The 72,089-nt window shown below is 38.7% G+C and overlaps 2 protein-coding genes and 1 long non-coding RNA gene across 3 annotated transcripts; 2 read left to right on the plus strand and 1 right to left on the minus strand.

Annotated features, from left to right (window-relative positions):
• The first annotated feature begins 22,872 nt into the window (after nucleotides 1-22,872).
• Nucleotides 22,873-23,823, plus strand: LOC142170449 (putative late blight resistance protein homolog R1B-16). Its single transcript, XM_075232363.1, has one exon. It carries the CDS (start codon nucleotides 22,873-22,875, stop codon nucleotides 23,821-23,823), a length of 951 nt encoding a protein of 316 aa, XP_075088464.1.
• A 165-nt stretch (nucleotides 23,824-23,988) lies between these two features.
• Nucleotides 23,989-29,758, plus strand: LOC142170450 (putative late blight resistance protein homolog R1A-3). The gene is made up of 3 exons (XM_075232364.1): nucleotides 23,989-24,184; nucleotides 29,138-29,617; nucleotides 29,751-29,758. Exons 1-3 carry the CDS (start codon nucleotides 23,989-23,991, stop codon nucleotides 29,756-29,758), a joined length of 684 nt encoding a protein of 227 aa, XP_075088465.1.
• A 17,430-nt stretch (nucleotides 29,759-47,188) lies between these two features.
• LOC142170784 (uncharacterized) lies at nucleotides 47,189-52,771 on the minus strand. Its single transcript, XR_012700335.1, has 2 exons — nucleotides 52,421-52,771; nucleotides 47,189-47,449 (listed from the first exon to the last, which is right to left on the minus strand). It is a non-coding gene; the product is annotated as an uncharacterized LOC142170784 (long non-coding RNA).
• Between the last annotated feature and the right edge of the window lie 19,318 nt (nucleotides 52,772-72,089).

The raw sequence follows: 72,089 nt of genomic DNA on the forward strand, positions 1-72,089 counted from the left end.
TCATTACACTCCATTGATCCTAACATAATCAAGAGGGATATCGACTATGCAAAGGCGCTTTGAATACTTTTTAAAAAGGTTTTAGAAAAAAAACGAGAACCAAGGTCGAATAGAGATCGATATCATCCGTACAACGGAGACCGTAGAGGCAGCGGGTCTGGATGTAACTTTACACGGAATGAGAGGATAGATGATTGAGGTCAAAATTCACAAGGACTTGGTACTAAGGAAGGTCACATTATACATCCAAAATCCAAATGAAGGTACGACTCCATTTCAATTCTTTCTATTTTTTCACTAACACTTGCTTATCGGCAAAGAGCAGCACAAAGCTTTAGATCATAAAGCACGCGTTACACTCTTTTTCCCTTGAACTATTTTTGTCCCAATTGGGTTTTTCGGGAAGATTTTTAATGAGGCAACGAAGGATCGTGCAAACTTAGAATCGAAGGTCGACCATGAATCGGTGTCAAAGATAGCATTAATAGTATTCAGGTTCCCACCAATAAACCTTGAATACTGGGGGCATTGCCTTTGGATGTCAACTTTGTTGTGAGGAAATTACTTCATAATGACGGGTCTTGATAGGTCCAAATGGTCGAATGAGTCGTACCAACATAGGTTGTTCGAGCCCTTGATCAATATGTGTACGCATGTGTAATCATTTTTCTCACGAATAAAGAGAAGTATTTTTCCTTGCAATTATCTCATGTCATAGAAAAAAAAATTCTACTTTACAATTTCATACTCTCGGTCTATTATGTAAACAAGCTCAAGGGCCGATCATAACCAAAGTTCGGATAATTACCCCCATGCTCGGGGACTGCTGTCCAAACAATAAACGAGATCGAATCATTAAAACTTCGAGATCATAAGACCTTTTTGACAACTCTTGATCTTATAGGCCACGACCACCCCACTAGGGGACTAACAGTTCGGGCAAGCTTGAAGTAAAATGGGAAAATAATCCCAAGGGGCAAATCCCGGACTAAAGAAGCTACGGCCAATTTAACTCTGTTCGGAGACGTTCGAATTTTATAACAAAACAGGCCTTCGAATTATTTCATAAACCGGTTAAAAGGGATGCCTTCACTTCGAGTTCGAGCAATTCCTCACTCGACTACAAAGCCTAAGGGCTAGCTTAACATAAATTTGAGAAAATTCTCACTGGAGGACTATCTATCAAGACCAAGGGCTACCTTATGTCGAGTTAGAGCAAGTCCTCACTCGACAATGAAGCCTAAGGGCTACTTTTTCGTCAAGTTCGAGTAAATCCTCACTCAATCATAAAAGCCTAAGGGCTACCGTCACTTCGAGTTCGAGCAAGTCCCACTCGACTACAAAGCCCAATGGCTAGCTTAACTCGAGTTCGAGCAAAATCTCACTCGGGGACTACCTATCAAGTCCAAGGGCTACCTTATCTCGAGTTCGAGCACGTCCTTACTCGACCATAAAGCCTAAAGGCTACCTTCACTTTGAGTTCGAACAATTCCTCACGCGTTTGTTAAGCCTAAGAGCTACTCAAACCCAAGTTCAAATGGTCATTCGGGGTCCATCGTTCAGAAACGATCGAGGGTAGTACTTATTGTCGGTCTTTACCATCTCAAATATTGGACCTTCAAAAACAACTTCTTAATTTTATGCTAAGGCGCTTTGACCTGTACAAAAAAAGGATAACAGATTCAGAAGCCATGGAAAGAAAGAAGTTATATATATTCATCAAAACCTTTTTACAAGGGCAACACGATCTGATGGAAGTTCTTTACAAAAAGGCCAAAGCGGCCTGGGTATAAATACAAAAACTAACTAAAAGCCTAAGTAGCTTGGTCATCTCCGGGAGTGGCGTCTCCTTATCTTCTACCGTAGATTGGACGTAGATACACGACCCAAACCATTATTCTTTTCTATTCATTATTCTTTTTATTACCAAAGCAAATAACCATACCAAATGCAGATAGCGAAAGAGATGAATCCGTTGTTAGGAATCATTAAATCCTATAAACGATTGTTCGGGTATATCGTGGAAATTTTTTGAAAGACAAGAATCAAATAATTTTTTGTGGTGGAACAAAATATCTCTCATCTCCCCCTCGAATAGATTCTTTTTTTTTGTTTCCAAAGGAATGTTGTTATGTTGTTTTGAAGGGTGCACTAATCCCTTGAATCCGGTACCAACGGGTATCACCCCCCCCCCCCAAAACAACGTTCTCTTTCAGGCCTTTCAACCAATCGATACGACCCCGGAGAGCCGCTTTTGCTAAAACTCGAGCAGTTTCTTGAAAACTCGCTTCAGATATGAAACTTTGAGTATTGAGAGATGCTCTTGTTATTCCCAATAAGACGACTCGGTAACAGATCGCTTCTTCCAAAGCGCGCCCCATTCGTTCTGCTCGCAACAATCCAATAAGTTCTCCGGGTGAAAAAACATTAGACATTCCATCTTCTGAAACCAACACTTTTGATTTGCTCAAGCTTTCGGATTAGTCATCATCATCAAGATAAGCTAATTTCTCAGCCTTAGCTTCAAGCTTCTTAGTCCCCACAATCTCAGTCGAAAGATCAGAGCCTCGAGCATGGATTTCTTCAAGGGTCTCCCTCCAAGACTGACACTTGGCGCGCTCGGCAACCTCCTTTTCCCGAACCTGAGCGTTTTCCTTTCACGGAAGAGTTTTAGATGTTTTGGCCACTTTGTTTTTGTAAGCAAGGAAGAATAGAGATTGGAATATTTGGTATTTTGGGAAAAACAAGCAAATAAAATTAAAGACTCAATTCGTTTCTTGTCATTACAATCCAAAAAACGAAATGGTCCATGGTACGGATATGGATTGGTAAGCTCGTGGATCAATAGCCAATCAAGATCGAGACCAGCCGTGCTCGAGATCGAAGCAAGAAAGAGAGTGAGAAGGATCAAAAGAAGCATGCCAGGTCGAATAACAAAAAGTCGAGATATCCTTGATCAAGCAAGGATCGTGGTGGAAATCTCGGCACGTATCAAGTCAGGACCAGCTATTTAGCCTATCATGAGATTTACTTCTGTAATTAGCGTTATACCATAAATAAGACTCTTATACTATCTAAAGAGGTTCCTAATCATTTTGTAATGACAGATATCCACTCACAATCAAGCAATACATTACATTTGTTCTCTTAATGCTCTCTTAAGCTCTACTGCCTAGTTCATATCTTTTTGGCATACTCTGTTGTTCGAGGGCGATCTAGCTCGAGGGCCACAGTTGTTCATCACATTTGTTTGTTTTATTTTTGTCAAGACCCAAACCGAAGGGCCACGACGGGCACCCGGTACCTTAATCAACTGAGTACCAATGTAACGTATCTTTCTTATTATACTATCATTGGTAAATTGGCCAAAAGGGCCATCATGAGATAATCAGAATAAAACATAAGGGAATACTATCCTAGGATGACCCAACATGATATAGAAACTTACATATGTGACATACGGGCCTATATGGCTTACATGATCATTTGTAAACTCAAAACATAGATCGACAAGGCCATACAAGTATCTATATACCCTACATTTGTTTACAAGCCTCTAAGAGTACATAAATATCATAAAGGTTGGGACAGGGCCCCACCATACCAGTCAATACATGTCCAAATCATTTTAATCAAATAGGCAACTCCAGAGCAAGTGGAGTGCCCCAACACCTTTCGCTGAGCTGAGCCTACTAGGAGAACTGTCAACCTGTCTTTCAAGACCTGCGGGCATGAAATGCAGCGTCCCCGGAAAAAGGAACGTCAGTACATATAATGTACCGAGTGTGTAAGGAATGAAAAGTAGTATATAAAAGACATGAAAAAAATATGTAGTAATACTCAACCTGTAAGTCTAAGTAGCTCTGTGAATCATAAACCATTTATAATATCAAGCATGTGCATGTAAATGTCATATCATGCATAATAATATGAGTAAATATCGTCATCAAGACTCTGAAGGCATCCCATCAAGAACATAGGCAACCCTAGTACTTCTAAGAATAGAATCATTTGTGAAGCTTACGTGCTTGCTCGTTTCGTTGTATCATATGGATCATGCCAAAAGGAAAGAAGGGATAGCCTTAACATACCTGTATGATATCTTCTTTATTACTCAACTAAACTCAACACAACTTCTTGCATCTACAACAAGTTAAATGATATTGTCGTTAACATATAATGTCATGCCATCATATTTGGCTAGTCACATGACTTAAGGAAAAACGGGCAGCAACTCCCCTATTTTTAATACATTCCAAAGACCACTAAGGGTCATAAACAGCCCAACAATAACAACTATAACCAACAATAGCAACAACAACAATGTAATCCAATATGAGTTTTTCCGATTATCTTAACAATCATATTGAGCGACAAGCTCGTTTTTACTCATAACAAGATATGAATTGAATCCAACTCTTATTTTATAAATTATTTTACAATGTTTAGAACATCATACTTATATGTACCATATTATTTCTAGTTTAAAACATCTACAAAATGCCTTCCAAAACAGCCTCATACATCTAGTACCTTAATTTTTATCGTCAATCACTTGTTTTTCATCTTTTCTTCTTCAATCAACTTAATTAACACCTAGAAAGCTTAACAACAACAGCCAAAACATTATCAAATTATTTCTCACAATTTCCAGCCACCACAAACCATACATTTATTCACAAAACAGCCCAACCAAAGAGACAACCATATCTCATGTTCTTTCAAGTGCTATCTTATGGTTTGTCACTCAAACAACACAACCAACACAAGATTAGCGTTAGGCACAGTCAAAAATATATTATACATAACTTGTAAAGCATCTACAACTCGAAACCCTATCTCAACTTAGCTCACAATAGCCCTCAATCACACCACAACATCATAGAAGCATTCTCTTGTAGTCTTTAACACCTTTGAGGATGATTTGTGTTGATTTCCCTTTAGTTTGGTTCTTGGGATCTTGGACCAGCTTCTAGAGAGAATTGAGAGTGTTTTGGTGTAAGTTTTCTATGTATAATGACGAGATATACAAGGGAGAAGATAACTTATAAGCCCACTGCCTCAATTCTGCAAATAGGTGGGTAAGCTGCCTGCTTGGTAGCTTGAGCGGTGCAACTTCGGACATTTGTATCTCTCTAATATTACATCATATTGATAAATGGTTTGCAGCGTTGGAAACTAGAAAAATAGGGCTTTAATTCCATATAAATATCTCCATGTAACTCTCAATATATTGGGAGAAATTTGCGTCGCAACCTAGTCTATAAAACGACCAGTTTCTCCGAAGTGTGGTGACGTAACTTGGCGACCTTACTTTATAAATTCATATTTCTCTACCCCGATGTCTTATGAATAAATGGGTTGGACCATTGGAAACTAGGTTCCAAGACCTTCATTTTGCTATATAATATGTCCCAAAAAGACTTCATATAACACATAGAATGTATTCCTCAAAATGCTTCATTACAAGGCAAATCCTTAGTCGGTTTTTCCGCAACATAAATCTATTTTCCCAAACATTATATTTCATATCCAAACATCATATATAGTCATTTCATGACTTTAAAATCATTTAAATCATGATTAAAAAGTCTCATATTCATCTTAACTTACTTAAGACTTCAATAAACCTTTCTTATCCTTGTAGAAGGATTTCGTCCTTTTTGAGTTTACATTAGATAATCCTATAATGACAGTGACGTCTGAAGTACAGGGTGTAACAACATTAAATCACATTATATATTTTCAAAGAAGATCTCATTTCCAAGCTTACATCAATTGACTTACGACATACTTTCACGTACAAAAACATGGGTGTAACATCAATCCCCCCTTTGGAACATTTGTCCTAAAATGTTGGCTGATGTGCTTATCAGTCTCATAACCTATAGCTCTCGTGAATACTTTAATATTTTCCTTACCATCTAGGCAATTATTTTGTGAATAAATTCAAATACCAGGGCATTCCCCCCTTTAGGCCTCTTCTGACATCACGATTTGTGATTGGAATTCTTCCAATCCCGTAACTTTGACTTCCCTCTGTGATGCAGCATGTATGACTCCGTGCTTTTATGTGCAGATCTTCTCTCTCTTTTGTTTTCTTCAACTTTTTGCCAATCTCTTCACCTCAATTTGTGAATATATACAAAACTATGACAAGATATCCCTCGGAGCATATATAGGTGTACGGAAGTTCTTTGCTTGATACTTTGCCGAACTTACAATTATTGCTATATTTTGTTTCCTAGCCTTGGTTATCTATCCTTATGGATTTAGTGCATCTAAGTAGGTCATATCATACTATAATAGTTACTTAGGTTTATTATTACCGAGGTGGTGCTACACAACTCTAAGTTACCCTCTCACTGCTTATCCCATAACCTGCTAGCGCAACCCTGCCACATTAGGAATACATAATCGACCCCGATATCTGAGGACTCCATCTCCTGTAACCTTAAATAGTGTCATCTCCTTTTTAGGGGTTGTATCTCGGTAATGAGCTAGCAAAGAATCTTCATACTAGCATTCCTTCACTTCAGTTACTAAAGAGGATGTTTCCATGTCCTGAATAGTAACTCTGGTACCACCTAAATCTAGTAATCAAATTCCAAGATTAGCTAGCAGATGAATCTCACAAGCTATCTCACTCTTCTCCGGTTGTAAATATGATAGGCTACCCATAGATGTACAGCTAAGGGCATCAGTTACTACATTCGTCTTCCCTGGATTGTATAAAATATCAACATCATAGTCTTTCACTAGCTCCAACCATCGCCTCTGACGTAATACATTGCCACTAGGGCTCACGTCTCATTGGGGAACATCTGAAGTGATTTCCTGATCCACCTAGGGTGGATACTATACTTCAATAACCGTACTTCATATCATTCCAGCGTGATTCATCTTATGGGGGTATTCTAATATCGTGTCATCCATGAAATATCTTTTCTTTAAATCATTACTGTCACGACCTAAACCGATGGGCCGCGACGGGTGCCTGAGTCCTACCTGTCAAACAACCCTAAGCATGTGTCTAAGATATGAACCTGAATAACATCTGCTGCATTACGAAAACAACATACATGAAAGAAACCTACCATCAAGGCATATGTATGTATATAGGAAGAATACAGTGGGCAAGCTGGCAAGGCTGCTATGGACAATTATACATCCAAAACTGAAAGACGACAAGGCCACATACAACCCAACTAGACATACTGTCTACAGACCTCTAATAGAAACATAACTGTACAAAGATGGGACTGACATACATACATACATACATACATACATACATACATACATACATACATACATACATACATACATACATACATACATACATACATACATACATACATACATACATACATACATACATACATACATACATACATACATACATACATACATACATACATACATACATACATACATACATACATACATACATACATACATACATACATACATACATACATACATACATACATACATACATACATACATACATACATACATACATACATACATACATACATACATACATACATACATACATACATACATACATACATACATACATACATACATACATACATACATACATACATACATACATACATACATACATACATACATACATACATACATACATACATACATACATACATACATACATACATACATACATACATACATACATACATACATACATACATACATACATACATACATACATACATACATACATACATACATACATACATACATACATACATACATACATACATACATACATACATACATACATACATACATACATACATACATACATACATACATACATACATACATACATACATACATACATACATACATACATACATACATACATACATACATACATACATACATACATACATACATACATACATACATACATACATACATACATACATACATACATACATACATACATACATACATACATACATACATACATACATACATACATACATACATACATACATACATACATACATACATACATACATACATACATACATACATACATACATACATACATACATACATACATACATACATACATACATACATACATACATACATACATACATACATACATACATACATACATACATACATACATACATACATACATACATACATACATACATACATACATACATACATACATACATACATACATACATACATACATACATACATACATACATACATACATACATACATACATACATACATACATACATACATACATACATACATACATACATACATACATACATACATACATACATACATACATACATACATACATATAAATATACTAAAGCAACTTCGGATCAAGTGGAGCACGCCAACTCTCGCTGATGAAGAATCCTAAGAAGGAGGAACGTCAGCTTTCCTACCCGCACCTGCGGGCATGAAACGTAGGCCCCGTAAAATAGGGCGTCAGTACGAAAAATATACTAAATATGTAAGGCATGAAAATAAGTACGTAAAAGACATAAATGAAACATGGAATACAGGAATACCTTTAAATCTGAATAACTCTGTAAATTTTGAAAAGTTTATAATATCATGCACATGCGTATAAATGTCTTGCCATCCATAGGTATGGGTGTACATAACATCATCAGCCTCTGAAGGCATCCCATCATATCATCTTGGCTACTATGGGAAAATTATCAACGTATACCAGCTGATCTGGTGGTAGTGGGTATATAATGCCATATGCTTTTCCCATATCCCATATACATATACATACATATATACGAGTATATAACGCCGTTTGAATCATATTTCAGCCACTGTGGGCAACATCATCATCATATACCAGCTGATCAGGTGGTGGTGCGTATATAACACCGTAACCTTTTCTCATATCCCATATATATTTACATATATACGCGTATAAAACACCATCTGGTCATGGGACAATGCACATGCATAAATGAGTGAAATGCATGAAAAATATATAATAATCTCGATATTCCTTCCAAATAAACTTTTTCAACTGCGTATTATTCTGAGACCCATAAACAGAAAATAACTATAATTTTCACGGGGAATCAAGAATATAGACACCCCTAATAATTCTATGAATAGAGTAATTTATGAAAACTGTGTTTGCTCGTTTCTTCAGTATAATTTGAACCATGCCAAAAGAAAGAAGGGAGGGCCTTAACATACATGTTCCTTGAATTATTTGATCGAAGTGAAGCTTCTACTTCCTAATTTAAATGAAATCTTGAATATTTGGACGAAATGATTCTATGTCTAACGTCCTTAGTTTGAAATTTTAGGAGCAAAAATGTTTCTGATTCTTGTTAAGTCTTGAAAGAAACGGTTTTGAATTCCTTAAGAGTTTGGGAAGAGTAACGTCCTTGTTTTCTTGAAATTTCGAAGAATACATTTCAAATTAAGAAAGAAGCCTTTCTTGTTTGCTTTCTGAAATGAGTAACGTCCTTTATTCCTTGGAATTCTAAGACATTATATAAGTATTTTACTTTTGGATAAGTATTCTAGGTTGCCACATAGCTTATTTTAGTTGCTTAGTCACTTCATGTGTTGCCACGTATTTTTGGAGTATTATTAATTAAGTTTTATCCACTTATTAGTTAACCGGGTAATATCATGTTATTCGGTAATTAATTAATTACCCGCGTAATTAAAAAATTACCACAAATTACTTAAAATTCTATTTATTTTTAAAATATTTCTTATATACTTTATATATTATACTACCGTGGTCATATGGTACCTTGTATGATACTAGTTCATAATTATCGAGTATTATCGCTCGACCCGTATTTTATTTCAAATTGATCACTTTCAACAAAACTCTTTTTCTTTAATATGTGTACCCCTTTATCCTTCATAACACTTATTTATCGCTTGTTATAAATAGCGTAAGTACGTTAACGTTAAGATGATCTCATCCCCGAGTCTATATCGGTTAACTAAAAACGAAATTTCAATGTACGAAAATGCGAGATATAACAATTACTCAATTGAAGACCTAAACGTCATCCTCTTATTTATCACAATTACACCTTTATTCTACTACAGGGCAACATTTATCTCTTCTAATTGCCCCTATTCTTAGACTCCTCTAAGTTCATTCAGACTGTACCGAGCTTTCTATAGCTTATGAAAACCATCAGCTCTCTTATTTTGATGGTCTTAATCTCAAGGTCTTACCTGTTCTAGTTACCTTCTCACTCACCTTTTTACACCTTTACTCCTATCTGCCTAAAACCTTGTCGCTATACGATACTTTAGCGTGCGGCCTACACACATCGATTCATACTACTCAAAACCTTCCTATACTTGGTAGCATCATAGATTTCCTTTCGTGCCTTCTCAGTTATCTTTAAATGTAAGCAATGGATTTTCCTAGTCGTCCTGCCACTTGTTGCATGAATACTTGGCTCATCTTAGTGTCGTCATAAGTTGGAATTCCATGCAACCCATATGATCTTGAATATCACCTTTTGATTTTTTTCCTCTTCTCATTCATTATCCACCATAGGTGCCACTTTCTTATAGAGTGCATACAATGTTGTTATGATACTGTTGTTACAATACAATTTCTTCTTTATGTCACTATGCTTAAGTTGAAGTGTGCTTCCTTATTTCTTCAACTAGTCTTAATTTACCTCTCGCACTGGCTCCTTATGTATCAAGTGTTCATTTGCACTTATTTATCAATAACAACTTGTGATGAAATCCTTACTGCCTCTTCCTGGCATCGTGGTTGCATAATGTTCTGGAGTCGTATCATGTTTGTAGGATCTGAATAGATGCAATCTCTTTTCTTTCACCTTTTTACCGCATTCTTTCTTTATAATTCCATAGTTACATCTTAATATTTGGAGTCTTTTCACATCTTCATGGACTCTTACTTACCTTGCGGTAACCCTTCTGTACCAAGGATAATTGAATTCCTTACTCACAAGGGTGACACTTGGTGTAACTTGCATACTTAGTCCCTTAAGATTAACTTTGCTTACAGTTCTCGCTTTAGGGAAGCATATTCCTGAAGAACCTTTAAAGGTTATTCTTCCGTTGTCCATTCTATTATCGCTGGAGCGTAATCTCTAAAATTCTCTTGATGCCGACTATTATCAAATCATTTGGTCCCTAATTCATGTTCAACTTATCTTGTTCACTAGCCCATACTGATTTCTATTATTCCGGGGGTCTAACTTTTCCTTTTGATAATCACGTTGGAGTCACCAACTCATTTTTTCGAAATGGGAATATGACTTTATCTATTCATTTATCACATCTTACTCATAATGCTTCATTCACTCCCTTTTTATTCTCGGGCTAATATTTTTATCTATCACTTTATTCTAAAAACATCAACAAAACATTTTTTCACTTTTAGCTCCCCTTGATACATCTCACTGATTTTCGGAATACCTAATATTCTCCCTTCTTTTTTTTTTACTCGGAGCTGGAGTCATACTAAGGTAAATATTTATCCCTTCTAGGATCCCACTGCATATCTTCTGAAGTTTCTAAATATTGTAGTAATCATATCTGATTGTACTAATCTAGAGTTCACCATCTGGGTGTCTCACAATGTGATCTATTACGACATTTCCACTGTCCTTCAAAAATATCAACTAATGCTAACAATCAATCCACAATTTTGGGTTACTCTAACCCCAACTTGATCCTGATATCCCATGCTTCTCTTAAACTATATTTGTCAACTCCCATAAGGCATAATTAGGATGGGTGTGGCTAATTGTATATATCTCTGTTACTATTAAAAGTAACTCAGAATGCTTATATTTCTCTACTTGAATGGTAAATATTGTTAATCTTCATTAATTAGGTACCTCGTACCCTTATTCACCTTGCATTTTTTACTTGCTGAAACTTGTGTCTACCTTCTGATTCTTTTATTTCTTTTTACCATATGAGTGGATAGATATTCTTGCTTAGGGCTCATTATCAAGAAGCTTACACATCTTAGTACACACATGATCTGCTGAAAACCTCACATTTACTCATCATAAGTATGATGCAAAATTGAGTTCCTCTGACTCAAATCTTCCGCAGCCACCTTCAATCTCTTACCAGATGTCTTTCTGAATGTGGATATCATTGTATTACGAATAAAATAGAATTTAGGAGTTTGAATTCTTACAACTTAGCTCTACCACACGATCTAGAGTAAAAAGAAAGAGTGGCAGTCCTAAATGTCGTGTAGCCTCCTGCTTATAAGTGTGGTGTACAACACACCCATAAACAAGACTCTACTAGACACGGCTTGTAGACTCTCTAGGACAGAACTGCTCTGATATAATTTTTGTCACGACCCAAACTGAAGGGCAACGATGGGCACCTAGTACTTTACTCAACCGAGTACCAATGTAACATATCTTTCTTATCGTACTATCATTGGTAAATGGGCCAAAAGGGTCGTCATGAGATAATCAGAATAAAACATAAGGGAATACTAGACATACGATAACCCAACATGATATAGGAACTTACACATGTGACATACGCACCTGTCACGACCCTAAAACCGACCCGGTCGTGATGCCGCCTATCGAGAAACTAGGCCAGCCGATACAACTCCCGAACTAACCATTTAATCAATAACAATCATTTTTTAAGCCTTCAATTAATTAGATATCTCATAATGTAAGTCTAAATGAATAGTGCGGAATAAATACACAAGCCCGACATCGAGATGTCACAAGTCACGAGCATCTACTAAGGTCTAAAAATATACTAAAAACAATCTAAGGGATACAAGAGGGAGAAGAGCAGGGCGGCGAACGTCGGGCAGCTACCTTGCTAACTCCAATGACGCTGCCACTGAGCAATTAACACCCGCTACTGGGTTCAGAAATTCCTAAATTTGCACATAAGGTGCAAGGAGTAATGTGAGTACGCCAACTCAGTGAGTAATAAAAGTAAATGAAAGCTGAGCAATAAGAAAACACGTAAACCACGTCAAAATGCTACAACAAATGCAGGACATTTCCAACATAGTACAGAAGTCATTTACATTGCAAAATCATGCTCAGTTTCGGTAAAACCTTTTAAAACAACTTTCAATAGTTTCAAACGAGTGATAAAATAGTGAGTAGAAAAAAGGTAGAAACGTGAACAACCCCTCGAGCAAAACATGTACCATAAACCGCCCCTCAGGCATAATATCAATAGAACCAGCCCCTCGGGCTACCTCACAATCACTCGTAATCAGCACATCGGGCATAACATAAATCAAGAACCGCCCCTCGGGCAAAACATGGATCAAGAACAGCCCCTCGGGCAATAATATGAAACAACAACATCCTCTCGGGCTACGTCATATCACTCACACTGGGTACCGATCTCACTAGGGGTGTACAGACTCCGAGAAGGGCTCCTTACAGCCCAAGTGCAATAACAAGCCATCTCGTGGCATAATCAAACAGGCTCTCGGCCTCATATCAAGCCACCTCGTGGCGTAACAAATCGGGCCCTCGGCCTAATAATCATGAATCAGTACAATGCTGCGGCATGCAGCCCGATCCCATAGTATCCTCACAGCACAGGCCCTCGGCCTCACTCAGTCAGAAATTTCTCAAGCCACTCGGGCAACAATAAAACATGATGCTTAACCCAAAATATCATTTAAAATATCAAAACGGAGTAAATATGGTTGAGTTATGAAAACATTAGAATACAACATGACTGAGTACAAATATGAAGTCAAAATAGTGAGGAATAGTAGTAAAAATCCCCTAATGGTCCAAAACAGTTGGCACGAAGCCCAGATATGGCATTCAGCCCAAAACATGGTAATAATTTCAAAAACTTAATGATATCAAATAGTTTTCAATCAAATATGCATCTTAACAGTCATATGGGACGGACTAAGTCACAATACCCAATAGTGTACGACCCCACGCTCGTCATCTAGCTGTGCATCACCTCAAAGTAGCACAACGATGTAAAATCCGAGGTTTCATACCCTCAGGATAAACATTTACAGTCATTACTTACCTCAATCCGGTCCAAACTCTAGTCCGCAATGCCTTTGCCTCTCGACTCGGTCTCCAAATGCTTCAAATCTAACCAAATACAGATTGATACCATCAAAATATGCTAAGGGAATAAAGCTCACTCGAAAATAACCAATTTACATCAAAAATCCCGAAATTGGCCAAACCCGACCCCCGGTCCAACATCTCGGAATCCGATAAAAAATCACATCAATAGAATCCCTATCCTCTCACGAGTCTATACATACCAAAATCATTAAAATCCGACGTCAAATGCCCATTTAAATCCTCAAAAGAATTCTCAAACTTTTCTTCCATTTTTTCCCAATTGCCACTCTAATTTCTCAAATTAAATGATGAAATTCAAGACTAAATCATGGAATTAAATCAAATATGAGTAAAGAATACTTACCCCAATTGCTCCACTGAAAATCTCCTCAAATTTCACCTTCTCCCGAGCTCTCTAATGGTTTTTGTGATACTGGACTTAAACCCTTGATTTCTAAATAAAATCTGACTGCCCAGACATTTTCTTCATCGCGAACGCGGCAGCACCCTCGCGTTCGCGAAGCACAAAGCTTCACTGACAAAAATTCTCTCCTTCGTGAATGCGAGGGCCCACCCGTGAACGCAATGACCACACAGCTCGACCCTATGTGAATGAGGAACACCAATCGCGAACACGTAGGCTTTATTGCCTGAACTCCACATGACCGTGGACTCTACGTGAACGCGAGGCCCAGGTCGCAAACGCGTAGCCTTAAACTGATACACCTTCGTGAACGCAGGATCTACATCGCGAAAGCGAAGAACAACTTGACTGAACCTCTCATTAACCCTTCGCGAATGCGAGAGCCCTCTCGCGAACGCGAAGAAGGATTTCTCTGCAACAAAATACTAGAAAATCTACCAAGTCAAAAGTCCAAAAATTGATCCGTTAACCACCCGAAACACACCCGAGGCCCTCGGGACCTCAACCAAACATGTCAACATAACCCATATCATCATTTAAACTAGTTCCAACCTTCGGAACGCTCAAAACAATATCAAAACATCAAATCACCCTCGGATTCAAGCCTAAGAATTTCAAAACTTCCAAATTCCACTTTCGATCAAAACGTCTATCAAACTTCGTCCGAATACCCTGAAATTTTGCATACATGTCACTAATAACACAACGGACCTACTCAAGTTTCCGAAATTTCATTCCGACCCCTATATCAAAATCTCACCTATCAACCAGAAAACGCCAAAATTCCAACTTCGCCAATTCAAGCCTAGATCTACTCTGGACCTCTAAAACACATTCCGATCATGCTCCTAAGTTGGATCATTGTGGGGGTCTTATGTCCATCGAGCATTTGTGTAATGCCAATGGGCAGCTGAGAACATGCCTCTTCTCTTGCCCCTCCGAAAAGAGAAACACTTTTACCCCGTCGAGCCTTGAGATTTCTAGGACTCGTTCTAAGAGAAGGTTCAGTGGCTCTTCCTCCTTTCCCATTGCTTCTTCCAATGGTTCTTGAGCATTTATTGGATTGTGTGGCGAGGAAGGTTGTGGTTGTATTTGAGGTTCCTGTGCTGGTTGTGGTTGTTCCCACGGCAAGAGAATAGGGTTTAGTTGAGAGATGTTCTCCGGCATGAAGAATGGCATATCCATTATGGCATTCTGGGGATACATTAGATTGAAATGGGGGGGGGGGGGAAGATTCCATTGGTTCCTCATTGCATGGACCAACTGAGGGTTTACTAACGGGGCTAAGGGTTGAAGAATGTTGTTGAGCCATGCTTGATTCAAGTAGTTGTTCATGGCCAACCTCATCTCTTCCGTCACCAATTGTGCTAGGTACTGAGTGTCGTGGAGGATGATCACAGTGTCTTGGCCATTTACTTGGATGTTGAATGAGCATGCATGGCCCATAAGACCCATCTCCATCCATGACACTGGTTGGTAGTTTTGTGCTTGAGGTCGCTGAACATAAATTATTTGAGGATTTACTGGGTGAGGGTGAGGGAGTGGTAGGTTTTCCATTGTTAGTCTGGTTTGGCGAAGGATTTGGAGAAGCCTTTGTCTTCTCCAACTGGACGATGCAATGGTTGGCATTTTGAATAGATTTTGTGCTACTAATTAATCCTAAGTCAGGCGTGAGAGGGTGACTCTTGGGTAATTGTAGAGGATTGGTTAATAGGCTAATGATTGGGGAAGGCTTTTGTAGGTCTTTTGTGTCCCCAATGGAGGTGTTTATAGGCTGGCCTTCCAACTCCATTGCGTGTGGAAGGTTGTTGTTCATTTGGCAAGAGTTTTCTACGTTAATAGCCATTTGGCTAACATGCTTAGGTGGTTGTTGATAAGCGGATCTTGTTAAAAGATCTTGCTTGGGGTTATGGTTAATAAGTGTTTGATTACTAAACTCACCACTATGGAGGGTAGTGTTTGTAGTAGTGTTTTGATTTTTAATAGGTGTAATAGTGTCATTACCTAAGTTATCTTGCATGGCCACCTTAACCAATTGCTTTGTAGGACTATTGGTGTTAGACACGTTCTTTGCCACCATGTCAACATTTGTTGTGTATTGTGACATTTGTGCACTAGCATGATTTTTATTTTTAAATTTTTTTTTATTATTATTGTCATTAGTAGTTTTGTCCAAAACCATTTGCTGATCGTCTAAGATAGAATAATTGTTTTTGTTAGGTAAATTTGTTTGATCCTTAAGCAGAGTATGAGAAGAAGATGTAGAAATATTAATTTCCTTTGTTTTGTGTTGTAACAGTTGAGTATCCAAGTATTTACCAGTGGTGGAATTGAAAAGCTTAACAGGAATACCTGGGCCAATGCCTTGTTTATCCGGATTGGGATGCTTTGGGGTGGTTTTCATAGCTTGATTTTTCCTTTTTGAAATGGATACTGTTGTCCATACTTCTTTATCTCCTTCATTTGAGTATGATAATTCCTTGCATGAGTCATCTTTTGGGCTGTCTTTATTATTCTAAAAACAGAAGGGACATTTTTGTGCTATATGTCCCAATCTGCGGCATTTTGTACAAAGGAAATTTTCACCTTCATAATGAATTGTTTGTTCATAGATAAATGGTTGGACTGGCATTTCAAGGGGTAATTCCAGACATAATCTTGCATAGCGACCTCGGAGGGTTGTTGATGTGCAAACGTCAATTTTAAGTAATCGGTCAATTGCATTGCCAATTTTTTCCAAAATTTTCCCATCATAAAATTCTGTGGGTAATTGAGGAAGTCTAATCCAAACAGCTAATTTAGTGACCTTTTCTTGAGTCGCAACAAAGTTTGGTTTCCATCTAATGATGGAGAAAAAATGCCCGTTTATGAACCAAGGACCTTGATGCATTGCCTTGTCCATATTCTCTTTTCTTTTGAACTTAATGATGTAGTAGTCCATCCCCAGGTCAATCAGTTGGAAATCCTCTGTTGGCTTCCATAGTTCTTAAATTTTTTTCTTTAGATAGTGATGTAGCATGTGTTTGCCCACTAGCTTTATTATGATGGAGTTTTTCCATGGCTCGTAGATGCGTGCCTTATCTTCAGAGGATAGGGATATGCACTTGATGCCTTCTGAGATTGACAAAGAAGGTTGATCAATTGATTGATCATCCTGATCCAACAATAGAGAGTTTTGGTCTTGATCATTTCCTAAAGTGGTGAATAGCATAGGATTTGAGGTGATGAGCATGTCCTTGAAGCTAGGTTTGGTTCTACTTTGATCAATATCTGGGGGTTTAGGGGGGATTGAAAAATAATTGGATGAGGTAGCATTCTCTTTCAGTTTCTTGACAGACTCCCCTCTATTTATATCATTCCTTATTATCATTATTAATATTTATTTCTTTTAGACCCATGTTTCCTCCTTTATCAATTCCTTTTCCCACTCCCTTTTTCGCTTCTTTTTCTTCTTCTTTGTTTTTTAAATCTTTTCCGTCACATGTATGTCTCCTTAATGACTTTTAGTATTCAATCATATTTCTAATTATACAATCGTTACAATTCTTAATTTCTGTATTCAATTGTGTATTGAATGATATAATAAAGAAGAATAACAATAAAAGGACGAGAGAAACAGAAATGGAGAGAGCATCTTACTATGATAAGTCTAATATGCAATATGGTTGTGTGAGAATTGTTTATGCTAATCTAGCATTGCCAAACATTGCCAAGAAGCAAGGTTAAGGACAAGTGCATACACTGTATTCCAAAACTCTCAACTGTTGAAGTCGGGTGACACTAAATTAGCATGCAACCAAATGTAGATTTCTCATGAGGTTACATAGGTTTTCCATTCCATATTTTTAAATTTTATTTTATTCTGTTAATTTGGACAAATTAACGAGTGCATTCAGATCTAAAGGATATATAGGAGGAGAGGTTTCAACATGACAAAATACGGATTTTAATAGAAAAAAAAGTGGCAGTGCGGCCATAAAGGAGGCAGAGGTGATGGCAACAAAGGCAAAACTGTAGAGATGCGCCAATCGATCTTTTCTTTTATGTGCTTTCTCTCTATGATTTTTTTTTTTGTATTTGTACGGAAGAGAAGGATTGTATCTTTTTATTTTTATTTTTAATTTTGTAACCTATTTTCCGTTTCAAACTGGTTACGGTTGGCATCCTTTAAATTTTGAGCCAAAGCCTTGTATATGAATGTGGATTCCAATTAATGAGCGGAGATTCTTACTCTTTCTCTTTCTCTTTCTCGTTTCTTTTCTTTTCTTTTCTTTCACAAAATTAATGATTAATTTTGTGACACTCCATACTTTGCTATTATTTAAATATGTCGTGTATGTTTTTAATTTGATCTCATTTTTACCCAGCAGATCAGTCGGACTTTGTGATACTTTTATCACATTTTGCTTCGTAATACTAACTTCTTTGTGATTACTCTATTATGGTCACCTTCCTTATTTTATTTTATTTAGTTATAACTTTTTTAGTCCATTTATTCTTCTGGATTGTAGTTGAGGACATTCTGAGTAATAGCATATTTTTGCTTCAACAAAATTTCAAGAATATCTCATCATTTTTGAAATTTTATAGATGTCTTTTAAGGCCGCGCGAAGCGCGGATCATTTCACTAGTATATGTATAAATAACATTACTTTCTGCTTTATTTTAAAAATAGCACATTCATTTACAGTTACAAAATTTATTAAGATACTTTACATGACATTAGATTTTTAAACGTAAAACTAACCATAATTTTGGATTATTGAACCACATTAATTTATCACAAAATTCTCTCTCGTCATTAATCTAAACTTGCCAATTTTTTATTTTTTTTTTTGAAATTTTCCTCCGAATAGGTGCTCTCAAAAAGGTTCCATTTCTCATTATTCTCTCATACACAATCTAAATCAATATATATTCCATTATTATAGCAATATTATTTAAAGTATATTGCTTGCGAATACGAGTATACCAATATTATACCAAATACATTACATAAAAAACAAATGCGAAACATTATTATTATACCATATATGTTACCTACAAATAACTTACATAAAAAGACAATGTACATTATACAAATATTATAGATACATAGTATATTTAATTCACAAATAGCAATAAATACCTAATTATGCCTTTAATATACAAAATTATACATTAAAATTTCAAAGAAAAATTATTGTTGTGAGGAAAAGTTGTGTTCCTTTAATGGTTTGGACTAGTAGGAGCCCTGCCAAATAAGGTTAGGATTTTTACGATACAAGAGAATATGTTTAGGCACGAAAATAGGAGGATTTCGTTTGCCGCTTTTGGCGTGATTATTGGTAACTATTGAATGGTATAGTTTACTTTTGTAGCTACCGGGTGTTAATTCATTAATGGTGTTGTGATTTTGTAAAAACTTTTTAAATGTCGTCTATTATGTTTTTTGCTCAAAAAATTAATCGTAGGATTCTACCGCACTAGGTTCAACCCAAATAATATTCTTGTTATGCCAAATATGAAATCTTAGGCAATCTCACATCGGCAAAAAACAAAATAAATGCTTCATATATAAGAAAACAAGTCTTAAAGTCTACTATCATAGTCTAAAGCCGGATGAATCTAAGCCCAAAGTATATAATATTACTAGTGAGTTGGACTATTACACCAAACCATCAATAAATTTCGCACAACTAATTTCACACATGCATTGTGAAAGAAGATAAACAAACATTTAACAATGTTTGCCAATAAGCGAAGAAAACTGAGAAACTATCCAGTTTGGTCTTTCACAGCAAAAAATGCTAGTAAAATTAGCCAATTCATAAAATGCTACTAATATTAGTCAATGGTACCGAAATTAGTCCGATTGGCTACCTGTATGCTTCTCCCTCCATTTACTCTACCTCCCCCCTCCTCTCTTCTCCCTCTTTGCAAAATTCTACATGAATAATCAAATAAAATTGTTTAAGATTTTAGTGTAGAATAATTTGTGGTATATGCAATAGTAAAGCAAATTATACCTACAACCACAAGATATATAGACTACAATGATGACAATTTATCAACCAATTTATTCCTTTTTATCATCTTAGTATTTTTGTTTTCTGGTGATTCCATTTTGCATATCCAACAACAAAAATATTTTTAAAAAATCTTCATTTAGAAGGTACTTAGAATAGTATAATTACATGAACCACACTATCACGGTGCTTATACTATAAATGCATGAATCTTATATGTAAGAAGAACATATATCTACTTGGATTTTATTTATTTTTATTTGATTTTTAGGTTGTTTGGAAAGTGAAAATGATTAGTTAAAACTCCATTGAAAGTTATTCATGCTCGCTTAAGCTTAAATTTAAAATTTTGAGTTCCAAAATTAGAATTTCTTTCGAGTGGATGTTATTGAAAGAAATCGGGTACATCTCATGGAGTTTGAATCTTAGTTTTAGGATAATTTGGTAGAAATTTGAGGTGATTTAAATTAAAATTTACCAAATTTGAAGTAGAAGATGAACACGAAAGAAGATGATATGTATATCCCATACGTATCATTTGTGTAATTTATATGTATTAGATGTGTATCCTCTGTATATGTATGTATACATGTACGTGAGATACATGTGTCGCAAAGAAAATTATAAGCTCGATCTCAACTACAAAATTTGACTCCCAACCAATCTAGATCACCTTCAATCTTCCTCAAATTTGGTATATAACCTCATCTATTTATTTTCAACAAATTCCAACCATATCCATCTGGGGGAAAAAGTCTTTTTTGACTAGGTTTTCTTAGTGTTGTATATTATTGGTAACGAATTTCGACTCCAAACCCGTCCAAATTACCTTTAATCTTTCTTAAATTTTGTATATTGCCTCTTCTATGCGTTTTTTTCAACAAATTCATTAAATATATTTTTTTTGCTAAGGTTTTTGAATGTTGTAAATTATTGATGACTTTTTTTTAACTATTTTTGGTAGCATGACTTAGTGGCTAATTATTGGTGAATAGTATCTATTTGTTGCTATTTCTGTAGTTCTCTCAAGAAACAAATCGGTGACTTTTTAGTCAGGGAAAACCTGTCTATCAGAAGAAAGAAAATGTTAAACCTTTAATCAAATGAAAATGGATGAAATACTATTATTTTCAGATCTGATTCCACGCGCGGCAATGACTTAGTTTTTTATTTTAATAAGTCAAACAATTTATTGATAACAACTAATTAAGGAACTAACATGGTCTTGGAAATTAGTAAAGGGTATTGTACAAGTTGTAGGTTAAAAATTTACACATTCAATGCAGCCCAAATTATAAATAGGGGCTGTTCCAGGATATCAAGTCACACAGACAAATATAAAAATAGTTAAAGAGCTGAACGCAAAACATTTCCACAATCTGATTCTTAAGTACGTGATATATGGCTGCTTATATTGCTGTAATTTCTCTTCTTAAAACTCTTGAGCAACTTCAGCAGAGAATTGATCCAAAGCTCATTCAAGGTCAAACTGCTAATACGCTCGATTATCTTCATGCTACTGCTGAATATTTTCATAATGTTGTTGAAGAAACTAGAAAGAGTAGGTTTGATCCTGAAAAAGTCAAATCTTTGGAGGAAAAAATAAGAGTTGCTGCTAGTGATGCAGAAGATGTTGTTGAGCTGAAGATTGGTCAACTAATCAAAGGCTCAAGCTGGATGTTTGGCATATCACATATAATTTTACACTGGAATTTGGTATCAGTTGTTAAAAAAATTGATACAACAAAGAAAGAAGTGATGGAGATTATTTCTGAATTTAGCACTAGTACCCATGATGTTGAGGATGAAATTGATGAATTATCTGGGGATTCCTTGATTGGCACTTCTCGAAGTGATCCAATGCTGCCAAATTTGGAAGCTGCCACTGTGCAGGGGCTTGAAGATGACTTGAAGATCATAGTTAAAAGATTGACGGGACCACTGTCAGCGCTAGACATTGTCACTATATCAGGTATGGGTGGTATTGGCAAAACAACACTCGCTAGAAAAGCTTATGATCATCTCACAATCAGGTATCATTTTGACCTTCATATTTGGGTTACAATATCTCAAGAATTTCGATTTAGAACTGTCTTGTTACATGCTTTACATTGCATCTCAAAGCACACGAATATTTTCAATGCAAATGATTATGATAAGATGAAGGACAGTGAGTTAGCTGACCTGGTGCAAAAAAAACTAAAGGGTCGAAGATACCTTGTTGTTGTTGATGATATTTGGAGTACGGGTAATTGGGATAGTCTAAGAGGAATATTTCCCGAGTAGTCGAATCTTATTGACTACTAGGGAAACTGCGGTAGCAATGTATGTGGATTCTACTAGCCCTCATCACATGAACTTATTGAATTTAGAAAATAGTTGGAAGTTACTTCGTGATAATGTATTTGGACCAGAAAATGATCATCCTCATGAGTTGGAAAAAATTGGAAAGGAAATAGTAGAAAAATGCAAAGGACTACCATTAACGATTTTAGTTATCGCAGGGTATCTTTCTAAAATGGCCAGGACATTAGAAACATGGAAGGATGTTGTCCGAATCTTAGGTGAAATCATTGCTAGTCATCCAGATAAGTGCCAAGGAGTGCTTGGTTTGAGTTACCACCACTTGCCTAATCATCTCAAGCCTTGCTTTCTTTCTATGAGTTGTTTCCCAGAGGATTTTCAGGTTGAAACTAAGAGATTGATCCAACTATGGATCGCGGAAGGTTATATAAGGACGTCTCAAAGTAATAAAAGCTTGGAGGAAGTGGCAGTAGATTATTTGGAGGATCTTATTGGCAGGAACTTGATAATGGTTAGAAAACGGAGATTCAATGGTGAGATAAAAGCATGTGCAATACATGATCTGCTGCATGAATTTTGTTTGATAGAAGCTGAAACAACAAAGTTTATGCATATTGACAAAAACTACTCTTCTCTTCTAACACAAAAGCAAAATGTTCGTCGGTTCAGTTTTCAAATCCAATATTATTCAGTAGATGATTGTTGTAAGGTATTACCCCCTGTTGCCACATCTATCTGCTTTTCACGATTGTATCCTTACACAACACGTGTTAAGCTTTTCGGGATATTGCCCATCTGCCATCCTTGTACTATCGTACAACAATTTTTCTCCCATTTCAACCTTCTTAGGGTATTGGCCATCTTTCATGAATCTGAAAATTTCGATTCCTTTCCACTCGCGATTACAACGTTATTTCATTTGAGATATCTCCAAGTTGGATTTAACGACGATATTCCTGCATCAATCTGAAAGCTTCAAAATTTGCAGACTCTAATTCTTAGGAATCAATATCGTTCTAAAACTTTACCAGGGACGATATGGATGATGAAGAACTTAAGCCATATACATTTGGAGGGAGCCTATTGTATAACCAGTCTTAGAAGTAGCATTCGAAATAATCATCTTGTGACAGAGATGCCAAATCTACAGGAATTTTCTGTTCTTTGTACTACTAGTTGTACAAATGAAGTCTTTTCTTCCATTCCCAATCTAAAGAGCCTGATTGTCCGTGACCATGTGGGCAACGGCCTCATTGATATGTCTAGCTTAAGAAAACTGGAAGCTGTTGAATTTGGCAAATCTTTTGTCCCACATCGGTGGGAAAAGAAGGGTTGGGGGGATTTTACCCCTATAAAAGAAGGCTTAATGTTTAGGATTTAAACACACCTCTCATTTGCCTTCTCATCTGTTTAAGTCATTTGTATTTCTCTCTTTAGTATTATTTCACTTGTATTTTTGGAGTGAAATAAAATATTGGTTGTGTCCGAGGAGTAGGCAAAATTAGCCGAACCTCGTAAATTCTGGTGTTCCCTTTATTGTTGCTTTATTGTCTTATTTATTATTTGGTGGCTGTCATAATTTTTGGTATAGTAGTTGTGACTTATTCACACTATATACATTTGGCTTCCGCAACAATTGGTATCAGAGCCAAGGTACTGTCTAAGTATGCTCTGTGGTTGCAGCATAGTCTGATCTTCCACATCAGAAAAGATTTATCTTGGTAACTGAGTCAAGATTCTGTCTGAGTATGCTCTGTGGTTGCAGCTTAGTCTGATCTTCTACATCAGAAAGGAATAATCTTGATTTGTGTCGTCAGCTATTAAATAATATTTGTGTCAAATATGGGAGATAATAAACAAGAAGAATCTACATCAAGTGTCAACAATACGTCATCATTGGCATCTTCGCTTATGACAAGAATTGTGTCAAATGCGAAATTTGCGGTAGAAATTTTTGACGGGTCCGGGCATTTTGGGATGTGGCAAGGCGAGGTTCTAGATGTCCTTTTTCAACAAGGGCTAGATCTGTCCATTGAAGAAAAGAAACCAGATGTTATTGGAGAAGAAGATTGGAGAATTATCAACTGTGTTGCTTGCGGTACCATTCGATCCTACCTTGCTAGAGAGTAGAAATATCCATACACAAAGGAAACTTCTGCAAGTAAATTATGGAAAGCACTGGAGGATAAATTTTTGAAGAAAAACAGTCAAAATAAATTGTACATTAAGAAGAGACTGTTTCACTTCACCTATGTTCCTGGTACCACGATGAATGAACATATCACCAGTTTCAATAAGTTGGTCACAGATTTGCAAAATATGGATACAACTTATGATGATGGTGACTTGGCCTTAATGTTGTTGGCGTCACTTCCTGATGAGTACGAGCACCTTGAAACTACTCTACTCCATGGAAATGACGAAATTTCTCTCAGAGAAGTTTGTTCGGCTTTGTACAGCTATGAACAAAGAAAGCGAGAAAAACAGAAGGGCGGAGAAGGAGAAGCACTGTTTGTGAGGGGTCGTCCTCAAAATCAAACGAGGACAAAGAAGGGAAGATCCAAGTCAAGATCCAGACCCAGCAAAGATGAATGTGCCTTTTGTCGAGAAAAAGGGCACTGGAAGAAAGACTGTCCGAAGTTGAAGAATAAGGCCAAACATAACAATGGAAAGGCTATTATGGATTCAAATGTAGCTGATTGTGATGATTCAGACTTCTCATTAGTTACAACAGAGTCATCAACATCATCATACATATGGTTGATGGACTCGGCTTGTAGCTATCATATGTGTCCCAACAGGGACTGGTTCATGGAATTTCAAGAAGGAGAATATGGAGTCGTCCACACAGCGGATAACAGCCCTCTTACCTCATATGGCATTGGTTCAATACGATTAAGGAACTATGATGGAATGATCAGAACATTGATAGATGTTCGATATGTACCGGATTTGAAGAAGAATCTCATCTCTGTGGTAGCCCTAGAATCAAAAGGGTTCAAAATCATTGCAGAAAATGGAGTGATGAGAGTATGCTCCGGTGCACTAGTGGTAATGAAGGCTAATCAGAAGAATAATAATATGTACCGCTATCGTGGCAGTACAGTTATTGGGACAGCGACAGTGACATCCAGTGATGACAAAGAAGCAGAAGCAACCAAGCTATGGCACATGCGCTTGGGACATGCTGGAGGAAAATCCTTGAAAACTCTATCAGATCAAGGATTGTTAAAAGGAGTAAAGGCTTGCAACTTGGAGTTTTGTGAGCATTGTGTTAAAGGGAAACAGACAAGGGTTAAATTTGGTACAGCGATCCATAATACTAAAGGCATTTTGGATTATGTACACTCAGATGTTTGGGGTCCTTCCAAAACACCTTCATTGGGTGGGAAACACTATTTTGTAACCTTTGTTGATGATTTTTCCTGAAGAGTATGGGTGTATACAATGAAGAGCAAAGATGAAGTGTTGGGAATTTTTCTCAAATGGAAGACGATGGTGGAGAATCAAACAGGCAAGAGGATCAAGTGTATTCGCATAGACAATGGAGGTGAATACAAAAATGATCATTTCAATAAGGTCTGTGAAAATGATGGCATCATCCGACACTTCACTGTTAGACATACACCACAACAAAATGGAGTGGCAGAACGTATGAACCGGACCTTGCTGGAGAAGGTACGGTGTATGTTGTCCAATGCTGGCTTGGGCAAAGAATTTTGGGCTGAGGCAATTACATATGCATGCCACCTCATTAATCGTCTACCATCTGCTGCTATTGATGGCAAGACACCATTTGAAAAATGGTATGGAAAACCTGTTGTAGATTATAACTCTTTGCACGTGTTTGTCTCAACTGCATATTATCATGTGACGGAGTCAAAATTGGATCCAAGGGCAAAGAAGGCTATTTTTATGGGAATTACTTTTGGAGTCAAAGGATATCGCTTATGGTGTCCTATGACAAAGAAAGTAATATTCAGCAGGGATGTTACATTTGATGAATCTGCTATGGTAAATAAGGTAACAGAAGATACTAAACAAAATAAAGGTGCTTCTAAGCAGGTGGAGTTTGAGGGAAAATTTATTTTTCCTACACAAGAAGCATAGGAGGAAACAAATGAAGATTACCCTCTGGAAGGAGAGCCAGTAGAGGAGATTCCAACTCAGGAACCTCAACAACAACTTGAATCAATAGCAACCAGCAGGCCAAAAAGAACAATAACGAAACTTGTTCGTCTCATAGAGACGGTTGCTTGTGCAACCTCAATTGTAGCTGAATGATGTTCCTACCACTTATAAAGATGCTGTCCAAAGTTCAGAAGAAGATAAGTGGAGGATTGCCATGAATGATGAAATACAGTCCCTTCATCAGAATCATACATGGAGATTGGCCAATCTCCCGAAGGGAAAGAAAGCAATTGGGTGCAAATGGGTATTTGCAAAGAAAGAAGGATTTCCTAACCAAGTAAATGTTCGCTACAAAGCAAGATTAGTGGCCAAAGGATATGCTCAAAAGGAGAGAATTGATTACAATGAAGTGTTTTCTCCAGTTGTAAAACATTCCTCCATTAGAATTATGTTGGCTTTGGTAGCACAATTGGATTTGGAACTAGTTCAGATGGATGTAAAAACTGCGTTTTTACATGGAAACTTGGAGGAGGAAATCTACATGACTCAGCCAGAAGGATTCAAAGTTGTTGGAAAAGAAAATATGGTGTGCAAACTTGAAAAATCGTTGTACGGATTGAAACAATCTTCTAGACAATGATACAAGCGATTTGACGAGTTTATGTTGCGGCAAGGGTAGAAGAGAAGCAAATACGATCATTGTGTGTATTTGCACAAGCTTAAAGATGGTTCCTTTGTATATCTTCTCCTATATGTTGATGATATGTTTATAGCTTCCAAGAATTCGGAAGAAATTGATAAGTTGAAGATTCAACTGAAGAAGGAGTTCGAGATGAAGGATTTGGGTGAGGCAAAGAAAATTCTTGGCATGGAGATAATTAGAGATAGACGTTCAAAGAAACTCTGTTTATCTCAAAAGGAATATTTGAAGAGAGTACTTCAACGTTTTGGCATAGATGACAAGACTAAGCCAGTTAGTACTCCACTTGCTTCCCATTTTAAGCTAAGTACTACTATGTCGCCAATGGATGAAGCTGAACGAAAGTATATGTCAAAGGTACCATACGCAAATGCTGTTGGTAGCTTGATGTATGCAATGGTTTGCACAAGGCCTGACATTTCACAAGCTGTTGGAGTTATTAGCAGATATATGCACAATCCAGGGAAGGAGCATTGGCAAGCTGTGAAGTGGATTCTACGGTATATTCATAATACTGTAGATGTCGGGTTAGTTTTTGAGCAGGAAGACAATCAATCTGTAGTTGGATATTGTGACTCAGATTTTGCGGGTGATCTGGACAAACGAAGATCAACTACTGGTTATGTGTTTACTTTTGCAAAGGCACCAGTTAGTTGGAAGTCTACTTTGCAGTCAACAGTTGCTTTGTCTACAACAGAGGCAGAGTACATGGCTATTACAGAGGTTGTGAAGGAGGCAATTTGGCTTCAAGGATTGCTAAAGGAGCTTGGTGTTGAACAAAAAGGTATCACAATTTTTTGTGATAGTCAAAGTGCTATTCAATTAGCGAAGAACCAAGTTTATCATGCAAGGACGAAGCACATTGATGTTCGGTATCATTTCGTACGAGAAATCATAGAAGAAGGTGGAGTCACAGTGAAGAAAATTCATACTACGGAGAATCCTGCTGATATGCTGACAAAGGTGGTGACTGCGGTCAAGTTTCAACATTGTTTGGATTTGATCAACATTGTTGAAAACTGAAGATTGAAGATGAAGACACAATCAAAATTTGTTATTGAGAGAAAATTGAAGATGTGGAATTTTGCCAAGGTGGAGATTTGTTGAATTTGGCAAATCTTTTGTCCCACATCGGTGGGAAAAGAAGGGTTGGGGGGATTTTTCCCCTATAAAAGAAGGCTTAATGTTTAGGATTTAAACACACCTCTCATTTGCCTTCTCATCTGTTTAAGGCATTTGTATTTCTCTCTTTAGTATTATTTCACTTGTATTTTTGGAGTGAAATAAAATATTGGTTGTGTCCGAGGAGTAGGAAAAATTAGCCGAACCTCATAAATTCTGGTGTTCCCTTTATTGTTGCTTTATTGTCTTATTTATTATTTGGTGGCTGTCATAATTTTTGGTATAGTAGTTGTGACTTATTCACACTATATACATTTGGCTTCCGCAACAGAAGCACTGAAGTGTTTCAAGGGAATTTGGCCCAAGTACCTCACGAGGTTTGTTTTCCCAACATCACTTAAGAGGTTGACTTTAGCTGGCAAGTTTCGTTTTCCTTGGGAATACATATCAACTCTTGTCATGTTGCCAAATCTTGAAGAGCTCAAACTTAAATATTATGCTGTCTGGGATAAAGTATGGAGATTGAGTGGTGAAGACAAGTTCCAAAGCCTAAAGTTGTTCCTTTTTAGCGAGATATATTTTCAACATTGGGAAGCAAGCAGTGATAGCTTCCCAAATCTAAAACGCCTTGTTCTGAAGAATTGTTTTCACCTGGAAGATCTTCCAATAGATTTTGCGGAAATTTGTAATTTGGAGTCAATTCAGTTACATAATTGCGGTATACTTGCTGCGGATTGTGCAAGAAAGATTGAACAAGAACAAGAGGACATGGGAAATAATTCTCTTAAGGTCCACATCTTTTACACTCACGGTATGTTTTACAACTCTCTAAAATATTCTTCTTATATTATTCACACTATTAATAATTACTCCATCTTTTGTTATATTTTACCTCCTTGAAATTAAGATGATGACTTCTATTTTTTTTTTTATCTTTAATGCAGGAAAGTGAAGTTTATTTTGCGGGGACCATCTGGCATTACGTACCTTCCTAGTGCATAACCTTTTAGTTTATATTTTGAAAAGTATAACGTTTCTTTTATGTTCTTAACTGTTGTTACATTTATGTTTTAGGAATAAGCATGCTAACTGCATGTCTCTCCCATTTGTTTTTTTTTTTTATTCTATTTAGTATTTTGTATATCATAACTATTGATGTACTGTCATATCTATTTTTCTTGTAAGATAGTTCGAAATGAATAAGGTTTCTGGAAAGCTTATGTTACTAGGAAAGCTTGTTTAGGTCGGTGAATCCATTGTCTAAAATTTTGCTTTTGTTTGAGGCTTGCTCTTTCATTTTATCCCTTTTTTTTGGTTTTATAGCTCTTTCTTTCTTCCATTCATCAATTTCCCACATTGGACAGTATGTAACCATGTGATTCAGTTTGTTACACTTATAACACTCATCATAAGAGGACTTATCAATCTGCTTAGGTGCATTCTTGCTTTCTTTTTTAGGTGCATTTCGCTACTAGAAATCCGGTAATTAGCGATCAAAATTGGTCGGTCCAAAAATAGCGACCAATGTTGATCGGAAACAGGGAGAAAAATATTTTATATTTATTTTGAATAAATTACAGACCAAAGTTGGTTGGTAAAGTGGTCAACAAGTTGACCGAGCTGGTCAGACTTGTTTAGTCAAAGAAAATTTCACATTAACGACCAAATTTGTTCGGTAATGTGGGATCCAGTTATAAAATTTTAATAGTTATATTATAATTTAAAATGTTTTATAAAATATAAAGAAATCTTATTTAAAATTACTGACCAAAGTTGGTCGGTTAATACAGGGGGAAGCATTTACCGACCAACTTTGGTCGCTATACTTTAATTTCTAGAAAAGAACCGAACAAAGTTGACCGGTTATTAGGTCAACATTGGTCAAAATTTAAAATCACTTTTATATTTACTATCTAAATAATATAAATGTAATCCGTTAACACTTTTGTAATCCAAGGGATGAATACACTAACATATACTATAATATGTTATATATGTAGTTAAAGTAGTACAACGATATAGGTCAAGACGTTTTGTTTTTATTATTAATAGATATAGGTCAAACATTTTATTTTTAATATTCAACAATGCATCTAAGTAAGTTATAAGTCGATGAATCAATTTCCAAACAGATATATTTGATGATAAATTATATATACTAATTAGGATCTTCACAAGTCTATCAATCCCTAAAGGAACCCGACCCTTATCTATATAGATATAGATACAGGTCAGACATTTTGTAAATTTTGTGAAAAGCCTCGTTTCAAGAGGCTTTCCAGCGGGAATATGGTCGCTATCAAGGCAATGCATTATTTACCTCTTATACTAGGTTAAAGAGGTTATATGCGTCGATGAGTTCTGCTTCTCATATGAAATGACACTTTGAAAATAGAAGACCATCTGGTTTTATGTGTCATCCTTCAGATGGATAAGCTTGGAAGCACTTTGATAGGACATATCCAGATTTTGCTAGTAAACCGAGGAACATTAGGTTAGGTCTGTGTGCGGATGGCTTCACGCCTTTTTCTATATCTGTGACACCATATTCATGTTAGCCTGTCTTTCTTACACCTTATAATCTACAACCCGAGTTGTACATGACTAGTCCATATATATTCTTAAATTGTATTATCCACGGCCCACGTAATCCGAAAAGTTTGATTGATGTATATTTGCAACCTTTGATTGATGAGCTAAAAAAATTCTGGTATGATGGTGTTGAAGCATATGACATATCAACCAAGCAGAATTTCAATTTTCGTGCTAATTTAATGTGGACGATTAATGATTTTCCTGAGTATGGAATGTTGCCTGGGTGGATGACTACTAAGAAGCTAACTTGTCCTTACTGCATGGAAATAGTAAAGTGTTCACTTTAAAACATGGCCGAAAGTAATTATGGTTTGATTGTCATCGTCAATTCTTTCCTCATGATAATGAGTTTAGAAGGATGAAAAATGTATTCAAAAAGAATAAAATGGAATATGATTCTCCACCTCCGATACTTTCAGATGAGGAAATTTGGGAGAGGGTCCAGAACTTCAGTAAAGTTACTGAAGCTACACCTTATGGATTCCCCGGATACGGTGTTACTCATAATTGGATAAAACAGAGTATATTTTGGGAGTTGCCTTATTGGAAGGATAATCTTCTCCATCACAACCTTGATATCATGCATATTGAGAAGAATTATTTTGACAGTTTGTTCGACACAATGATGGATGTTAAAGGTAAGACAAAAGATAATACGAAGGCTAGAATGGACTTACAAGAATATTGCAGGCGGCCTGGATTATACTTGTAGACAACAAATAATGGTAAGGTGTCCCAACCCAAATCAAGTTACACATTCAGTTTGAAGGAAAGACGGCAAATTTGTGATTGGGTTACAAAATTGAAGATGCCTGAGGGTTATGCGTCGAATCTTGGAAAAAAAAGTAGATATGTGTCACGACCCCAAATCAGACTCGGTCTTGATGGTGCCTCTCGTGAAGACAAGGCCAACCGACACAAACCCCCCAATCCAATCAACATTTATAATAATTCATAATTAAGTCATTAAAAAGTGATAAATACACAAATAGAGTGAAATAGGACAACTGCGGAAAGCAAACATAGCCCGACATCGGGTGTCACCAGTCATGAGCATCTAAACATCCGACTAAGAGTATGAAGAAGGACTACACATTCTATTACAGAACTAGTACAAGGAAAGTAAGATAAGAGGGAGAAGCATTAGGCTGCAAACACCGAGCAGCTACCTAGTGAACTTCGAACCGCATACGGGAAGCAATCAGCACTTGCTAGCACGATCCGAGGCTCCTAAATCGGCACACAGGGTGCCGGGAGTAATGTGAGTACGCCAAATCAGTGAGTAATAAAAAAGTCAGTTGAGCAATAAGAAAACACGTAAAACATAACACAATGGTACAAAGAGGCAGTGTAAAACTAATACAATGCAATAAAATAGTGAAAACTTGTAAAAACACCTTAGTACAGTATAAGCTTCTTTAAAACATCTTTTAACAGTTAAACGAGTGAATGAAAAACAGTGAGAAAAGATAAACACATAAAACCAATCCCTCGGGCCAAGTACCAACAGAATTAGCCCCTCGGACTATCTCACAATCACTTGTATCAACCCCTCGAGCAATAACATAAAACAACATCAGCCCCTCGGGCTATATCACATATCACACTAGGTACCCTCACTGGGGGTGTACAGACTCCGGGAGGGGCCCTTTACGACCCAAGCGCAATAAAAAACCATCTCGTGGCATAATCATATAGGGTCTCGGCCTCATATCAAGCCACCTTGTGACGTACAACTCAGGCCATCGGCCTCATAATCATGAATCAGCTCAATACCGCTACGGCACACAACCCGATCCCATAATAACCTCCTAACACAGGCCTTCGACCCACTCAGTCAATAATCTCTATAAGCCACTCGGACACAGTATAATATGATGCTCAACTTAAAATATCATTTAAGATGTCAAAACAGAGTAAACATGGCTGAGTTATGAAAATAGTAGAATATAGCATGACTAAGTACAAGTATAAAGTCAAAACAGTGAGGAATAGTAGTAAAAATCCCTTACGGGGTCCAAAACATTTGGCACGAGGCCCAAATATGGAATTCAGCCCAAAACATGATGATAGCAAATAGTTTTCAATCAAATACGTAGTAAAACAGTCATTTGGGACGGACTAAGTCACAATCTCCAAGAGTGCACGACCCCAAGCTCGTCATCTAGTATGTGTGTCACCTTAAAGTAGCATAACGATGTGAAGTCCGGGGTTTCATACCCTCAGGACAATATTTACAATCATTACTCACCTCTATCCTATCCAAACTCTAGCCCGCGATGCCATTGCCTCTCGAATCGGCCTCAGGGTGCTCCAAATCTAACCAAAACCAGTATATAACCATCAAAATATACTAAGGGAACAAAGCCCACTCGAAAATAATCAAATTACAACACAAATCCCGAAATTAACCAAAACTTGACCCCCGGGCCCACGTCTCTTAATCCGATAAAATTTACATCAATGGAATCCTTATCAATCCACGAGTTCATTCATATCAAAAGTACCAAAATCAGACAACAAATGATCCCTCAAATCCTCAAGTTAAGGTCTCCAATACCAAGCCCTAATCCCCAATTTTTAACCCTTAATTTCCATTAATTTCTAGCCAAATCAGTGAAATAACACCATAGAAGCGAGTTTAGGGTACAAAAACCTTACCTCTATGAAATCCCTCTTCAAATCGCTCCCTCAAGCTCCAAAATTGATTTAAAATGGTGAAGAAAGGCTGAAAATCGCAAAGGATGAAAAATATACCTTCTGACCCAGGGATTTCGCACCCGCGGTCATTTCCCGCTTTTGCGGTCCAATATACCGCATCTGTGGTTTTCACTTATGAGCCCATTTCTGCATCTGCGATGCAATGCCCGCACATGCGCTATCGCAGATGCACTAACTTAGCTGCTTCTGATCCCCTATTGTCCGCATTTGCTACTCCAACTCCGCTTATGCAAGCCCGCATCAGTGGCCCCCTAGTCGCATGTGCGGTTATGACAGCAGACTTAGCTTCAGCTGAAACTTCCAAATTCCTAACTTCCCGCCAACCATCTGAAATCACCACTAGGCCACCGGGACCTCAACCAAAAGCACAACCAAGTCATATACTACTATCCAAACTTATACCAATCTTCAAAACACCTCAAACAACATCGAATCAACCAAAACACCTCGAATTCAAGCTTAAGGTTCCAAAAATCTTCCGGATTCCACTTTTGATCAAAAAGTCTATCAAACTATGTCCGAATGACCTAAAATTTTGTACACACATCCCAAATGACACCATGGACCTACTGCAACTCCCGGAATTCCATTCCGACTCCTATATCAAAATCTCAACTATCAACCGGAAAACGCCGAAAATTCCAACTTCGCCAATTCAAGCCTAAATCTACTCCGGACCTCCAAAATACATTCCGATCACGCTTCTAAGTCCCAAATCATCTCCTGAAGCTATCCGAACCATCGGAATTCACATTCGAGCCCTATTTCACATAAGTCAACATCCGGTAGACTTTTCCAACTTAAGCTCGCTCGAAAGAGACTAAGTGTCTCAAACCTCACCAAAACATTTCCGAACCCAAGACAACCAACCCGATAACACATAATACTGATAAACACAATAATAGGAAGTAGAAATAGGGGAAATGGAGCGGTAACTCATAAAACGACCGGCCGGATCATTACAATATGGAGGTAGGGAAGTTGAGCCATTTGAAAAGTCATGACTGTCATGTTTTCATGGAGACCTTAGTGCCTATTGCTTTTTGTGGTTTGCTTGAAAGAATCTGGAAACCCATCACAGAGATTAGTTTGTTTTTCAAAGACTTGTGTTCTATCACATTACAGGAAGTAAACCTACTCCGGATGGATCAGAACATTCGTGTAACTTCTAGTAAGATGGAAAAGATATTTCCATATGATTTTTTTGATGTGATGGAACACCTTCCAATCCACCTTGTACACAAGGCGCGACTTGGAGGGCCTGTTCAATGCAGATGGATGTATCCCTTTGAGAAGTAATATTATAAGTTTGATGTAATTTTCTGTCTTATTTGAATGTTCTTGGCTAACATGACATTATGTCGGACAATTGGTAAATGCCAACAATTTGTTAAGCAGAGGAATAGGATTGAAGGATCTATATGCGAAGCTTATCTTGCAAAGGAAACTGCTCATTTTTGTTCTTATTATTTTGAGAGTAACGTGCCATGTTCTAGGAATAGGCCCAATAGGCACACAATCAAATGTGTGAATGATCCATTATATTCGCCAATGTCCATATTCAATCAACCAGGCCGATGTTCTAAGGATGTTAGGAAGAGAAGTTTGAGTGATATGGAGTACAAGTCAGCTACACTTCATGTGTTGCTAAATTGTCCCGAAGTTGTACCATTTCTCAAGTAAGTATTTATTTATTAGTTATCAAAATATAAAATTTACTGTGATTACATCTCGATGCAACTACTAAAAATATTTGATGTATCACAGTCACTTCATGGGTCAATTTGGCCATAATGTTGTATATACGGGATTTGATACGTGGTTCAAACAATTTGTAAGTTTATCCTGATAATGTTCTAACACTATGTAGGTAAATAATATTTGTAAATTATGTCAACTTATGAATTTTTTTAATACTATGTAGGTAAATGATCCAAATAATGGTGTAAATCAATTTTTAATAGATACATCTTGAGGACCTGGGTTTCAGGTCATAACAATGTCTAAGTACGTAGTAAATGGTTATAAGTTCCATACAGAGGATTGCTCTGAAAATAAAAATAGCAACAACAACGAGTGTGGGTTCAAGGTGGTGATGGCAACCAAGTTGGAGATACTGATTATTATGGTGTGCTCAAAGAAATAATAGAAATAGAATATACATGTTGGCCATATAAGAAATTGATACTCTTTGGATGCAAGTGGTTTGACCCAAATCCAACAAGAGGTACAAGAGTACACAGCCAATACAACATAATTGATGTTAATCATACGAGGGAGTATGATCGCTATGATCCTTTTATAATTGCACATAATGTTAGGCAAGTGTATTATACTCCTTATCCATTACGGCGGAATAAGTCTGATTGGTAGGTTGTAATAAAAACTAAGCCTGTAGGTAGGGTGGAAGTCAAGAATGTATTAGATGTTGCATATCAAAACGATATCTCCAGTGTTCACTAAATAGTGGACGACCAGCTAGAAAATGATTTGGAACATCCTAAACACATATTGGAAGAAGTTGAAATAAATGAAGTAAAAATTATAGAAAATGAGGACGAACAACCAATTGATAAAGCTCAAACAAGTGAGGACGAAGAATTCTTGGACGAGGAATAATACATCGATGAGCTTTAAAAAGTTGGTTTTTTAATAACTCTCATTTTATAACTAGTTTCTTATATGTTTCAATCTAAATATGTATTATATTATGCAGATGGTAGGCAAGGGTCAAGGTAATAATGACCCTACTGGTTTTCGGGGCCGGGAAAAGGCTAGGAAGGGAAAGAGGAGGGTAGAAAATAATACTCCATCTGCTCCACCATCTTCAGAGATGTCTATGCCTATAGAGATGCCTATATCTTATCCTCCACCCACGGCTATACTGAGCTGCCACAGCATCACGAGCCCTACACCTTCATACAGACACCAGGTCATTCATCACAGGGCCATAGGACTATACGTCCGACATACAGTCCAGCTACCTTACAACCATATGGATCGCAGCCATCTGCATCTCATGGATATCATCCATCGATGTCACAGCCATATAGATCACAGCCACTCGGGTCACAGCCATCAGTATCACAGCCACTTGGGTTCCATCCAGCTATGTCGCAGTCACAGGGATCGCAACTATCTTCATCATCGACTCCATCTATTTTAAGCCTTCGCCTGCGAGGTAGTAACTCTGACCCCTTACACCGCCCACACATGCCTCTAATATACATGCTTCAGACGATGATGTTGATGATGACGAGAAGGTGTATTATGATCAATATGGCAGGATCATCATAGTCCCTGAGGGTGATGGGTAAGAGTTATTTGTTATTTTTGCGTTTATTGTTTCGTATAGTTTTTACTAAGATATTAATGTGTTTTTATTGTTAAATTGCAGGTTCATCCAGAGTAATAAGACTATGAGGATAATCACCAAAGCAATTAGAAAGCTTTATGATGGCCCTTTATGCGACTTGGACTGATTTTCCATTCTCGCTGAAGGAGCAAATTTTCAATCAATTTAAGGTATAAATATTCTTTTAAGCAGTTTAATAATTTATATTTATGATATTTTCATATAATATTTAACTTTTGAAATACAGAGAAAGTGTGTTTGGGAACACCGCTATAGGGCGGAAGTGGCTACAAATTTCCATCACAAAGCTCGCAAGTGATTGTCGCATACTTTCTCCGAAGCTAGAAAGAAAAACAAGAAGCCTGACTAGTTACTTCAAAATTTATGGGATGATTTGCAAAGGCAATGACTTACCGCAAAGTTCTTAGAGAAGAGCGAAAAAGGAAAGAAAACTCGCGCATCTGAGAAGGGAGGCTCCTTGCACACTGGAGGTACGATCAGCCTAGGGACAACAAAAAGAAGATTGGTACGTAATTGCTTAAATTATTTTAATTTTCAAAGTATATATATTCTGTTTATTAACTAAATTAATTTGTTTTCAGGAAAAGAAGTTGGGGCGTCCAATGAACCATGATGAGCTATTCAAGGAGACACATATTGTAAAGAAGAAGAAAGAGACGGATCAAGAAAGGTGGGTCGAGGACCGGGCCTCGACTGTATATGTAAGCTTTCACTTTTCTTTAAGTATTTTAATTTACTTTTACATAAATTTTGAAATAGTAATTCAATTATAATTTTCGTATAGGGTCGCTACCAAACTAACGTGGAGGAATTCATCCACACTCAGCCAGCTAGTGAATCGGGCGAGCCAACCCAACCTTCGGACGAGGATGCTGAAAGAATTTGGATGGAGTCTGCTGGCGGTCCAAAATGGGGGAAGGCATACGGGCGTCCTACTAAGAAATTCCATCGCTATAAGTGTGGAATGCAAGAAATAGGGACAGATGTTTTGTCTAAAATTTTGCTTTTATTTTGGGGCTTGCTCTTTCATTTTATCCTTTTTTTTTGTGTTTTATAGCTCCTTCTTTCTTCCATTCATCAATTTCTCACATTGGACAGTCTGTAACCATGTGATCCAGTTTGTTACACTTATAACACTCATCATAAGAGGACTTGTCAATCTACTTAGGTGCATTCTTGCTTTCTTTTTTAGGTGCATTTCGCTACTAGAAATCCGGTAATTAGCGACCAAAATTGGTTGGTCCAAAATAGCGACCAACGTTGGTTGGTAATGGGGAGAAAAATATTTAATATTTATTTTGAATAAATTACCGACCAAAGTTGGTTGGTAAAGTGGTCAACAAGTTGACCAAGCTGGTCAGACTTGTTTAGTCAAAGAAAATTTCATATTAACGACCAACTTTGGTCGGTAATGTGGGACCCAGTTATAAAATTTAAATAGTTATATTATAATTTAAAATGTTTTACAAAATACAAAGAAATCTTATTTAAAATTACCGACCAAAGTTGGTCGATTATTAGGTCAACATTGGTCAAAATTTAAAATCACTTTTATATTTACTATCTAAATAATATAAATGCAATCCGTTAACACTTTTATAATACAAGGGATGAATACACTAACATATACTATAATACGCTATATATGTATTTCAAGTAGTACAAAGAAGCGTGTTATATATATATATATATATGTGTGTGTCAGATGTTTTATTTTTAATATTCAACGATGCATCTAAGTTATAAGTCGATGAATCAATTTCCAAACAGATATATTTGATGATAAATTATACATACTAATTAGGATCTTCACAAGTCTATCAATCCCTAAAGGAACCCGACCCTTATCTATATAGATACAGGTCAAACGTTTTGTAAATTTTGCGAAAAGCCTCGTTTCAAGAGGCTTTCCAGCGGGAATATGGTCGCTATCAAGGCGATGCATTATTTACCTATTATACTAGGTTAAAGAGGTTATATGCGTCGATGAGTTCTACACCTCATATGAGATGGCACTTTGAAAATAGAAGACCACCTGGTGTTATGTGTCATCCTTCAGATGAAGAAGCTTGGAAGCACTTTGATAGGACATATCCAGATTTTGCTAGTAAACCAAGGAACATTAGGTTAGGTCTGTGTGCGGATGGCTTCACGCCTTTTTCTGTATCTGCGACACCATATTCATGTTGGTCTGTCTTTCTTACACCTTATAATCTACCACCCGAGTTGTGCATGACTAGTCCATATATATTCTTAAATTGTATTATCCCATTCCACGTAATCCGAAAAGTTTGATTGATGTATATTTACAACCTTTGATTGATGAGATAAAAAAAATTGTGGTATGATGGTGTTGAAGCATATGACATATCAACCAAGCAGAATTTCAATTTACGTGCTAATTTAATGTGGAAGATTAATGATTTTCTTGAGTATGGAATGTTGTCTGGGTGGATGACTACTGGGAAGCTAGCTTGTCCTTACTGCATGGAAAATAGTAAAGCTTTCACTTTTTAACATGACCGAAAGCAATCATAGTTTGATTGTCATCGTCAATTCTTGCCTCATGATCATGAGTTTAGAAGGATGAAAAATGTATTCAAAAAGAATAAAATGGAATATGATTCTCCACCTCCGATACTTTCAGGTAAGGAAATTTGGGAGAGGGTCCAGAACTTCAGTAAAGTTACTGAAGCTCCACCTTATAGATTCCCAGAATACTGTGTTACTCATAATTGGACGAAACAGAGTATATTTTGGGAGTTGCCTTATTGGAAGGATAATCTTCTCCATCACAATCTTGATATCATGTATATTGAGAAGAATTATTTCGATAATTTGTTCAACACAACGATGGATGTTGAAGGTAAGACAAAAGATAACCCGAAGGCTAGAATTGACTTACAAGAATATTGCAGGCGGCCTGGATTATACTTGCAGACAACAAACAATGATAAGGTGTTCAATCCCAAATCAAGTTACACATTCACTTTGGAGGAAAGACGGCAAATTTTTTATTGTGTTACAAAATTAAAGATGCTTGAGGGTTATGCGTCGAATCTTGGAAAAAAAGTAGATATGTGTCACGACCCCAAATCGGACCCGGTCATGATGGCGCCTCTCGTGAAGACAAGGCCAGCCGATACAAACCCCCAATCCAATCAACATTTATAATAATTCATAATTAAGATATTAATAAGTGATAAATCCACAAAATAGAGTGAAATAGGACAACTGCGGAAAAACAAACACAGTGCGACATTAGTTTTCACCAGTCATGAGCATCTAAACATCCGACTAAGAGTATGAAGAAGGACTACACAGTCTATTACAAAACTAGTACAATGAAAGTAAGATAAGAGGGATAAGCATTGGGCTGCGAACGTCGAGCAACTACCTAGTGAACTCCGAATCGCCTGCTGGAAGCAATCAGCCCTCGCTAGCACAACCCGGGGCTCTTGAATCTGCACATATGGTGCAGGGAGTAATATAAGTATGCCAACTCAGTGAGTAATAAAAGTAAGGCAGTTGAGCGATAAGAAAACACATAAAACACAGCAAAATGCTACAAAGAGGTAGTGTAAAACCAATACAATGCAATAAAACAGTGAAAACTTGTAAAAACACCTTAGTTCGGTATAAGCTTTTTTAAAACATCTTTTAACAGTTAAACTAGTGAATGAAAAATAGTGAGAAAAGATAAACACATAAAACCAGCCCCTCGGGAAAAGTACCAACAGAATCAGCCCCTCGGGCTATCTCACAATCACTCGTATCAGCCCCTCGGGCAATAACATGGAACAACATCAACCCCTCGGGCAATAACATGGAACAACATCAACCCCTCGGGCTATATCACATATCACACTGGGTACCCACGCTCACTAGGGGTATACAGACTCCGGGAGGGGCCCCTTACAACCCAAGCATAATAACAAGCCATCTCGTGGCATAATCATACAGTCTCTTGGCCTCATATCCAGCCACCTTGTCACGTATAACTCAGGCCCTCAGCCTCATAATCATGAATCAGCTCAATACCACTGTGGCGCACAACTTGATCCTATAATAATCTCACAATACAAGCCATCAGCCCACTCAGTCAGGAATCTCTATAAGCCACTCGGGCACAGTATACTATGATGCTCAGCTCGAAATATCATTTAAGATGTCAAAATAGAGTAAACATGACTGAGTTATGAAAATAGTAGAATATAGCATGATTGAGTACAAATATAAAGTCAAAACAATGAGGAATAATAGTGTGATGACCCGGCCAGTCGTCTCATGAGTTACCGCTCTGTTCCCCCCCCCCTATTTATGCTTTATTATCCGTGTTTTGTGATATCGGGTTGGTCGGATCGAATCCGGAATGATTTTGGTGAAGTTTGAGACACTTAGTCTCTTTTAAGGAAAGTAAGTTGGAAAAGTCAGCCGGATGTTGACTTATGTGTTAGAGTTATCATATGTGCCGGCGGTTCGGTTAGTTTCGGGAGGTGATTTGGTACTTAGGAGTGTGATCGGAATCGGTTTTGGAGGCTCGGCGTAGAATTAGGCTTGAATTGGCGAAGTTGATATTTTGGCAATTTCCGGTTGGTAGGCGAAATTTTGATATAGGGGTCGGAATGGAATTCCAAGAGTTGTAGTAGCTTCGTTGGGTAATTTGGGATGTGTGTGCAAAATTTCAGACCATTCAGACGTGGTGTGGTTGGGTTTTTTATCAAAAGCGGAATTCAGAAGATTTTAGAAAGTTTGACTTGAATCCGAAGTGTTTTGGGTGATTTGATGCTGTTTGAGGTGTTTTGATGATTGGAGCAAGTTTGAATAAGGTATTAAGATATGTTTGTGCTTTTGGTTGAGGTTCCGGGGGCCTCGGGGTGATTTCGGATGGTTGACGGAGAAGTTGGATTTTTGTTGCAATAGCTGAATTTGCTGCTTCTGGTATTTTTGCACCTGCGGATTGGGGACCGCAGGTGCGGCGCCGCATATGCGAGAGAGTGGCCGCATAAGTGGTTTATGGGAATTTGTCAGGGACCGCAGAAGCGGCTAAGAGGACTGCATCTGCGGAGTCGCAGATGCAGAAGGATGATCGCAGATGAGAATGTGGTCAGTTTAGTGATTTCCGCAGAAGCGGAGTAATATACGCAGTTGCGGTACCGTAGAAGCGGGTATTGTGCCGCAGATGCGAAAAGATCTACGAAGAAAATATAAATTGTCTTTTTCGCGAATTTGAGTTATTTCACCATTTTTGATTTCATCTTGGGAGCTTTTTGGGCGATTTGAAAGAGGGATTTCAAGGAAACTTCATTGAGGTAAGAGATTTGGACTTAAAACTCATTCATATTCTATTATTTCACGGATTAAAGCTAGAAATTAAGGGTGAAATTTGGGGAAACTAGGATTTAGTATTGGAGACCTATGATTGGGGATTTGATGGACCATTTGCGGTCGAATTTCTTAACTTTCGATATGTATGAACTCATGGGGAGATAAGGAATCTATTGGTGTAAAAATTATTGAATTCCGAGACGTGGGCCCGGGGATCGGGTTTTGGTAATTTCGGGATTTATACCCTTTATTGATTATTTTCGCTTGGGCTTCGTTCCCTTAGCATATTTTGACGTCCTCGTTCTGATTTTGGATAGATTCGACGCGCGTGGAGGCCGATTCGAGGAGCAAAGGCGTCGTGAGCTAGAGATTTAGCCGGTTCTAGGTGAGTAATGATTGTAAATAATGTTCTGAGGGTTTGAAACATCGGACTGCACATCGTAGTGCTATATTGAGGTGAGGCACACGCTTGATGACGAGCGTGGGGTCGTGCACTATTGGGAATTGTGACTTGGTCAGTCCCGATTGATGAAATCACCGAGTATTTGATTGAAAACTATTTGCTATCATCATTATTTGTGTTGAATGCCATATTTGGGCCTAGTGCCAACTATTTGAATCCTCTGGGGCTTTTTATTGATATTTCCTCACTATTTTGACTTTATACTTGAACTCAGTCAGGTCATTTTCCACTATTTTACTATTCAGCCATGTTTACTCAGCTTTAAGACTTAAATGATATTTTAAATGATGTTTGGGCTGAGAAACACTGTTTTACTATCGCCCAAGGGGCTTGTGATGGTTTTTGACTGAGTAAGGCCGAGGGCCTATGTTGTAAGGAAATATTGATTGATATGAGGCCGAGGACCTAGTTTTGATGCCAAGAGATGGCTTGTTATTGCGCTTGGGCCGTAAGGAGCCCCTCCAGGAGTCTGCACACCTCCAGTGAGCGCGGGTACCCATTATGATGTGAGATTGAGCCCGAGGGGCTGGTATTGTTCTGAGATGTTGCCCGAGGGGCGGATTTGTGGATACTGTGCCCGAGGGGCAAACTTCTATCTGTTTACTTTACCTTAACTGCCTGTCAATTACTTGTTTTACTTATTGAAAAAGGATTTTACTTAACTTTTCATTGGTTTACTGCTTTATTATAGAATGTCTTGTGCCTTACATGTTTTCTTACTTTCAGTCGTTATTTACATTTGTTACTCACTGAGTTGGAGTACTAACTTTACTCCCTGCACCCTGTGTGCAGATTCAGGCGTAGCTGGTCCCACTCCCGAGTGCTGATTCATTCCAGCTTCAGGCGAATCTCGAGGAGTCTTTAGGTAGTTGTTGGCATTCGCAGCCCGGAGCTCCTCTCTATCTCTTTTCCTTTATGTCCTTAGTTCAGTATTAAACTATGTAGTTACATTTGAGTATTCAGCATTGTTAGATGCTCGTGACTTGTGACACCCTAGTTAGGATTATGTCGTGTTGTACTTCCGCACTTTATTGATATTATCCGCTATTTAGTTTTATTAAATCATGTTTTAGACTGCTTCTATGTTGTTTAACTATCTAAAAAGTGAATTGGGTTTAATTGGTTGGCCTTATCTTCACGAGAGGCGCCATCACAACCGGGTTCGGGTTTGGGGTTGTGACAAGTTGGTTTCAAAGCCTAGGTTACATAGGTCTCACGAGTCATGAGTAGGTTTAGTAGAGTCTCGCGAATCGGTACAGAGATGTCTGTATTTATCCTCGAGAGGCTGCAGAACCTTTAGGAAAAACTTCATATTCTTGAAATTCTTGTTGTGCGAACTTGTTGATCCGAGTACTAAACTTTTGTTATTCTATTCTCTCACATATGGTGAGGACACGTGCTACCGGACAGGGTGGACGACCACCAGTGCCACCAGCTGTGGCCACCAGAGGCCGAGGACGCGGTAGTGGTCGTAGTAGAGGCAGGGCAGCAAGGGCAGCACCTGTAGATCCACCAGCTGCCCCAGTTCAAGACAGGTCCCAGCTATGGACGCTGCAACAGCACCAGCTCAGGCACCAGCTGTACCCATTGTGATTCCGGGTCTCCAGGAGGCCTTGGCACAGATCTTATCAGTTTGCACTGGCCTAGCTCAGGCGGTTTCAGCCACTACAGCCACAGCTACTTCGCAGGCCGTGGAAGGCAATCAGACCCTCGCCGCGCACACCTGAGCATGTCGTGCAGGGACTTCAGATGCCGGGGGCGCATCTAGCCCAGTCGGTTGCAGCTGCTCAATACTATATAGTTCCCGTCATGCCGGAGGATGAGCAGCGTAGGTTGGAGAGGTTTGGTAGATTGCAGCCTCCGACCTTCAGTGGCGCAGAGGGCGAGGATGCCTAGGGCTTCTTGGATAAGTGTTAGAGGATGCTTCGTACTGCATGTATTCTGGAGACCAGCGCGGTTGCTTTTACCACCTATCAGTTTTTACGAGCTGCTTTCACTTGGTGGGAGGATTTTGAGAGGCGTAGGCCTGTTGGTGAAGCACCCCTTTCCTGGCAGTAGTTCTCCGTTCTCTTTCTGGAGAAGTATTTTCGCAGTCTCGCAGAGAGGAGCTGTGTAGGCAGTTTGAGTGATTGCGTCAGGGGGAGATGACCGTGTCGCAGTATGAGTTGAGGTTCTCTGAGTTGGCTCGTCATGCCATCTGGTTGGTTCCGACAGATCGAGAGAGGATTAGGAGGTTGGTTGATGGTCTTACTTATCAGCTCCGTATTCTCATGACCAGGGAAAGGGTATCTGGTGCTACGTTCGAGGAGGTTGTGGATATCGCTCGTGAGATTGAGTCTGTTCGTCACCAGGAGCGAGAGGAGAGGAAGGCCAAGAGGCCTCGAGGATCTGGTAGCTATAGTGGTGCTCCTTCGAGGGGCCAGATTCAGCACGACAAAGGTCGTTCATTCAGGTCTGCTCAGCCAGCTCGCCCAGGTTATCGTGGGGCACCTTCAGGTCATAGTCATCATAGTTCTCAGCAGGGCCAGTCATCACTTAGTACCCTTCCAGCTCAGAGTTCGACTTGTGCTCCATCAGTTCAGGGCTCTTCTATGCCGAGAGCATCTGCTAGTTACTCTGGTGCGAGGGGTTCCCTTTAGTCCCCTTCTCCAGCACCTGGGAGTTGTTATGAGTGTGGCGAGACGGGTCACATGTGGAGGCAGTGTCCTCGTCGTTTTGCTAGTTCATCTCAGCAGAGAGGTCAGTCATCGGCTTCAGCGCCAGTTTCTTCACCACCACCCGCTCAGTTAGCTAGGGGTGGGGGTCAGTCAGCCAGGGGTCGCCCCAGAGGGGGAAGTCGATTAGGGGGCGGTGAGGCTCGTTTCTATGCGCTCCCAGGCAGACCCGATGCTATTGCTTCAGATGTTGTCATTACATGTATTGTTTTAGTCTGCCACGGAGATGTCTCTGTATTATTTGATCCCGGTTCCATCTTTTCTTATGTGTCATCACACTTTGCTCATTATTTAGGTACGCCCCATGAGTTTCTTGCTTTACCTGTTTATGTATCTACCCCAGTGGGTGATACTGTTGTTGTAGACCGTGTGTACCGGTCGTGTGTGGTGGCTATTGGGGGTCTGAAGACCCGAGTGGATCTATTATTATTGAGCATGGTGGATTTTGATGTCATTTTGGGTATGGATTGGTTATCTCCGTGTTGTGCTATTCTGGACTGTCATGCTAAGACAGTCATCTTGGCTATGCCGGGTGTTCCATGGATCGAGTGGCGAGGTGTGATTGATTATGTTCCTAGTATAGTAATCTCTTTCTTGAAGGCCCAGCGTATGGGTGGGAAGGTTTGTCTCTCGTATCTAGCGTTTGTGAGGGACGTTGGTGCTGAGACTCCCAGTATTGATTCTGTTCCAGTTGTGAGGGATTTTCCCAATGTGTTTCCTGCAGACCTGCTGGGCATGCCACCGGACAGGGATATTGATTTTGGTATCGACCTAGTGTCGGGCACTCAGCCCATTACTGGAAAATTCACCTATGGCTACGCATGGAAAACCGTTGCAACAGATAGGTAAATCGTTGCCATAGAGGTATTGCAACGGTTCAGCGCCCTTTCCACAAGCTGGCGTTACTATAGAGCTTATGGAACGGTTTTTGGAACGATTATTCTTATCAACTGCAACGGTTAATTTCTGTTACCATAACGTTAAATGCAACGGTCAATAACCGTTACTATATTTTTTAAATCGTTATGCTATTATAGAAATGACAACAATTTCTTTAAGATATTGCAACAATTGAACTACCTATTACAACGGTTTTTAGATTATTTTGGAACGTTTGCAAGTCCTATGGCAACGGTTCTGTTATCTATTGTTACAGTTTAATTGAATTGAAAATATTGCCCCCTATTGTAAATAAAGATTTACATATATATACAATCCAAATTGTCCAACAAGATAATAAATCCTTAGATAGTGATGAAATGTTACCAAGTACATACATTTGATATTTCAAGAGTTAAAAGTTTTAAAATGTCTTGATAAGAAACATTCCTAGAAACCGTCACATGCATCTACAACAATCAATAATTCAAAATTCTCTTAAGTAACATTCCTAGAGATGCAGGAAAAGATCTTCATCACCGCCTCCGTCTTCCATTTTTACTCCACCTACAAAAAGTATAAATAGTCATTATCCGAATCCTATCTAAAAATTCACTTGGTCCACAAAACCAAGGGTAAAAAGAAAGTATAAAATTCTGCATTAAAACCCAAAATTGGATGGCAAAATGTTGGTTTATCCCATAATAGACGGACAAAGATATTCCGGAGATAAGGGATCATCAACACATAAAAAGATACTCCCAAGAATGCAAAATTCCAAAAAAGAGTTCACAAGAAGTACAAAAGGACACACGTCTACCACATGCCAATTAATAAGGCAAATAACTAAATCAACTTAACAAGTAATTTAGAACTCAACTTTAACAGATCAGTGAAGAGGAAAAATAGTAAAGATTACATGTTTCATTAGGAAAGAACCAAGAATCTCCTAGACATATTAAGAACCCATCTCAGACGATAATGGAATGCAGTACCAATTCTATTTGACAATAATGGAATGAGACTTCTGACATTATTTTTCAAAAGTAAACTGTGCTTCATGTATGTATTAGTAAAACCAAATTGTCAAACGTATGCTATTACTCTCATTCATGGAGGTTTAATACTCTTGTACTTGACTAATTAGCTGGGAAGTCACCTTTAGATCTATCTAGCAGCTACATAATTCCTACGGGCAATGTATCAACTCCAGAGGATGGCAAGATTGGTAACCGAGCAGCCCTGTACTGGATGCCGCAGCTACGTAGTTCCTACAGGCAATATATCATCTCCATATCTGATTCAAGCAGCTTTTTAAAGAGCCAATGGAAAATTTTCTGAGGCAGAAACGGAAATATACATATAGCGTCGGCTCATACACAACGGCCATTTCAAAATAGACATCGCTGGTAATCAGTAAATCGACGAATTTTCACAAACACATAATATGCACATAAACAGAAATCATTAAATCAAATTGATAATTGAGATTGCGGCGAGTGCTGTTGAAGAGATGCGGGAGAAGAGGGGACAATGACGAAACAATTGTCAAGAATGGGGGACTTTAGAGTGTCCCAGTAGAGTATTGCCAAGGCATATAACTCGATTTTCCATGGAAGTTCTGCTTAAATAACTAATTATGTTTGATATTTGAACCAAAATCATGGCATAGACTTTAGAGTGTACCAATCTCAAATGCCATTAAAAGGTACTTCAGAGGACAAGAAGTGTGCAAAGCAGAAACAATTAAATCACCCAAGAAATATGCAAAGCAGAAACAACAACAACAACAACAACAACAACGACCCAGTATAATCCCACAAGTGGGGTCTGGGGAGGGTAATATGTACGCAGACCTTACCCCTACCCCGAAGGGTAGAGAGGCTGTTTCCAGGAGACCCTCGGCTCAAAAAAAGCAACAGAAGCCGATATATTAGTACCATAAAAATGCATAATAAAATAACAGCATAATAAGAGATATGAAATACAGAATACAAAATACGAAATAGATGACTGGTATAGTAAAACTAGCAGGTAAAGCCCTGCATCAATAGACGACCAATGACATTCTCAGTCTAACTCCTAACTGGCTAGTCTCACTCTATTGTGCTGTAGAAATATTCATAACTCTCCCCTAACCCACAACTTTAATGCTCGACCTCCATAATTCCCTATCAAGGGCCATGTCCTCAGTAATCCTAAGTCGCGCCATGTCATGTCTGATCACTTCTCCCCAATACTTCTTAGGTCGTCCTCTACCTCTCCGCATGCCCACTACAGCCAGTCGCTCACACCTCCTCACCGGTGCATCAGTGCTCCTCCTCTGAATGTGCCCGAACCATCTGAGTCTTACTTCCCGCATTTTGTCCTCCATGGGGTCACGCCCACCTTCTCTCAAATATCTTCATTCCTAATCTTATCCATTCTTGTATGCCCGCACATCCACCTCAACATCCTCATCTCTGCTACTTTCATCTTCTGGATGTGTGAGTTCTTTACCGGCCAACATTCAGTTCTATATAACATGGCAGGTCTAACCACTACTCTATAAAACTTACCTTTTAGTAACGGTGGCACTTTCTTGTCACACAAGACTCCCGACGCTAACCGCCACTTCATCCACCCCACCCCTATACGGTGTGTGACATCCTCGTCAATCTCCCCGATCCCCTGAATAACCGATCCAAGGCACTTGAAACTACACCTCTTGGGAATGACTTGAGAGTCAAGCCTCACTTCAACTCCCGCTTCCGTCGGCTCAACTCCAAATTTGCACTCGAGGTATTCCGTCTTCGTCCTGCTCAACTTGAAACCTTTAGACTCAAGAGCATGTCTCCAAATCTCTAGCCTCTCGTTGACGCCGCCTCGTCTCTCGTCAATTAGAATAATGTCATCAGCAAATAGCATGCACCATGGCACCTCCCATTGAATATGATGAGTCAGTGCATCCATCACCAGGGCAAATAGGAATGGGCTGAGCGCAGACCCTTGGTGCAACCCGTAATAACTGGAAAGTGTTCAGAGTCGCCTCCTACTGTCCTAACCCGAGTCTTAGATCCCTCGTACATGTCTTTAATCACCCTAATATAGTCAATCGGGACCCCTTTATCCTCTAAGCAGCTCCATAAGACCTCCCTAGGAACCCTATCGTACGCTTTTTCCAGATCAATAAACACCATGTGGAGATCCTTCTTCCTATCCCTGTACTGTTCCACCATCCTCCTAATAAGGTGGATAACTTCTGTGGTAGATCGCCCCGGCATGAACCCGAACTGGTTGTCTGAAATAGACACCGTCCTTCGCACTCTCATTTCTACCACTCTCTCCCAAACTTTCATGGTATGACTTAGTAATTTGATGCCCCTATAGTTGTTACAGCTCTGGACATCACCTTTGTTCTTATACAACAGGACCATTGTACTCCACCTCCACTCTTCAGGCATCCTATTAGTCTTGAATATAACACTAAACAATGCAGTAAGCCATTCCAAGTCTGCTCTACCCACACACCTCCACAGTTCAACCGGAATTCGTCTGGCCCAAAGCAGAAACAGTTAGACTATTCAAAGGACAAAATGACACAGATATTACATTCTAAGGCAGGTGTTCAGGACAACTAGATCTAAAATAGCTGCAAATATCGCCCAAAAATACAGCAAAACAGATGCAAATATCGCCCAAAAATGCAGCAAAACAGCTAAAGAAATCACCTTCCCAAAGCTTCTGCAAAATTCAGCAATTCTCCTTCCGAAACCAACCCAAAAATACGGCAAAACCCAGCTGAGAAGCCAGTCGTGCAAGCTTATAATAAGCTGGATCATCCTACTGCTACAGCTGGTGATTCAACTAATAAAATCAGCTGATCTTAATGCTAAAGTTGTGAATCATGAATTGCAAGAACATATGGTACTGAAGTGTTGGAGGGTGCAACTGATAATAGAACTGATGATATCTCCCACTGATGATAATATCCAGAAGATGGGCTATCCCCCTTCTTATTCATTGGCATATACGGAAAGCAAGATGCAAAAAGAAAATATGAATGTGAAAGAATTTATGTAACAAGAGCTATCCAACAAATTTGTTGTGATGCAACCATCATCCTCCATAAACAGTTCAGCCAGATTGAGGTCACTACTCCCTAGAATACTTTGGTTACACAAGCTGAAAGGGCTACTCAGCAGATGAAGATAATCAAAGTACTATGGAAATTTCCCCTAGAAAGCGCAACTAAAACAAGTACTGATGCTAGTACTACCTTTTAGAAGCAGATATCAGAAGCTACAGGCTATGTTGAGACATCAACCAGCTGCTGAAAATGCTGATTCTAAAACTACAGCTGGTAAACAAACTTTATCCATGATGTCGTCGGCAACAAAACAACCAAAAGGAGGGGCTGACCACACAAGAGAACAACATGAAGACACGATGAGGGAAGACGAGTTAAGTGATGAACCTGTCCAGAATTTAAACGAGCTAAACACTCAAGGATCTGGTTTGTTAACACGACAAGGTGGTATAGCAAAGGAAGGGGCAAGTAGCATTTAGATTTTAGATTCATATTTCAATGTTTGCCTTAATCTACAATCATAATACTTCTTTCAACAACAACAACATACCTATTGAATTCTTACAAGGCGGGGTCTAGTGAATTCTGCATTTTGATCAAGCAGCATAAATATATTGAAAATAGGCATAATTATATGAACATAAATCTCATTCTAATTGGTAAAAGTTAAATTGAAAGTCGCTTTCATTACAAGTAAGGAATCTTAATTCCCTTTAAGTTGCAAATGTAGCAGTTAAAAGTGTTCCAAGCTTAAACTTTTATCCTGCACCTTTCTCTAATTAAAATATAAATCACAAATTATCTATTAATGCTACAACCATTTCCAGCAGCCAAAAGGACATAACAACTCCAATAACAACATTTCCACAACCAATAATTTTGCACTGGAAATTATTTTCGACCCCAACAAAAATAATTACAATAGCAGAAAAATGCACTGGAAATAGCAGAAATCAAACAGATTCTGCAAAGTAAATCTTTAGCTCCCATTCTTTTCCACGCCAATAAGTTTCCCAAGTATTGAAACATGTCTGCTCTTTCTAACTAGATGCTCACAAACATTGTTCCAAAAAGTTCCCAATTTTTTTCCAAGGACAGTCAATTAATCGAGTTAATAAACAAAATAAACATGAATTTCGACAAATCGATAGGAATACAACAAATCTGCAAAACCATATAAATTGTATGCAGCTGAAAAAATTGTACGAGTTAAAAAATTAATTACTGTAAGAAATAAAATATAAAATAACAGTTACCAAATCAAATAATATGTAAGAGTTTCAGAAAATAATACTCAAGAAGAGCTGAAGGTTACCCGAATTACACGTACGAAGTAGAAACTCGATGCGAACTAGTAAATAAGTAGAAACTCGATGCTAGGGTTTTTGAAAGGAAAATGAATTTTGAGTAATTGAGCAAACAGAGAGGAACTGAAAATGAAAAGTAAAATACTACTCCAGAAAACGTACGGAGAGCGAGCGAGTCGGTAATGGCGCTGACAAGCGAGAAGAGCTGTTGACTGGAGGAGATCGTACTGGACGAGATGGTAATTTGGAGCTGCTCTAATGGCTATCTTCTGCAGCGTTTTGACCGCCTTTTGACTGAGATTTGGACCGATTTTCAGAGGTGATTGTTTTGAGGTCTTTTTGACTGATTTTCGCTGGGGTATTTGGGGCTGATTTTTGACTGATTTCAAGGTGATTTGGGGTAGTTTTTGCTGATTTTTGGTGGTGAAGATGACTGAGAGGAGATTCCGATCTCCTTGTAATTTACGATAGTGAGCTTGTACCCTAATTTTTAGGGGTTTACATATTTCACAGTACTAGTATTTTATTAGGTATAAAAACCAAAAAATAAAAATTAAAAATTAGATTGTGGGCCCCTTTCATTTTAGGGGGTATAGAAAATTTGGTGAAAAATAAGGAGAGAATTAATGAGCGTAACAATAGATATAACCGTTACCATAGATTGATTTATTGCTACGGTTTTAAGACTATTGCAACGGTTCAGTTGCTAAGTGTCCCGGTAGTTCCAACAATATTTTGTAACGGTTAAAATCGTAACAATAGACTACCTATAGCAACGGTTACTGATCCGTAGCAAAAAAAGTGTTGTCATAGCTCCAATTTCTAGTAGTGGTCCATTTCTATTCCGTCGTATCGTATGGCACCAGCGGTGTTAAAGGAGCAGCTTCACGAACTCCTAGATAAGGGGTTCATTCAGCCTAGCGTGTCCCCTTGGGGTGCGCCGGTTCTGTTTGTGAAGAAGAAGGATGGCACAATGAGAATGTGCATTGATTATAGGCAATTGAACAAGGTAACAATTGAGAACAAGTATCATTTGCCTCGCATTGATGATTTATTCGACCAGCTTCAGGGAGCGAGAGTGTTCTCCAAGATTGATCTCTGTTCAGGTTATCACCAGTTGAAGATCAGGGATTCGGATATTCTTAAGACAACTTTTAGGACTCGATATGGTCATTATGAGTTCTTGGTGATGTCTTTTGGGCTGACCAATGCCCCAGCAACGTTCATGCATTTGATGAACAACGTGTTCCGGCCTTATCTCGATTTGTTTGTCATAGTCTTCATTGATGATATTCTGGTGTATTCGCGTAGTCAGGAGGAGCACGTAGAGCATTTGAGAGTTGTGTTGCAGAGATTAAGGGAGGAGAAGCTTTATGCAAAATTCTCTAAGTGTGAGTTTTGGCTCAGTTCAGTGGTTTTCTTGGGACACATGGTATCCAGCGAGGGTATTCAAGTTGATCCGAAGAAGATAAAGGCGGTTCAGAGTTGGCCCAGACCGTCCTCAGCCACAGAGATTCGCAGCTTTCTTGGTTTGGCAGGCTATTATCGCCGGTTTGTTCAGGGATTCTCTCTCGTATCGCCCTTGACCAAGTTGACTCAGAAGGGTGCTTCATTTGTATGGTCGAACGAGTGTGAGGAGAGCTTTCAGAAGCTTAAGACAGCTTTGACCACAGCTCCAGTATTGGTTTTGCCATCAGTTTCAGGTTCATATACCGTGTATTATGATGCTTTGAGAGTTGGGATTGGCTGTGTATTGATGCAAGAGGGTAGAGTTATTGCTTATGCTTCTCGTCAGTTGAAGCCCCATGAGAAGAACTACCCCGTTCGTGATTTGGAGTTGGCTGTCATAGTTCACTCGTTAAAGATTTGGAGGCATTACTTGTATGGCATATATTGTAAGGTGTTCACGGATCATCGCACTCTTCAGTATTTGTTCAAGCAAAAGGATCTTAATTTGAGGCAGCGGAGATGGTTGGAGTTGCTTAAGCATTATGATATCACTATATTGTACCATCCGGGAAAGGCCAATGTGGTGGCCGATGCTTTGAGCCGAAAGGCAGTAAGCATGGGGAGTTTGGCATATATTCCAGTTGGGGAGAGACCTTTTGTAGTTGATGTTCAGGCCTTGGCCAATCCGTTCGTGAGGTTGGATATTTCGGAGCCCAGTCGGATATTGGCTTGTGTGGTTTCTCGGTCTTCCTTATACGATCGCATTAGAGAGCGCCAGTATGATGATCCGCATTTGCTTGTCCTTAGGGACAGAGCTCAGCATGATGATGCTAGAGATATGACCATTGGTGATTATGGGGTGTTGAGGATACAGGGCCGGATCTATGTGCCCAATGTGGATGGGCTTTGGGAGTTGATTCTGGAGGAGGCCCATAGCTCGCGGTATTCCATTCATCCGGGTGCCGCAAAGATGTATTAGGATTTGAGGCAGCACTATCGGTGGAGAAAAATGAAGAAAGATATTGTAGGATTTGTAGCTCAGTGTCTCAATTGTCAACAGGTGAAATATGAGCATTAGAGACCGGGTGGCTTGCTTCAGCACATGGATATTCCTGAGTGGAAGTGGGAGAGGATCACTATGGACTTTGTTGTTGGACTTCCACGGACTTTGAAGAAGTTCGATGCTATTTGGGTGATTGTGGATCGGCTGACCAAGTCCGCGTACTTTATTCCTGTGTGTACTACCTATTCTTCAAAGCGGTTGGAAGGGATCTATATCCGAGAGTTAGTTCACTTGCATGGTGTTTCGGTTTCCATCATTTCAGATAGAGGTACTCAGTTTACTTCGCAGTTTTGGAGGGCCGTGCAGAGAGAGTTGGGTACTCAGGTGGAGTTGAGCATAACTTTTTATCCTCAGACGGACGGGTAGTCCAAGCGCACTATTTAGATATTGGAGGACATGTTGCGTGCTTATGTCATTGATTTCGGAGGGTCATGAGATGAGTTTCTACCGCTTGCAGAGTTTGCTTATAACAACAGCTACCAGTCGAGTATTCAGATGGCTCCATATGAGGCTTTGTATGGGAGGCGGTGTAGATCTCCAGTGGGTTGGTTCGAGCCCGGTGAGGTTAGGCTATTGGGGACTGATTTGGTGCAGGATGCTTTGGAGAAGGTGAAGGTGATTCAGGAGAGGCTTCGTACAGCACAGTCGAGGCAAAAGAGTTATGCTGATAGGAAGGTTCGAGATGTGTCCTACATGGTTGGCGAGAATGTTCTGTTGAAGGTTTCACCCATGAAGAATGTTATTAGATTTGGGAAGAAAGGGAAGTTAAGTCTGCGGTTCATTGGGCATTTTGAGGTGCTTCGGAGGATTGGGGAGACGGCTTATGAGCTTGCCTTGCCACCCAGCTTGTCGAGCGTGTATCCGGTATTTCATGTTTCTATGCTTCGGAAGTATATTGGGGATCCGTCTCATGTTCTGGATTTCAGTACGGTTCAGTTAGATGATGATTTTACCTATGATGTGGAGCCGGTAGCTATTTTCTGTCGTCAGGTTCGGAAGTTGAGGTCAAAGGATATAGCTTCAGTGAAAGTGCAATGGAGAGGTCGGCCCATGGAGGAGGTTACCTGGGAGACCGAGCAGGAAATGCGGAGCAGATATCCTCACCTGTTTGAGGCTTTAGGTATGTTTCTTGACTCGTTCGAGGACGAACGTTTGTTTAAGTTAGGGAGGATGTGACGACCCAGCCAGTCACCTCATGAGTTACCGCTCCGTCCCCCCCCCCCCCCCATTTCTGTTTCTTTATGCTTTGTTGTCCGTGTTTTGTTATATTGGGTTGGTCGGATCGAATCCGGAATGATTTTGGTGAAGTTTGAGACACTTAGTCTCTTTTAAGGAAAGTAAGTTAGAAAAGTCAGCCGGATGTTGACTTATGTGTTAGAGGGCTCGGATGCGAGTTCTGGTGGTTCGGTTAGCTTCGGGAGGTGATTTGGGACTTAGGAATGTGATCGGAATGGGTTTTGGAGGCTCAACGTAGAATTAGGCTTGAATTGGCGAAGTTGATATTTTGGCGATTTTCGGTTAGTAGGCGAGATTTTGATATAGGGGTCAGAATGGAATTCCGAGAGTTGCAGTAGATTCGTTGGGTCATTTGGGATGTGTGCTAAATTTCAGGTCATTTGGATGTGGTTGGATTGGGTTTTTGATCAAAATCATAATTCAGAAGATTTTAGAAAGTTTGGCTTGAATCCGAAGTGTTTTGGCTGATTTGATGTTGTTTGAGGTGTTTTGATGATTGAAGCAAGTTTGAATAAGGTATTAAGATATGTTTGTGCTTTTGGTTGAGGTTTCAAGGGCCTCGGGGTGATTTCGGATGGTTGACGGGGAAGTTGGATTTTTGTTGCAGTAGCTAAATTTGCTGCTTCTGGTATTTTCGCACCTACGGATTGGGGACCGCAGGTGCGGTGCCGCATATGCGAGAGAGTGGCCGCAGAAGCGGTTTATGGGAATTTGTCAGGGACCGCAGAAGCGGCTAAGAGGACCGCATCTGCGGAGTCGCAGATGCGGATGTGGCCGGTTTAGTGATTTCTGCAGAAGCGGAGTAATAACCGCAATTGCGGTACCGCAGAAGCGGAGTAATAACCGCAATTGCGGTACCGCAGAAGCGGGTATTGAGCCGCCGATACGAAAAGGGCTAGGCAGAATATATAAATTGTCTTCTTCGTGAATTTGAGTTATTTCACCAATTTTTGACTTCGGCTTGGGAGCATTTTGGGCGATTTAAAAGAGGGATTTCAAGGAAACTTCATTGAGGTAAGGGATTTGGACTTAAAACTCATTCCTATGCTATTATTTCACAGATTAAAGCTAGAATTATGGAAATTAAGGGTGAAATTTGGGGAAACTAGGGTTTAGTATTGGAGACCTATGATTGGGAATTTGATGGACCATTTGAGGTCGGATTTCTGAACTTTTGATATGTATGAACTTGTGGGAAGATAAGAAATCTATTGGTGTAAAAATTATTGAATTCCGAGTCGCGGGCCCGGGGGTCGGGTTTTGATAATTTCGGGATTTGTGCCCTTTATTGATTGTTTTCGCTTGGGCTTCGTTCTCTTAGCATATTTTGACGTCCTCGTTCTGATTTTGGATACATTCGACGCGCATGGAGGCCGATTCGAGGGGCAAAGGCATCGCGAGCTAGAGATTTAGCTGGTGCTGGTTCGAAGTTCGGGGTTTCATACCCTCAGGACACCATTTACTTACCTCTATCCGGTCCAAACTCTAGCCCGCGGCGCCATTGCCTCTTAAATCGGCCTCCGGATGCTTCAAATCTAACTAAAACCAGTATATAACCACCAAAATATTCTAAGGGAATAAAGCTCACTCGAAAACAATCAAATTACAACACAAATCCCGAAATTAACCAAAACCTGACCCCCGGGCCCACGTTTCAGAATCCAATAAAATTTACATCAATGGAATCCTTATCACTCCACGAGTTCATTCATATCAAAAGTACCAAAATCCGACAACAAATGACCCCTCAAATCCTCAAGTCAAGGTCTCCAATACCAAGCCTTAATCCCCAATTTTTAACCCTTAATTTCCATTAATTTCTAGCCAAATCAGTGAATAACACCATAGAAACGAGTTTTGGGTCCAAAAACCTTACCTCTATGAAATCCCCTTGAAATCCCTCTTCAAATCGCTCCCTCAAGCTCCAAAATCGATTTAAAATGGTGAAGAAAGGCTGAAAATCACGAAGGATGAAATATATACCTTCTGACTCAGGGATTTCGCACCCGTGGTCATTTCCCGCTTCTGCGGTCCAATATACTGCATCTGCGATTTTCACTTATGAGCCCATTTCTACATCTACGATGCAATGCCTGCAATTGCGCTATCGCAGGTGCGCTAACTTAGCCGCTTCTGTGGTTCCAGCTAATCCCCAATTGGATGCATCTGCGGCTCCAACTCCGCTTCTGCGAGCCTGCACCTGCGGTCCCCTAGCCGCAGGTGCGGTTATGACAGCAGACTTAGCTTCAGCTGAAACTTCCAAATTCCTAACTTCCCGCCAACCATTCGAAATCACCACAAGGCCCCCGGGACCTCAACCAAAAGCACAACCAAGTCATATACCACTATCCAAACTTATACCAATCTTCAAAACACCTCAAACAATATCGAATCAACCAAAACACCTCGGATTCATGCCTAAGGTTCCAAAAATCTTCCAAATTCTACTTTTGATCAAAAAGTCTATCAAACCATGTCCAAATGACCTGAAATTTTGCACACACACCCCAAATAACACCATGGACCTACTACTACTCCCGGAATTCCATTACGGCTCCTATATCAAAATCTCACCTATCAACCGGAAAACGCCAAAAATTCCAACTTTGCCAATTCAAGCCTAAATCTACTCCGGATCTCCAAAACACATTCCGATCACGCTCCTAAGTCCCAAATTATCTCCCGAAGCTATTCAAACCATCAGAATTCACATTTGAGCCCTATTTACATAAGTCAACATCCGGTTGACTTTTCCAACTTAAGCTCACTCAAAAGAGACTAAGTGTCTCAAACCTCACCAAAACCTTTCCAAACTCGAGACAACCAACCCGATAACACATAATACTGATAAACACAGCAATAAGAAGTAGAAATAGGGGAAACAGAGCGGTAACTCATGAAACAACCGGCCGGGTCGTTATAATATGGAGGTAGGGAAGTTGAACCATTTGAAAAGTCATGACTGTCATGTTTTCATGGAGACCTTAGTGCCTATTGCATTTTGTGGTTTTCCTAAAAGAATCTGTCAACCCATCACAAAGATTAGTTTGTTTTTCAAAGACTTGTGTTCTACCACATTACGGGAAGTAAACCTACTCCGGATGGATCATAACATTCGTGTAACTTCTAGTAAAATGGAAAAGATATTTCCATATGATTGTTTTGATGTGATGGAACACCTTCAAATCAAACTTGTACACGAGGCATAACTTGGAGGGCCTGTTCAATGCAGATGGATGTATCCCTTTGAGAGGTAATATTATAAGTTTGATATAATTTTCTATCTTATTTGAATGTTCTTGGCTAACATGATATTATGTAGGACAATTGGCAAATGCAAATAATTTGTTAAGCATAGGAATAGGATTGAAGGATCTATATTCGAAGCTTATCTTGCAAAGGAAACTGCTCATTTTTGTTCTTATTATTTTGAGAGCATGCCATATTCTAGGAATAGGCCTAATAGGCACGCGATCAAATGTGTGAATGATCCATTATATTTGCCATTATCCATATTCAATCAACCAGGCCGATGTTCTAAGGATGTTAGGAAGAGAAGTTTGAGTGATATGGAGTACAAGTCAGTTACACTTCATGTGTTGCTAAATTGTCCCGAAGTTGTACCATTTCTCAAGTAAGTATTGATTTATTAGTTATCAAAATATAAAATTTACTGTGATTACATCTCGATGCAACTACTAAAAATATTTGACGTGTCACAATCACTTAGTGGGTCAATTTGGCCATAATGCTGTATATATGAGATTTGATACGTGGTTCAAACAATTTGTAAGTTTATCCTGATAATGTTCTAACACTATGTAGGTAAATAATGTTTGTAAGTTATGCCAACTTATGAATTTTTTTAACACTATGTAGGTAGTGATCCAAATAATAGTGTGAATCAATTTTTGATAGATACATCTTGGGGACCTGGGCTTCAGGTCACAACAATATCTAAGTACATAGTAAATGGTTATAAGTTCCATACAGATGATTGCTCTGAAAATAAAAATAGCAACAACAACGGAGTGTGGGTTCAAGGTGGTGATGGCAACCAAGTTGGAGATATTAATTATTATGGTGTGCTCAAAGAAATAATAGAAATAGAATATACAGGTTGGCCATATAAGAAATTGATACTCTTTAGATGCAAGTGATTTGACCCAAATCCAACAAGAAGTACAAGAGTACACAACCAATACAACATAATTGAGGTTAATCATACGAGGGAGTATGATCACTATGATCCTTTCATAATTGCACATAATGTTAGCAAGTGTAGTATGCTCCTTATCCATTACGGCAGAATAAGTCCGATTGGTGGGTTGTAATAAAAACTAAGCCTGTAGGTAGGGTGGAAGTCGAGAATGTGTTAGATGTTGCATATCAAAACGATATCTCCAGTGTTCACCAAATAGTAGACAATCAGCTAGAAAATGATTAGGAACATCCTAAACACATATTGGAAGAAGTTGATATAAGTGAAGTAACAATTATAGAAAATGAGGACGAAGAATCAACTGATGAAGCTCAAACAAGTGAGGATGAAGAATTCTTGGACGAGGAACAATACGTCGATGAGCTTTAAAAAGTTGGTTTTTAATAAATCTCATTTTATAGCTAGTTTTTTATATGTTTAAATCTAAATATGTATTATATTATGCAAATAGTAGGCAAGGGTCGAAGTAATAATGACCCTACTAGTTCTCGGGGCCGGGAAAAGGCTAGGAAGGGAAAGAGGAGGGTAGAAATTAATACTCCATTTGCTCCACCCTCTTCAGAGATGTCTATGCCTATGCCTACGCCTATGTCTTATCCTCCACCCCATGGCTATACTGAGCTGCCACAGCATCACGAGCCCTACACATTCATGCAGATATCGGGTCTTTCATCACAGGGCCATAGGACTATACATCCGACATACAGTCCAGATGCCTCACAACCACATAGATCGCAACCATCTGCATCTCATGGATCTCATCCATCCATGTCACAGCCACATGGATCACAGCCACTCGGGTCACAGCCATCAGTATCACAACAATTGGGTTCCATCAAGCTATGTCACAGTCACAGGGATCGCAACTATCTTCATCATCGACTCCATCTATTTTAGGCCTTCGCCTGCGAGGTAGTAGCTCTGACCCCCCTACGCCGTCCACACATGCCTCTGATATACATGCTTCGGACGATGATGTTGATGATGACGAGAAGGTGCATTATGATCAATATGGCAGGATCATCATAGTCCTTGAGGGTGATGGGTAAGAGTTATTTGTTATTTTTGCGTTTATTGTTGCGTAAAGTTTTTACTAAGATATTAATATGTTTTTATTGTTAAATTGCAGGTTCATCCCGAGTAATAAGACTACGAGGATAGTCACCAAAGCCATCAGAAAGCTTTATGATGGCTCTTATGCGACTTGGACTGATTTTCCATTCTCGCTGAAGGAGCAAATTTTCAATCAATTTAAGGTATAAATGTTCTTTTAAGCAGTTTAATAATTTATATTTATGATATTTTCATATAATATTTAACTTTTGAAATACAGATCAAGTGTGTTTGGGAACACCGCTATAGCGCGGAAGTGGCTACAAATTTCCATCACAAAGCTCGCAAGCGATTGTCGCATCCTTTCTCCGAAGCAAGAAAGAAGAACAAGAAGCCTGACTGGTTACTTCAAAATTTATGGGATGATTTGCAAAGGCAATGACTTACCGCAAAGCTCTTAGTGACGAGCGAAAAAGGAAAGAAAGCTCGTGCATCTGAGAAGGGAGGCTCCTTGCACACTGGAGGTACGATCAGCCTAGGCACAATAAAAAGAAGATTGGTACGTAATTGCTTAAATTATTTTAATTTTCAAAGTATATCTATTCTGTTTGTTAACTAAATTAATTTATTTTCAGGAAAAGAAGTTGGGGCGTCCAATGAACCATGAAGAGTTATTCAAGGAGACGCATATTGTAAAGAAGAAAAAAGAGACGGATCAAGAAAGGTGGGTCAAGGACCGGGCCTCGACTGTATATATGTAAGCTTTCACTTTTATTTAAGTATTTTAATTTTCTTTTACATAAATTTTGTAATACTAATTCAATTATAATTTTCGTATAGGGTCTCTACCAAACTAACGTGGAGGAATTAATCCACACTCAGCCAGCTAGTAAATCGGGCGAGCCAACCCAACCTTCAGACGAGGATGCTGAAAGAATATGGATGGAGTCTGCTGGCGGTCCAAAATAGGGGAAGGTATACAGGCTTCCTACTAAGAAATTACATCGCTATAAGTGTGGAATGCAAGGAATAGGGACTTCCTTGCTAGGCGAGCAACTTAATGGGGAGAGGCTCTCCGCTATGCGAGAGACTGTGACAAAGCTCACATCCGAGCTAGAAGCGGCCAAGGAAAGAGAAAGAGTTAGAGATGCTCAGTTCCTTGGCATGCAAGCTAAGATCAGAACTCTCCTATCTACTGGAGCTTTTTTGTTGCCCCGGTCTCGTGAGTCATCGCCAGAGGCTTGACTTGAACGTGAGCGTTCCTTCCGTCCTCCTCGTGATCGTTCCTCCCGTCCTCCTCGTGGTCATTCTTCCCGTCCTCCACAAGACCCTTCTCAATACCGTCTTTTAGATGAAAGTTCATCATACAGTGATGATGATTTTGTACAAAACACTCCTTGAGTTTTATATACTTTGAACAAGACAAATAGAACCGGTTTTGAACTAGTTGTAATAAGTTTTAACTTGGTTTTGGATTTTTTTACTTCTATTAAACTTTAATTTGTTAGTTTTAATATATTTATTGAATTGTGTTGTTGTTGTTGTTGTTGTTGTTGTGTTGTCATTTAGGGATTTTGGTATGCTGGCAGGTGGTGTAGCTGCCAAAACAGGCATTTTACGCCAAAATTAAAACCCAGAAAACCAACCAAAGTTGGTCGGTTTCTAATTAAAAAAAATCTGCTGATTAGAGACCAAGGGTTGTCGCTTAAGTTTTAAAAAAATTAAAAATTTTTGACCAAAGTTGGTTGGTTAATGAACAAGGATTACTCGGATTTCAACTTTATCGACCAACTTTGGTCGGTATGGTTAAATTTTAATTTTTAAAAAATAATATATATTTTATTTTAACGACCAACTTTGTCGCTAATTTTTAAATTTTAATAATTAATAAAATAACGTAATTTAAATATAACGACCAACTTTGGTCGGTAAAATTAAATTATTAAATTACGTGTTTGAAATTGCACAGTTGGTTCTTTTACCTTTGAGACCAACCTTGGTCGGTAATAAGCGATCAACCTTGGTCGGTATACTAAAACGACCACCAAAATAGCGATCAAGCATGTTTGGACGAGTTTTGGTAGGTAATTTTCCAAAACTGACCAACATTGGTCATTTTTTGGGTCGCTAATTACAGGATTTCTAGTAGTGTTTTTGGAATTCTTCATGAACCTTTTGAAATTAGCAAATATTGCGAGGTCCAGATCATTATTGTCAGACTCATCTTCTTCAGACGCCTTAAGAACCGGTGCCTTATCTCTCTTTGGTTCCTCTTTGTGTAGTTCCAACTTTCATATCTCGTGAGTTTTTAAGTTTCCAATCAACTCATCTAGTGATATCTTGTCCAACTCTTTTGCTTCCTGAATGACTGTGACTTTTGATTCCCATGAAGCAAGGAGAATCTTTAGAACCTTGCTAACTAGCTCTTCAGAAGTAAATACCTTTCCCAATGACTTTAGTTTATTTGTTATTATAGTGAACCTGGTTATCATATCCTGAATAGGTTCAGACTCCCTCGTATAGTAAAGCTCATAGTTTCTCATGAGCAACTCAATCCTTGATCTTTTCACCTGATTGGTTCCTTCACGAGTAGTTTGAAGTACATCCCAGATCTCTGTTGCATTGGAGCATGCACATATATCTTGTTATACTCATTATGACCAAGTTCACAAATCAGAATCTTCTTGGTCTTTGCATTCTTTTCCATCATCCTGAAGTTTGTTGCCACAAATTCAGAAAGGAATTTGGGAATAGTTTTATTTTGCCCATTTTGTTTGGTGGGAGTTAGTGGTCCTCGATTCACTATCGTCCATGGTTCATAGTCCTCAGCCGTTAGGAAATCCTATATTCTTCCCTTCCACCAACTGCAGCTGATTGTAGGATATAAGAAATCCTCTATCCTATATTCTTGCCTTCCACCAACATTGTTTTCCGTTAAACAAAAGTGATCTGGTAGTTGAGTGTCCTTCATTAATTCTAGGTGGAACACTCATTTTCTTCCAAAATCTCTCTAGGTGTTAACCACGTTTGAGAAAACCCGATCCGATACCAATTATTAATTTGAGTGCCTTCCTAAATTACTCCTTCTATTTCAGTTTAGATGGCACACTTTCCTTATTAGTCCGTTCAAAAAAGAATGACACATTTCTATAATTGAAAATAATTCAATTTAACTATTCATTTTACCCATTTTACCCTTAGTGAGAAGCTTTTATAACCATACAAATGTCATGGCCCCACAAAGCTTTTACCCTTTAAACTTTTAAGACAACAAGTTTTAAAAAATATTTTTTTAAAACTTTATGCCGAGTCAAACTATCTCATCTAAATTGAAACAGAGGGAGTACTAAAGAACTTGATTCATTGTCTTACTCATTATGCGTAAATGAAATAAACAGTAAAGTAAGAACAACAATTTTTACGTTTAAAATCACCTAGATCAAAGGTGCAAAATCCACGACCTACCACGTAGATTTTAACTTTAACTTCAGTAGAACAACTAAGCCAAATATACTAATTACAACACTTGTAAACCAATACACCCACACTTCTCCTACTTTTACTTATTGTATGAATTACAAGTTATTCTAACTTGCACACTCAGATAATACTCTAACTAACATTATCTGAATAACATCTTGATTACATATCAATCTCCTAATATACATGAACTAAACTGACACAAGAAGGAATGACTTTCAGAGCATACTAATGAGAGAATTGAGTGTTGAACTGAAAATGCTATGCTACGTTCTTCAGTCAATGTGCAAAAGGATAGTCTCACAGACCATAGGCAAAGTATTTATCTTCCCAATGCTCCGAGATCTTTGGGAGCCCTACATGCAGTCAAACTCTCGCTTTGCTTGCAACACCTGATGTTCTAAGGACTCATATCCACTCGATATGTAGTCAGATATTTTCAGGTAACAATCCCTATCGCATAAGAGTCTTTCCCAGCAATATCGGACTGTAGTAACTTTGTATAAAGCTTACTGCCTTGTAAAAATCTTCAACAGCTACTTTAAGAACCTGGTTCTTAGCATACGTTCATTGCACACAATTGTTAATCATCAAAACTCAATTCTCAACACAAATGAAGCCTTTTTTGACATGCCAAATCTAATGAGATTGATCGTCAATAAAACTTATTTAGTAGCAGATGTTAAGGCCAATCAACTCATTGATATGTCCAGCTTGACAAAACTCGAAGCGTTGAAATGTGTTAGCTATGCTTGTGGGTTATCCATCAAGAGGTTTGGTTTCCCAATATCACTTAAGAGCAGTGGCGAAGCCACATGATCACAAGGGTGGTCGGTTGATTACCCTTCGTCGAAAAATTACACTATGTATATAGGTAAAATATTACGTTTTAGTGGTATATAACACATATCGAATATCCTTTGTCAGGAATTTTTTCCCACTTCTTTCAAATTTAAATACTTTTGAAAAAATTTCTAGCTTCACCACTGCTTAAGAGGTTGACTTATCTGGCTCCTTTTGTTTTCCTTGGGAAGAAATATCAGCTCTTGTCATGTGTTGCCAAATCTTGAAGAGCTCAAACTTAAAAGGTATGCAGCCAGTGGTCCAACATGGAGATTAAGTGATAAAAACATGTTCGAACACCTAAAGTTTGTTTCACGACCTAAATTTACAGATTTGGAAAGCTAGCAGTAATAGCTTCCCAAATCTAAAACGCCTTGTTCTGAAGAATTGCTGCTATCTGGAAGAAATTTGTACATTGGAGTCAATTGACTTACATAATTGCAGCACTGCTGCAAAAGATTCTGCAAGAAATATTGAATAAGAACATGAAGATAACATGGGAAATAATTCCCTTAAGTCTACATCCATAGCAGTCAACAGTAAAATTTAGATCTCTCTAAAAGATACTTTGATTCTTGAGATTACTCCATCTCTTTTAAAGTTTACCTCCTTGAATAAGCATGTTAATGCATGTGTTACGACCCTAAACCCAGACCTGGTCGTGATGGCGCCTCTCGTGAAAACAAGGCCAACCAACTAGTCCCAATTCTGTTTTTAAATAGTTAAACATTAACAATCAGTCTAAGTATGAGTAAATAAGCCAAAGACTAAACAAAAGATAGTATAAAGTGTGGAATACAGCCCAAACATAGCCCAACACCAGGGTATCACAAGTCACGAGCATCTACTAAGGTATAAAATACAACTAAGTTCTGAAATAGGCTAAATACAGACTAATGAAATAAGGAGGGAGGAAAGCAGTGCTGCGAACGCTGGCAACTACCTGGCTAAACTCCGATGACTCTGCCTCCGATTAGCCAATACTCGCTACCGGGTGTAGAGATACCTGAATCTGCACACAAGGTGCAGGGAGTAAAGTGAGTACTCTAACTCAGTGAATAATAAAGGTAAATGAAATCTGAGCAGTAAAAAATCACGTAAGCATATCAACATGCTGTATAGAAGCAGTATAAAACCATTTAAGAAAGCAATGAAGCTGTAAAATCTCTTAAAAACAATCTTAACTCAGTTCATACTTCTTTAAAAATACCTTTTGAACCGTTCAACAATAAAATGCAAGCAACTAGAACAGATATGCACTGAAGGTCCGCCTCTCGGGCACAAATACACAATTTAACAGGTAAATGACCGGTAAATATGAAAGATAAACACATAAAGGTTCGCCCCTCGGGCACAATGTCAACAACTCCGCCCCTCGGGCAATATCTTAGAACAATACCAACCCCTTGGGCAATCACATAGAATGGTACCAACCCCTCGGGAAATAACATAGAACAATACCAGCCCCTCGGGCTATATCTCACATCACAATGGGTACCCGCGCTCACTAGAGGTGTGCAAACTCTGGGAGGGGCCACTTACGGCCCAAGCGCAATATCAAGCCACCTCGTGGCATCATAAATAGGCTCTCAGCCTCATATCAATATCAATAAGCCACCTCGTGGCGTACATATCTCAGGCCCTCGGCCTCATAATCAGATCAGTGTATCACTGTTGCGGCGTGCAGCCCGACCCAAAAGATATCCTCACAACACAGGCCCTCGGCCTTACTCAGTTAAAAATCATATAAGCCACTCAGGCAACAGTAAAACATGATGCTCAGCCCAAAATATTGTTTGAAATATCATTTCAAGTGTTAAAGCAAAGTAAACTTGGCTGAGTTTTGAAAACAGTGGAAAATAACATGACTGAGTTCAAGTATAAAGTCAAAACAGTGAGGAAATATCAACAAAAATCCCCGAAGGGTTCAAATAGCTGGCACTAGACCCAAATATGGCATTTAGCCCAAATAATGATGATAGCAAAAGTTTTCAATCAAATACGCGGTAAAATCATCAATCAAAACGGACCAAGTTGTCACACCTCCTTTTTCCGCTCCCGCGAGGGGTGAAAGAGTTTTTCCAATTAAAGGACAATCGAAACGAGATTTATTTGTTTATTTCAGAGTCGCCACTTGGGAGATTTAGGGTGTCCCAAGTCACCAATTTAATCCCGAATCGAGGAAAAGAATGACTCTATATTACAGTCCGCAAACCAGAAATCCGGATAAGAAATTCTGTTAACCCGGGAGAAGGTGTTAGGCATTCCCGAATTCCGTGGTTCTAGCACGGTCGCTCAATTGTCATGTTTGGCTTGATTATCTGATTTGTATACAAATATGAACTTATGTACAGATTTTAATTCTTTACTGCTTTCATTATTATTTATTCTTATTATTATTATTATTTTTATAGGGAATTGCAACGTTGTGAAAATGTATCTCGAACCTCGTCACAATCAATCTACCTGTGGTCGTTGACACACTTTGACTCCGTTGAGATTTGGATTTGGGTCACATAAATGTGCACCCGAGTTTAAGAAAATTAAATTATTAAAGGCGCGCCTAAAGTGACTAGCGTATCATTTACTTTGGGTAGGGCCGTGAAATTTTGCTAAACGGTCCATCCCGAAGTCTAAGCAATTTTAAAGCAACTATTTACTAAGGGCCCCGCAGTTTTATATTTTTATTCGACGAGGCTCATCTCATTCTTATTTTTAAAGGAATTTGCAACGTCATGGACACGCATCTTAAACCACGTCACAATCAATGTACCCGTGATTAGAGACACATTTTGATTCCGCTGAGATTTGGATTTGGGTCACATAAATGTGCACCCGAATTTAAGAGAGTAAGATTAATTAAGACGCGTCCTAAAGAACTAGCGTATTGTTATTTTGGGTAAGGCCGTGGAGTTCGCTAAGCGGCCTATCCCGAATTCTAAGTAATTAACACATACATTTTTCGTGAGGGCCCCGCAATCTGTGCATTTTATTTGGCGAGGCTCGTCTCACTTTTATTTTAAAAGGTCGTCCTATAGTGGCTATGTTTTTTATTTTTGTTTGTATCTAAAATAAATGAAAAGGTCCTACTTTATTTACATACTTATGAGTTATCATAGTTAAGTTTCGAACGTGATTTGTTGAAAGAGGGACGTGATACGGGCAGTTCGTTTGGCAGTTATGGGCCCAGGCCCAATGTGCATAACGTTTAAACTCGGTCTGGGCCACCCTTATTCCAATTGGGCCTATTCAACTTATTTGATACATGTTTGACATATAAAAAAAGGGGGGGAAGGGCTGAAATGCAATGTACTGCTTACCTTAATCAAGCCATATTCCTACCAACTTAAAACAGGCCATTTGTTTAAAGAAGGAACTATTGGGTACCTAACATGCTTCTTGACAAAACAATAATGAACTAATAGAACATGACTACTACAACATTAATTCCTTTCAATTATAAGCAACACATAGAGTTTTCCAACTAAATGATATGTATAAAAGTTCAATTACATCACAGCTAACCACCTAGTTCTGTTAGGGAAAGTAAACTATCATGCAGACAACCTATTTTCAATACATTTCTAAAGCTAATTTGAAATAACTTCAACTCTTCCAATTTTCTTTGTATTCATGCTTCAAATTTCAGCTTACATTGACAGTGTATCAGTCGTGTACCTGGTATAGGAAAGCAAAAGGAAGAAGAAGATCAGTGCAACAGTAGCACACACACACACTAACAGCAGCAACATAAAAGCAGCAACACAAAGACAACAATCAGCAGCAACAACCTAGCAGTCAGATTTTGTTAATAACAACAGGCCCAGTAAAGCAAAAATCCAATGATACCCAGTAAAGAAACCAACAACAGATTTAAACCAAACAGAAATCCATTGAACTTACAGAAAAACCCAAAAATACCCAGCTGAAACAGTGTTGTACCAGCAGGGAAACCAAGGAAAACTAAGCTGAAAACCCAACAGTGTACCCAACAAAGTCAGGCCAAACAGAGAAGGAAAACAGGTGCAGAAACACAGTGACTTCTGCTTGTTATGTTCAGAAATCCAGCACTCTTTTAACTCTCAACACTTAAAAATTGTCCAGCCTCTGATTTCTGATTTTTCTCCCCTTTTCAACCCTGATGTCTAACCTTAATTTATGATTTTTCTAACCCTTGAACTCTACCTTAAATGGGCCTATTTATAGGCAGAATACAGGCAAGCCCCAGGCTGCCTTGAACCCTTCAGCCTTTTCCTGCCCATACCCCTTTAATTCCCATGCCTAAATGTCTTTTATTGATCCCCACTATATTGTTCCCCTTGCTTGTCCTATTTGTTTTAATCAAGAGTCATGGGTGTATTATAATAGTCACTTAATTCCCATGCTTGGTGTTTTGTTCCCCATTGTCATTAGGTTAATAGTATTTTAATTACCACTTGACATGCTTTTAACTTAACCCTTGATTAATCTCTGTTAAATGCCACAATTACCCTTAACAAATACATATTACTGTATTACCCTAACTTTAATAGTCAGTATATAAACCCCTTTGGATTTAGTTAATCACTGACTACTAACTAATCAATCTTAAACTCAATACTGATTTTAGGTTGGTCTGTCAGATTTCTACAGCTATATTCAGTTTCTAAGCTAAGTTCAACTCAAAAATCAGATCACAAATGGGGGTGCTAATCAAATGGCAAAAGTTGGTCATATTGGGAGCCAATCCTGACCAACTCACAGCCAAACAGTGCAAAAGACAACAGCCCACAGGCTAAGCTCGAAACAGTGATGAATATTGAACAGGCTTTTATGAAAAACCTGAGGTTACTGCCTGAACGAGTAGCCTAATTCACAGACAAAACTGAACATATTCCAAAGGTTCATTATATGCTAGCATACAGATTTAAATGAGCTATTGTCCTGGCAAACATACATGGTTAATGAGCTAATGTCATGTTTTCCTCTAATTTTCAAACAAATTAATTGACGACACTTATTTAAACGACTATACGAGCTATAATATACGTTAGTCAATCAAATAAAACAACAAAACAAACTAAACACTATCTTAGGGTTCACAAAATTGACAGAAAAATAAAAAACAAACCAAACCAAACATAAAAGGCAGACAGAATCTATAGGAGAACAAAAGAAAAAGGGAAAACTACCTCAGGGATTTGAAATTAAAACTGACCCGGGCTCAGACTTGGGATCGACCATTTTTGGGGTCGAATGGACCTTAATCGAGTGTTCTCAACTGAGAATACTTCGACTAAGGTCGATTAGACCCCATATCGTCAATCAATTCGGACAGACCTCCACTTTTGGTCTTTTTAGGGTTCTTGGGGCTCGAATTAGGGCTCGAGCTTTTCTGGTTAGATTCGACCGGAACCAAGGTCATTCAGGGGGTGAGGAAGGTCAGGAGGTGTTGTGGTATGAGTTTGGGGTCGGTGGGTGTAGATCCGATTTTTGCTCGAATCTTCGATTGAAGATTCGAGAAGTTGCAGGGTGATTCGAGGTAAACGGTTAGTGGATTCGTGTTCAGGGTGGTTGGGTTCATCAGGGGTGTTGTTTTGGTAGCCATCGGAGTCCGGGTGGCCGGGTTTATGGTGGGGGAATCCTAAGGTGGCTAGGGTTTGAGAGGGCGGGGGGTTCTGGGGACGAAGGTGAATAGTATGTGAGGGGGGTTGGTTTGGGGCATGGGGTGACGGATTGGCCTTATATATGGGGTGGGTGGTTTAATCCTGGCCGCTGGATCAATCAAGATCGATGGCCAGGATTAGGGGATCTTATCAATACGGTGTCGTTTGGTTTAGTGGGGGGTCGGTTCGAATCCAGGCAACGGGTCGGGTTCAGGGAATGGGTAAGGGAGATGAGATCCTAGCCGTTGGATTGATTTAATCCAACGGCTCCGATTAAAAGGAACAAAACGACGCCGTTTGAGGTATCAGGAAGCTTGACCAAATTTGACCGGGTATGGGGTTGCTTTGGGCCTGGATTTGGGTCCACCTAGGGTGGCCCAATCCCGATTTCCTTCATTTTCACCCATTTTCCTTCTTTCCTTATAATTATCAAAATTAAACAAAAATCCTAAATAATTTATATAATCAAAAATTACACATATATTGCTTAACACCTATAATTAAAACTAAGATCACACTATGACAAGAAATACGCGTGCATATTTTTTGTGATTTTCTTTTAACCAAATTATGGTTAATTAATTCGTAAATACACCACTAATTCCTAAATGCATGCAACATGTATTTTTGTATTTTTTAACTATAGCAAGGCGAGTATTTACGGACAAAACGATTATCAAAATGTCACGCAAATTCTCAAAATTGTACCCGAAGGTAACTTGTTTTATTTATTTTTCGATTTCTTTTTGGAGTAGTTTCCGTGAAGCAAAAATCACGTGCTCACAGTTGCCCCTCTTTGTCCGAAAACACAAAGAGCTTTCGTGCAAAGATAAAGTGAGC

This window comes from Nicotiana tabacum, chromosome 16 (assembly GCF_000715075.1).
Source record: "Nicotiana tabacum cultivar K326 chromosome 16, ASM71507v2, whole genome shotgun sequence".
Classification (NCBI taxonomy): domain Eukaryota; kingdom Viridiplantae; phylum Streptophyta; class Magnoliopsida; order Solanales; family Solanaceae; genus Nicotiana; species Nicotiana tabacum.

Coding starts and splice junctions, on each gene's coding strand:
- LOC142170449 (XM_075232363.1), top strand. CDS start 22,873: ATGTATGTGGATTCTACTAGCCCTCATCACATGAACTTATTGAATTTA.
- LOC142170450 (XM_075232364.1), top strand. CDS start 23,989: ATGCCAAATCTACAGGAATTTTCTGTTCTTTGTACTACTAGTTGTACA. Junction 24,185..29,137: donor ACATCGGTGGGAAAAGAAGG/GTTGGGGGGATT, acceptor CTTCCGCAACAG/AAGCACTGAAGTGTTTCAAG.